This window comes from Sorex araneus, chromosome 2 (assembly GCF_027595985.1).
Source record: "Sorex araneus isolate mSorAra2 chromosome 2, mSorAra2.pri, whole genome shotgun sequence".
Taxonomy (NCBI): Eukaryota; Metazoa; Chordata; class Mammalia; order Eulipotyphla; family Soricidae; genus Sorex; species Sorex araneus.
Window position 1 is genome coordinate 350,141,902 of NC_073303.1, and position 72,089 is coordinate 350,213,990.

Sequence of the window (72,089 nt, forward strand, 5' to 3'; positions counted from 1 at the left end):
TGAAGCTATTCATGTTACAAAATTGATTGGGAAATGAATGAAAGCATTGTCACTGTCACTGTCATCCTGTTGCTCATCGATTTGCTCGAGCAGGCACCAGTAACGTCTCCATTGTGAGACTTGTTGTTACTGTTTTTGGGATATTGAATACATCACGGTGAGATACTCTTAGTAGCTTGCCAGGCTCTTCGGGAGGGATGGAGGAATCGAACCCGGGTCAGCTGCATACAAGGTGAATGCCCCACAGCTGTGCTATCGCTCCAACCCAAATGAATCAGGGCTGGAGCAATAGCACAGCGGGTAGGGCATTTGCCTTGCACGTGGCCGATTCCCAGCATCCCATATGGTCCCCCGAACACCGCCAGGATTAATTCCTGAGTGCATGAGTCAGGAGTAACCCCTGTGCATCACCGGGTGTGACCCAAAAAAGCAAAAATAAAAAAGACAAGAATGAAAGCAAAAATCTGGAAATCCTGAATATATGTGTGGTATAAAAAATAGGATAAATAGTAAGAAAGATAACTTGGAATACAGATGGGGCTAACATTCTAATAAAATGAGCAGTTCTGTCCATTTTTGGCCATCTTAAAATTGAGATGTCATCTCAATTTACTATGCTTTAGATAAAATTAGCAATAAAACATATATAACCAAAATAGACCCTTAGTAATTAATCATATGGTTCATATAGCCCTTCTTTTTAATGATGAGTTGATCTTTGAGAAGAGTCCAAGATGGAAAATATAACTATATAACTATCAAGCAAGATGGCTCTTTCTTAAATCAACTTGGGTAAATGTTTGTCGTTTTTCAGGAGTGTTGGAAAATGATGGTGAAACTATTTATTACGTCTAGGTTTTGTCTAATTCCTAACTTATTTCTTTTTTAATGCTATTTAAGGAACTTTATTAATTTAAGCACAATGTATCAAAATTCCATCGAAGAATTATAGATATGTTAGCATTGGATAAAACCCAATAGTAGTATATTTGATTATTATCTTTGTGATTCATTATCCATTAAATCTATTAACATTGACTATCAAAGTTATCAGTGGGAAAGGAAAATGATAAACTGTTACTCTTATTCCATCTTATACACAGAGATGATCATGGATTGTTTGTTTAATTTTTGAGCCATATCCAGCTGTACTTAGGGCTTACTCCTGGCTATGTGCTAAATATGTGACAATATCACTATTGTCTGGGCTTGGAGAACCATAAGGGATCCTGGGAATTGAATCCTATTTAGTTACCTGCAAGGCAAGCACCCTGTTGGGGTCTCAGTAGCCGGCCTGAGACTTTGACTAAACCTCCTGCCCCTGAAAGCAAGAGATGGCCCTGCATTCCACACACTCCTGCATTCCACACACAGACACTCTGGTTGAGGAGACAAGGGGATGAGGGGTGTGACAGTTAACATTTACCTGGGCTAGTTAACCTGGCCCTGAGATTGGGGAATACAAATCATTAACTGGCATCTGTACTGAGCTCCACGAGGTAAACGTGATACATGCGTGGAATGTCCCCCGACACTAGACTGTGTGTATAAAATCCCCTGTGTAAGAATCAATAAAAGGAGTCTGCTTGACCACCAGGCTTCCCCGCTGCTCTGCTTGGTGACCTTCTCGGTTGGCTTCTTTTTTTTTTTTTTTTTTTTTTTTAATTTTTTATTGAGTCACCATGTGGAAAGTTACAAAGTTTTCAGGTTTAAATATCAGTTATACAATGCTCGAATACCCATCCCTAAAACCGAGAGGCCGCTAAGTGTGGTCACTGGACCTCATACCTCTTCATCCTCAGCAATGGAAAACAAATTAAATTATCTAATGCTTCCTTTTCAGCAGGTCTGACTTTAGGGGAGAGACTCTCCAAACAATAATAGTGAGTTTTGTTGAAATATTGTATGCAATCAAAGTGAAAGTAAAGTGAAATTTATTAGTTACACAGGCAGGGGTGCTAAGGGTGGGGGGGGGCTAGGGGCATGGGGAGGTTAGGGGTGTGGGGGTGCGGGGTGGAGCTATACTGGGATTCTTGATGGTGGAATAATTCTTAACTTATTTCTTAATAGTATTCTTCCTACTGCCAGCTCCACTAAGAGAAAAACATCTCTGCTCCAGTATCTTACTCATAATTTACAATATTTAGTTATGAGCTGAGTGAGTCAACAAATTCTTATTAAGATTCTAGGATGTACCAGGAGATGAGAACTATGAGAACAAAAAAGTTAATCATGATTCTGAAACTCTTACCAAAGAATTATCTAGCCAAATTGATCAAAGTACATTTATCAAGTTTGTCATTTATTGTTGGCTATCTTTTCCCTTTATGCAAGACTTTTCTCCCACCTCTATAGATTCACATGGATTAAAATTCTAGCTTTTCTGTTTAGCAGTTTGGCAATATTTTGCAATAGATCATTGCTTTTTTCAAGTGTCTCAAACTTTCACTTTTCTTGGTTACCAAATATAAAGAAGATATACTGTTTCTTCATCGGTTTGTAAATCAAGCCAAGTAAAGTACACAAAGAAATTATCACAGTTCTTGGTACAATGATGCTCAATAGTGTTCCTGGGAAAGGTAGTGTAGCACGCATGTATAGGGAAGGCCCCCAAGGCAATACAATTCCTGGGAAGTAATTAAACCTACTTGCCCTAAGGTTGACTGGAGTGATAGCACAGCGAGTAGGGTGTTTGCCTTGCACACAAGCGACACAGATTTGATTCCTCTATCCTTCTCTGAGAGCCCAGCAAGCTACTGAGAGTATCCCACCCGCCCAGCAGAGCCTGGCAAGCTACCTGTGGCATATTCAATATGCCAAAAACAGTAACAAGTCTCATGATGGAGACGTTACTGGTGCCTGCTCGAGCAAATTGATGTAGCCTTAAGGTCAACAGGATCCATCTTGTGGACATAGGAACTAATAAGACCTTTATCTGGCTCCAGCACAAACCCAGAGAAGTCTGGATTCTCCTCTGAGAAAAGCTCCATTGGGAACAAAGTCCAGGAAAGGAATTTCAAAGAAAACCACCAAGTACTCCCAACTCTAGTGGTTGTCAAGGCAACCACTCTAGCAAAGGCCTCTTACCTAGGTAGAAAGCTCCAACCCTCCAGCCCCCACTGGGGGCAGCTTGGAAGAAATCCTACAAAAGCCAACTTGAACAAAGGAAGTGCATTATCTGCTTCCCAAGCCCCTTTTCTGATTGTGTCCAGATGTTGTGGCCAACCATGTAGGATGTCTGACCATGTGTGTCACCCGCTTCTCCTCTCTTGAGCTGTGTACTTTTGTGCTTTCATATCTAATACTCAGGTGTGTGCATGGGCACTCTCCACCTTTGGAGAAGCTGTCTCTTGATTATATTATTTTCCATCTCTCCTTCCTCCCCCTTCCCCCAAATCCTCCAAATAATATCTATTTTTACTTTAGTGCTGTCTTCTCCTGAAATTATTTTCTGTGAGAAAAGTGAGAACCCAAAAATACCAGGGTTAAGGCTAGGACTGATTTTCCCTTCCTGCAAAGAACAACTCCTCACTATCACCTGAGTCCAGGACTCCCCAATAATCCGGTGGTGAGTAAGTCTCTTGTCATGCATAACAAGTGGAGGTTATGGCTTGAGGGCTACCTGGAGGGGGGAGCAAGGATAGGGCTTGTGGAACTTGAGAACTATATTGTACAGGGGACCATCACAGACTTTATACTAGACTTTTCAGTTGGTCCAGAGGTTTGGGAGAAAGTAGCTATCTTTCCTCTGACTTTACATAAATCACTAAGGGGGTCTAACAGCACTTGTAGAACCTAATTTCTTTCTTTATATAATAAGTCTATCTGACAGTGTTTTGCAATACCTACAGCTGTTCCATACATATAGGTGAAGCTAATACATAATTAATGCATTCATTTTTCTGTACATCTAACTTATATATTAATGTATTATTGAAAAATATTGATCTACCTAAAGCAGCACACCTGTGTTGGGTTTTAACATACTTGCTTGTATTCTGTCCCTCTCAGAGAGTCCTGCAAGCTACTGAGGGTATCCCGCCCACATGGCAGAGCCTGGCAAGCTACCTGTGGTGAATTCGATATGCCAAAACCAGTAACAATAACAAGTCTCATTCTCCTGAGCTCCTGGAGCGAGCAGACACCATTAGGCTACACTAGCACGTGACAGAGACAAATGGAGACATTACTGGCACCCACTAGAGTAAACTGATGAGCAACGGGATGACAGTGCTACAGTGCTATAGTGTTATTGAAAAATATTACCTTATCATTCACAATATATGTAGCTGAATCTCCCAGATATTATCAGTATGATGAATATAAATCTGCTCTGAATGGAAATGAATAGGGCCTTACTTCCATTGTTTTCCATTAGTTTCCTGGAAATCAGATAATTACATAAATTTTGAGATAATCATTTTCTTTAATTTTAATCCATTGGCCAAATATAGATCACTGAAATGTCTGATTATTAATTTATTCATCTTTTTCTATAGGTTAGTATATCAAAGTAATTATCTGAACTTAGAAAAACCACTCATCAAATCTTTTTAACAGGCATACGCACGTATGCACACACACATACATATGATAATATTTATCTATGTTACTGCAGCATGTGGAAGAGTATACAGTAGGAAATTTATCTACATTAAAAGACTGTAGATGCTGATATAAATGCTGATATAAATTTATGTCTACATAACAAATTATTCTTTTTCAATCATTTCTGTGTGTATTACATTTCAGGTATATGTAAGTGATGCGTGATTTTGTTACATTAGGAGACTACTGACTTATTTAACAGTGTCAGACTACATGTGAATCAAGCAGAGAATTTTTCTAAAAGATTTTCCTACAAAACATTTTTTCTCTTTAGCTCTCCCTGGTGATAAGACATAAACAGCACATTGGCTAGACTGGCTAAGGTCTTGTCACAACCTAAAATGGAGAATTTTGTCCTTATTTTGTTGGAGATAGGAGAATTCCTATTCTGGAAAATAATGATTCTTTTTCACTGGAGGCATTATTGTACCCTGGAGAAAATGCTAAGGGGTCTTCAATTGCTCATTTTATTTTGAAGAGAGCGAAAGAGAGTGATAGAGTGATAGAGAGAGAGGAAAAAGAAACTAATAAAAGTGAGTTATAAACTAACTGTAAATATTATCGGAAAGTAAAACAGAGCTGTAGCAAACATTTGATCTTACAACTGTATCTCAAAGAGTTTGGAGAAAACAATGGAAATTTGAGCGGTCTTGATATTTATTTCTTAGTGAAAAAATCTTTGCATATTTGCATGTGTGTATGCGTGTGTGAGGGAGAGATTAAAATCAAAACATTTCCATTTTACTAGACTCGTATGCCTGCTTGAGGCTACTGTGTGGTGTTTACCTAGTGTCTTTTAGATTGTTCATAAATTTTCCACCAACTCAATCTCTATAAAGGAAGTTTTCCTTTGGGGGGAAAAAGCTTGAGTTACAAATGTATGTGTTTTGTTCTACATGACTGGGGGTAGGCAGGGTACTGAGGTGAACCATTTTTGTCTATAACTATAGAAATAAGAATGCTGAGACATGAAAGAATAATATTATGAAAAGACCTAAGTTTTGAAACCACTACATTTTTTTGTATTACAAGTTTCACACAGCAAAAATTTACCACAGAGATCTGAATATCTCAAAACGGAAATATATATATATATATATATATATATATATAGCTCCGTTAATATCATATTAAATATTTTTTTGTTTAACTGATAAAAGTTATGACAGAGGAAGAAATATTGCTAGAGATTAGCTGGTTACAAGTTAAGTCAGAAAATGGCCAGAAATCTCTGCCAGAGTAGAAATCCAGATTAAGAAAAATAAAAACAAAAAGGTGTCAGCAGAACCAGGAAAAAGAACCTTATGTAATTATATATCAACATCAGAGAGAGATAATGCAACCAGTGCGCACATATTTAGACAAATATAGTGAAGAAAATAATGTTGAAGAAAATATATTGAAGAAAAGTATTGAAGAAAATAATTAGGAAATTTGGGTGAGTGATAGGAAGAAGACATTTCAATATATACTCATAGACTGATGAGTACAAATGATACCAGGACCCAATATTCTGAATCTTTAAGACAGTGTTGATGTTTCTTTGTAGAAATCCAAAATAAATACCAATTGTATCAATAATATAGTACAATGGGTAGGGGCTTGCCTTGCATATGGTGGAATGAGTTCAATCCCAGGGACTGTATATGTTCTCCAAGCACCACAGGAGTTATCCATGAACACAGAGGCAGAAGTAATGTGGGATATATAAATATAAATGTATATGTATATATAATACATGTATTTATATATCACTGCATCACTGTCATCCCATTGTTCATTGATTTGCTCAAGCGGGCTCCAGTAACGTCTCCATTCATCTCTGTCACATGCTAATGTAGCTCCCTGGCATATTGGGGCTCTTTCAGGATCAGGGGAATGAGGACTGTCATTGTTACTGTTTTTGGCATATCGAGTATACCACGGGTAGCTTGCCAAGCTCTGCTATGCCTGGCAATTTATATACATATGAGTTTTATATATATATATACGTATATATATGAGTTACCATATATATATGTAATCTGTGTGTAAATATAATGCTATATAATGTTATTGAGCTAGTAAAATTTTGCTTATAATAGAAAGTTTATGAAACAGCCTGGCAAGCTATCCGTGGTGTATTTATATGCCAAAAACAGTAACAAGCCTCACAATGGAGACATTACTGGTGCCCATTCAAGCAAATTGATGAACAATGGGATGATGTTCTACTGTTCATTGCTGTAATAAGAGATTATTTGCTGAAAATAGTTCTGCAGAACTAGGAATTCTCTGAATTAAGGATTGACCCTTAGTTTATGGACTTATTTAACTGTCTTTATATGTAATTTTTCTATGAAACAAATAGTTCTATTGAAATGAAGTCAGTCTACAGGTGCAGATTTGAGCTTTGAAAACAGAGATCCAAGTGATTTATTAAAGCATTTATGCCAAAGAGGTATACCAGTAGTCTTCGAGATAGGGTTATTGACAGGCTTTACGTTCCCAAAGTAATTGCCCCCAAGACTGAACCAAGATTTGGAATACCTGAATAGACCCATTTATATCAAGGAAATTGAAACTGTAATCAAAAGTCTTCCCAAAAACAAAAGCCCAGGTCCAGATGGATTCACTAGCGAATTCTTCCAAACATTTAAAGAGGACCTGTTGCCACTTCTTCTCAAGCTTTTCCAGGGATTGAAGAAACAGGAACTCTCCCAAACAGTTTCTATGAGGCACATGTCTCCCTAATACCAAAAGCAAACAAAGACACCATTAAGAAAGAAAACTATAGACCAATATCTCTGATAAACACTGATGCGAAGATCCTCAACAAAATATTAGCAAATAGAATTCAACAACACCAAGTAATTGCGAAGAGGTTGGTTACTACATGAAATTCATGAATTTCATAAAATATACAAATACAAAATGAACCATGTGTCTATTTATAATTTCTATCTCTGTATTTTTCTGTTCAATTTAAGAATAAACCCTCATATAGTGTGTGTTTATGAGAGAAGTAGATAGTAAAGAAACACAGAGAAATTACATCTCTTAGCAGCATCTTTGAATTAATAAATAAAAAGAAAAAGACAATATGATGATTTTTAAAACTAGTCTCTAATTTCTTCTGAATGACTGAAAGGCTTGATGTTTCTATGAAGTCATTGCTCTTCAACTGATATTCACTTAAAGTCTTGGATATTGAAAGTTTTATCTGTTTGATGATTGGCATTTTCTGTCCATTATTGATCCTTCTTGACACTCTTGTGAACAACTTAAGCATCTGACACAAGTGATTTTATAAAGTAGACCTTATTTTTATCCATTAACTAGCACTTCATATATTGTCCCCAATCTGTCATGAATTTTACAGCATTTTCACAGCTATAGCATCTTTCCAATGAGGTCTCATACATCAGCTGCATCCAGTTGACCTGCCATAAAAAAAAAAAAAATTGACTACTGATGATATCCCTCCTCCATTATCAAAATCTAGTCTCTCCCCCACTTATGTAAAATGGGACCTAAAACTGGGCTAATTGTTAAAATACTACATATTTTCTTGGCTAACTTTTTGAACACTTTATTTTTAAATAAAAGTATACTGAGGGATAACTTAAAAGCATCTGTTCGGTTACACACATTTATTTATTTGGGGAAGTTTACTCAGGAAAACTGCAAAGCTCATACAGAAATTTCAGTAATGATATCCTAAAATCTTTAAAACATACTAACTTTTATGTGCAAAATAACAGAAAGAAAAATTATCCAATTTTTGAATTTCAGTGAATCACAGCTGTTTTTCTGTGTTTATATATTATCTCATTTAACAATCACAGAAACGTTATGAGGTGTACATGTTTTATATTTAAGGAAACTGAATTATACTGGTGTTACCAAATGTCCATGATTGAAATAATAAGAAAATATATGAATCCCTGAAGCCAAATGTTTTTCAGTTACGTTAACGGTAGCTCTATAATCATGGAATGTATTTTCTTGAAACTATATAATAGTAATACTGGTAACAATAGCAAAAGAATGAAATTGCTAATATTTAGTAAAGATTGACATGCTATGGGTCCTTATAAAATATGATCCCAGTTAATCATCAAAGTATTCAGGAAATATATCTGTGCATTTATTTATCTATAATTCCCATTTTAAACAAAAAATACTGAGACAAAGAAAGTGAGTAATTTACTCAAGATTCTTCAAATAGTAGTGATGGACAGGGATTTTACCCCATGTATGACTACAAAGTTCATGGTCATAATAACTGTGTTAAGTGCTTAACTATGGTAAGTGCTTCCACATTCATTATTTTATTTGAGCTTATAAAACTTTATGAGAGGGGTAGAACAAGCATCCGCTCACTTTACAGGCAATGAAACAAAAAGTCAGCCTGGCAAAGAGCTGCTAAGTGTAGGGCAGTATCTTCACTTGGATCTTTTAACTCCAGAGCATATGTTTATTGTTATATATCACTGTATCACTGTATGACTGTCATCCCGTTACTCATCGATTTGCTCGAGTGGGCACCAGTAACATCTCCATTGTAAGACTTGTTGTTACTGTTTTTGGCATATTGAATACACCATGGGTAGCTTGTCAGGCTCTGGCTCTCTAATGAGATACTCTCAGTAGCTTGCCGGGCTCTCCGAGAGGGATGGAGGAATCAAACCTGGGTGGACCGTATGCAAAGCAAATGTCCTACCTGCTGTGCGATTGCTCCAACCCATTTCCATACATACTACAGGGAATCACATAATATGTATATATAATAGTGAGAACATGATATATGATACTTTGAAAAAACATACATTTTCATGACCTACTTACAGAATCTGCATATGCTAGGCACGTGGGTATTAACCAATAGGAAATGATACAGTATATGCTATGTCTTTTTATCTTCTTACTCGGATTTATCAGACAAACAAGTTCCACTATTAACAACCATTAAACAAATTTACTGCTAAGGACAAAAGAGGTAAGATGTATTAATATTCCCTTCTAACCGCTGTTTAGCAAACTGTGGGGACTTACCACTATTTTAAAATGAACAAAACATAATTCTTGTCTTTTAGCAACTAACAGTTGAATCGTGGGATATAGAGAGTAAGAAAATGTCCTTCTATCTCTCCAGGTACTTTAAAAACTGGTCAATAATCAAATTAAGGCTGGGCATATTAGTGAGAGATAAAAAGCAAATTTAATGGCATCCGTACAGGGAATCTACATAGACATCTGGATTCTAAATCCAGGGAGAAAAAAAAAAAGGTCTATGACCTGAATTAAGAAATAATAAGGAGCCTAGGACTCCATAGAGAGAGAATTAAAAGTCATCTGATGAAGACATTGTGGTTCAGATGTGAAGAACAGAAATTTTGTGAATAAGTTCATAAAGACATGTTTCTCTATTTCAAGTTAACAAAAACTTCTGGATAATATCTCCAATTTGAATTATTCTAGATACATAGGAAATGGAACAATGGCACAGCGGGTGGGGCATTTGCCTTGCATGTGGCTGACCCGGGTTCAAGGGTTCAATTCTTCCGTCCTCTCAGAAAGCCCAGCAAACTACTGAGAGTTTCTCACCTGCACGGCAGAACCTGGCAAGCTACCTGTGGCCTATTCGATATGCCAAAAACAGTAACAAGTCTCACAATGGAGACGTTACCCATGCCTGCTCGAACAAATCGATGAACAATGGGAAGACCATGCTTCAGTGCTACATAAGGGAATGGGTAAATGTCAAGCCAATGGAGGCTCAGCTAACTTCAGATCAAAATAATAAATATCCCAAATGTATCTGGGGATTTTGTTCTCAACATTTTGGAAGGACATAGAGGAAATCATGAGATTCTTGTTCTGAAGATCTTGGTGGAGCATATTCTGGACATGTTGTAGAAACCTATTCCTTGTGGGAAGAACCGTATTATTTCCTCAAAGATAAAAAAAAAACATGAAAAATGTGTCACATATGCTCTAGGTGTTTAATAAACAATATGAGTGAGGACAGTGAGTTATGCACATTCAGAGGTGAGATATTGAGCTAATTCTTGAAGGCAAAAGTGCGGATGAGATTTCAATTAAGGAAGTCATTTGATTCTTCATGACCTCTCTTTATTTTTCTTTTTTGACTACGTTGAAAAGTTATACATGCTGCATTTTATATGCTTTAGTCTTAGATCCAATAGATGTTTCCCTTCTCAGTGCTTGAAAGTCAACACTCACTATAATAATTTTGGATCAATTTGTCAGACTTCAGGGACTCTACTGTTTAATTCTCCTGGAAGGAGAAATACTACAGATTCTTACCTAGCATTCACAACTTTGCATGTACAAATTAAGCACATTGATATTCTGAGATAACTGTAAACCAAAGAAGATATGGAAATATTAAATTATATTTATTGATTTAAAATAATAAAAAATAAAAAATATATTTATAAAAATGAGAAACCATGGCAGTAATATACTAATCTGGCAGCTCTACTAAGATGTTTATTTGAGCTGAGGACATTAGAATGCGATTGAATATCCAGATAAAAAGAATTTCAATGACTATTGGTGGTAAAGCAGTAAGGTTTCTCTCATGTCTCTGTCTCTGTCTCTGTCTCTCTCTTTCCATTGCATGCATGCCTTATATCGAGGCACAGCACTTTAGAGAAACACATAATTTGCTGAGGATAAATAGGAAATTAAACAGACATTTTTATCAACCCAGTCTCTCCTGTCAATCAAAGTGACCATTTCCACTATCCTTATGCTCAAAACCATCTCCATTTTAAAAATATTTATTTCATTTTATCTAAATATAAAGTAAGCATGCAAGAGTTTTTCAGCACCATCAAAGCACTTCCTCCATAGGAATCACAAAATAGTTGCTGCTGTAACTGAAGGTTCTTATAGGCATAAAACTTCCTTTTCCTTAGAAAAGTGACCAGATTCAAACTCCTACAAGCACTGCTCTACTTTACTTCAAGGTTTTCTTAGTCTGAAGGTGATCACCCATTTCCAAGGTAGATCTGAAGTGAAGATAAGTTAATGCCTTCTGTGAAATACCCTTCTCTGAGGCTTATTGCAAATTTATACAGGATACCTCAGTCATCACATTGGGTGTGATTCCTCTAATGAAAATTCTTTTAATATGAGTTCCCTTGTTTTTCAGTGAAATGAACTCCAGCTACACAAAGTAGGCCCGTACTCAACAACAGCTATTGAGTCCTTCCCCTTTCATCTTACTTCTTCATTTCCTTAATAGATTTGGCTAGACTTGTATCCCAAAAGGTATATTTGTATATAAAACATGGTCAAGAAAGCTTCCTAGGATTACATATAAAACAGATAAAATGAAAACTACAGGCTCTGCTCCTTAGAGTTTTTTTTAAGTCAAAATATAATAGAACAACTTTGTATCATTTGATTTTTAAAAATAATCAAGGCTTTTTGAAATAACGCTTCATTTTTTTTCACAAAAAGAATTCAAATAAAAACCCCATAAACATAATGCTTTGCTCTCGTGTATAATTTTGCACTTTTTAAAGCACTTTCCCACATTTAATCATATTTTATCCTCATGACAACCCTGCACAAAATATAGGGCAAATGTTAGCTTGAGGGACAATATGGATGGTGGAAAGAGTTCTCAGAAGTGGGAGTCAAGAGACCTGATTCTGTCAGTAATTAACAGTGCAACCAAAGGCAAGGCATAAACCCTCTCCGGCCCTTGCTATCCTCATCATGGCATTAGAGGTTGAACTTTGAGATTTCTAAGAGTGATGTAATTATTAACCTACTGTGAGAACTGAAAGACAGAAGTGAATCATACTGTGCATGCATATGGGTGGGTCCCTTAAAATCAGGTAGATGCCAGTAGCCTAACCAGGTCTAAAACGGTAATCTAGCAATGAGAGATAAAGGATGAATTGAGTAGTAAGTGAGATGCAGAACTGTGTGGAGTATGCTGTTCTAGTGACTGAAAACATATTACCATTGTCCTAGGAAAACACAACAGGGCATTCTCCGTTTCCAGTACACAGTGACCCTTGAATCTGTGTATGATACCTCCCCTGGAGTTTGAGAATATGCAATCCCTAAAACGTCCTCTACTCTTAAAAATATCTGAGGGGGCCAGACAGATAGTATAACAGATACAGTGTATGTCTCACATGTGCCTGATCAGGATTTGATTTCTGCACCCTTAGGTCCTGCAAGCTTCTCAGATTGCAGCACTGGAGAACTCCAATACCTTCAGGAGAGCTCGTGTAGCCCAGGAACTGCAGAGCTCAAGCAGTATTGCATGTGTCCACTCTCTCTGTACATTGACAGATTGACTGGCTGAGAATCTTCATTGGGGGCCAACACTTCCTCACTACCACAGGGGAGGCCCCTCTGCAAAATTTATTTTTGGTTTTGTTTTACCTACCACATCACACAAGGGTGTCAAGAATATCATGACAAATTAGAGGTTTGATATGTGTGAATTAAATCTTGACTTCTACTTCAATTACAATTCCTGTATTAAATGACCCTAATGATTCCCTGAGGGGGCTTGAGGAGGATTAAAAAATGATGAAAAATTAAAAATCTCTGGGACATTATTTCTGCTGATTATATGCCTCGTAGATCCCTTAGTCCTTGCATTGCCACTGAAACTGTTAATCCAGCTTCATAAAAACATTATACTGTTTGTGTCATACAGCTAACATTTCTGAAAACATAGTTATGACTAAGATGATAGGTGATATTTCTAAAACATGAATGTATCTTGTGAATTTATTTATTTTAATTTTTAATTTTTTTTTATTTTTTTTTGCTTTTCGGGTCACTCCCAGCGATGCACAGGGGTTACTCCTGGCTCTGAGTTTAGGAATTCCTCCTGGCAGTGCTCAGGAGACCATATGGGATGCTGGGAATCGAACCCTGGTTGGCTGCGTGCAAGGCAAACACCCTACCTGCTGTGCTATCTCTTCAGCCCCCGTGAATTTATTTTTATTGTCTCATCTTTACACAGCCTCAAGTCTGTCAGTTTGTGCATATATTCACTTCCAAGATTATTATACTTAGCTATTCTTTACTGTTGATTTATTAAAATTTACCCGTGCATATGTGTGTTAATAATGTAAGAAGTGGATATGGAAGAAATGATTCACTCATTTTGAAGTTCTACTTACTAATGATTGTTAGTCAGTGGACTATAACTGTACCATAAGGCCAGTCATACATGTTTCAAACACTAGAGAAATTGCATAGTAGTTATATTTTTCTTAAATAATATCAGGAAAAGCTAAATTAAAGCTTAATTAAAAGTTGAAAGGTTAATCAATCAATTAATAATTATAATAATGATTATTGGGTATAATAGAGCTTAACTACAGGGGGCTGATTAATGATCAGAATAAACCTTTTAGATTCCTTGTCTTGAAAACATTCAGAAATGATGGATTTGAGTTTAAAGAATTAAAAAGAAATGCCAGGATCGAAGATGATGGATCCTTGGCAACTAGACCAGGAAAGGGAAAAAACACATGATTGAAGTAAAATAAATTATTTTATTGTTCATCTGGAACATCATCATACTTCTATTTTGTATATATTTGGGATTAATAGAGAAAATATGTATCTAAGGATGTCTATAGATAAAAAGAAAAAAAAATGAAATTGCTCGAAACAGTTTTCTTTGGAAACTAATTTCTCAGGGGTGCTCTTCCCACCTCCAAGGGCAAATGGTTGTGTGAATTCAAATGACATTCTTATCAGAGCATCATATGAATAGATTTGGTGGGGGATCAGACATCTCAAGGAGAAAGTCACTGTTTATAGGATGATGACCCCTTTCACTTCTGCTTGATCTGTTCTAATCAAATCCAAGTGGCTATTGGGACCAATATCAATTCTACCTGAAGATGGTTGTATTCTCTTTGGAGAACAGGTAGATGATCTCATTTCAGGGTCATCTAAAAGATGATATATCCCACAATGTAGAATCCAGATGGATATATATATATACATACATATATATTATACATATAATATATATATGCCCAAAGTTTTTGGTGAGTTTGCTTTTTCCTTATCAGACAGCTCCACATTTATTAGTCCTTCAAATAATTCCCAAGAAAGAGGCCAAAGATAGTTTTGATATTGCTAAATACAAACTGAATTCATTGTGTCAGGAGAGAATTTCACAACATATGTTCAAAAGTCTTTCATGACACTAATCTCTTTGGACAATAAGCTCAGAATCGACTCTCCTCATATTTTCCAAATACTCACACACATTTCCTGCTCTTTTCCCTCTGAGTTGCACAAATTCTCTCAGTCTAAAGGCATTCCCAGTCATGGCAATGCTTCTGGGTGTAAAAGAATTTAGCTAACATGTCTATAAATGTAATCAATAAGAATGTTCATATTGATTATCTACTGTGTTATTCTACACATGTACTAGTCTTTGAATAGATGAAAATAAAGGAAGATTGTATATCTCTGTCCGTAATCTGTGAAACTACCACATATTACTGACTGAGAACATAATATAAAATGCAAGTAATAGGGCTAAAGCCAAGCATTAGTTCACTCATATTTTCTCTTTGATTTTGGTACGTTAATGACACAACCTCAGCTTTAGTTACTGTGTCTATGAAAGAAAAGATAGTCTAACATTTTCATTACCCATTACCTCACTCTAATACTGTAACACAATACTAGTACTAATTATTCCAAGTTAATGCAACCTTCACAGGTTAAGAACACAGACCCTCAAGTAAGTCTTATCTTACTTCAAGATATTGATCATGAGTCTGGAGTCCTGTGGACAGCCATGATTCTGAGTGATTGCCTACAAATTTGGCAGATCCCACTACTGTCTCAGATTTAATAATTTACATTCAACTCATGAACCATAGCTAGATGATATTCTTATGATTGCATTTTCATTGTGAAGAACATTAAGAATATCCAAAAATAAATCAATAGATTGATGAATAGCATGGAGAAGACATAGGATTTCCATATTCAGATCTTTCTAAGAGGCTGCATCATTACATCATGCTCTGTACTGGTCATGATTTATTTAGTCACTAGTTATGAGATTAAATTTAATCTTCAAATTTTTTCCACCACAAAGTTTGAGGTTAGATTAATATTGTATTTGTGAAGTCCTAGCTGTCTAATCAAAAGATTGTTTTTTGCTTCATGTCTAAGCTCATTCTTGAAACTATAAAGAAGTATATTATGTTTTATCTTGTTAGCATAAATACAGGTAAGGCCTCTGGATCACATGCTCATAACTAGTGATTAAAAGTGTATGCTATTTTTTTTTTTTTGCTTTTGGGGTCACACCCGGTGATGCACAGGCGTTACATCTGGCTCATGCACTCAGGAATTACTCCTGGCGGTGCTCGGGAGACCATATGGGATGCTGGGAATAGAACCTGGTTCAGCCTCGTGCAAGGCAAATGCCCTACCGCTGTGCTATTGCTCCAGCCCCAAAAGTGTATGATTATTAATATCAGTTATAAAATGTTAAAAATTTCTGAGATATGAGAATAACAAGATAAATTATTTATTACCCATCTACTGGTATTGTATTAATTACACGATGTGAATTTTATATGAATTATTGTTTTAAAATAGAAGCAAAACATGCAATGTCTGAATTTTATTATTAGAAGACTGATAATGCAAAGTATGTTTTATTCACTGTGATATTTTATCACTCGTATATTAGAGGAAAGAATTGTCAATTCTGGTTAGGTCTGAGTAATACTTATAATTAACATGCAACTTAACTTTCTAGTTAAAGGGTAATTATAATTTGTTAGAAAAATCCCTTATAGTCCATGTAAGTTATTGATGGACTAAAAATAATTTCACAAATAATAAAAGAAGGTATGCTGAGGGATCTTTTTCCTTTTGTATGTGGTTTTAATATTTCTTGAAAACACAGTTTTATAAGTGTTTATTTGAGATATTCATAGAAATCACTTCCCTATAAGAATGTAGAGGATCTTCTGTTTTCACCGTATATTAACAATAGAGCACAAACTTATGAGTTACTTAAGTGGGGGAGACTGTCTATGCTAATCCGTCTCAATTTATAGTTTTATCATTTAATGCAAGGTACTTGGTTTATCAGAAACTTAGTATTCCTATATGATTAATAAGAATGCTAGCTACTATGTCTATGTCACAAAGTTATTTTAATATCTAAACATGCTTTATAAAATTTATGCTATATTCTTTTATAATTAGATTCAAAAGGAAAAAATAGAACAAGTTTCAATCAGGTAAGATATCTTCAGTAGTATTGCATCTCTTTTGTGCCATCTCCTCTTACACTTTAGCAAGCAGCCCTTCTATCTTTTTAGTACATCCCCTTAAAAGATGAAATAAAGTAGTCATTTATTTCAAAGTTGTTGTTCAGGAAGCTCTCACTACATTGTAATATGTTTTTTTTAGTTAGTTGCATAGAAAATAATAGAGGAATTCTAGAATATGTATAGTTTCATAAATAGAAAATATAACTTTCTTGCAGACTTAGAGAGTAAGTGGCATTTTCTAACTCATCCCACAGGTAACAGCAGAAAAGGAAGCATAAGTATTAACAGGTAACCATAGTACAATTTCTACTGTGATAATTAAAATGGTTGATAAAACTTCTATTGAAGTTTAAATATGAGAGAGAAATAATTATAACCTAGGGATGAGTCAGGCATAAGTTGTGTTTGCTAAAACGTATAAAACTGTGTTTTGAGAACCAGAGAAGTTACTGTGTGAGCGTTTGAAATCTAAGTTCTAGTATGAGCAAAATGTAGCATGCAAGAGCAGGGCATGTCTCAAATAGTGCATGAAATGCTAAAGCCAGAATGTTGGAGTCTGGATGAACCACTGAGCTGAGAAACGTAGCAGGAATTAGTATGGGACACATCTTTAAGAAATGTTTTCCTTGGGGGCTGGAGTGATAGCACAGCAAGTAGGGCATTTGCCTTATACTCCGCCGACCCGGGTTCGAATACCAGCATCCCATATGGTCCCCTGAGCACCGCCAGGAGTAATTCCTGAGTGCAGAGCCAAGAGTAACCCCTGTGCATCACCGGGTATGGCCCAAAAAGGCAAAAAAAAAAAAAAAAGAAAAAAAAGAAATGTTTTCCTTATCTGATGTTAGTTGATTAGTTGCACAAAAGAAACCAAAATCTAGAGAGTATATGAAGTTTAATTTTAATTTGTGTTTTGTTCTTATTATGTTCCCAGTTGTCTAAACATGTTATCATCTGAAGTTCCTGAATACTATAAGGTAAATAATCTTGTTTCCCCTGTTTTTCACTCAAGGGCATTTAATTGAATTGACCAGTGGTGGCAGAGTACTTGCCTCCTAGTTATTGTTTTTTAAATCATGTTAGGGAACAAGTAACTAGGGAGACCAGAGTAAGGAGAGATGCTTACTTGACTGACAAAATATTCAGAATAGTTTCTTGATATTTGTTAGGTGTGAGGTTAAATGGGTCAGAACAAAAGAACATAAGCAGTGTAGCTTCAGATCTCTTCAGGGTGTTATAGATGGTTAAGTCATATTAACTTACTTCAAGTGAAAGTTTAAACTGTAGAAGTCCATGAACAGTCAAAAGAAGTGAATGTTTTACAAAACGAGAGTAGATGTTAATTATGTGACAAATTTAGGTTTAGGGATGTGTACAGCGAAAACTTGTCTAACCTTTTGAATAGTGACTGCAACTCTCTACCTCCTATGTTATTCACCATCATTACTGAATCACTGTATCACCATGATCCCTTTGCTCATCTATGTGCTCAAGCGGGCACCAGTAACATCTCCATTGTGAGACTTCTAGTTACTGTTTTTGGCGTATCAAATATGCTAGGCTCTGCCATGTGGGCAGGATACTCTCGGGGAGCTTGCCGGGCTCTCTGAGAGGGGTGGAGGAATTCGAATTCCGATTGGCTGCGTGCAAGGATGCCCTACCCCCTATGCTATGGCTCCAGCCCGTTGTCCACAAAATCCCAAAAGGTCAAAATAATTTATATTCCTCAGCAGATTAATGAGCAAAATTATTTGAAATATACTTATGATAAAATATTCAGTCGTAAAAAATAAAATTCTAATATGTGCAACAGTGCAGGTGAACATTAAAAATTATTATGATGAATAGGAATTTCAGTCACAAAAATACAAGTATGCTATGATTCCACTTGAGTTACCTAAAATATACAATTGCATATAAGCAAAACTAAAATTGGGATTAAAAAATATTAAAGGGGATCTAAAAATTATTATCTAATGGATATATTGTTAGAATTTAGTATGATGAACAATATTAGAATATAGCAATGATAATTGAACAGCAGTGTAAAAGTACATCATGCTATTGAATTATGTATTTACAAGTGGCTAAAGTGATTTATGTTATGTATGTGTGGTCACAATAAAATGCCAAGAACTCTGAAAACTTTAAAAAAGTAGTAGCAATAATAAGATTGGTTGAATCTTACTAAGAACTTTAAAAAAAAATGATGCTACTATACTTATATATACACACTTGTATACTTACAGCTATAAATAATACATGGTTTTAATTTCAATATATCTATTATTTTATTAACATTATATTCATTTGAGGGCTGGAGTAATACCACAGCGGGTAGGGCATTTGCCTTCCACATGGCTGACCCGCACTCGATTCCTCTATCCCTCTGGGCAAGCTTGGCAAGCTACCAAGAATATCCTGCCCACAGAGCAGATCCTGCCAAGCTACCCGTGGCATATTTGATATGCCAAAAACAGTAACAACAAGACTCACAGTTACTGGTGCCCACTCGAGCAAATTGATGAACAATGGGATGACAGTGATACAGTGATATTCATTTACAAAAGTGAATATAGGGATTTAATAACTCATCTGAGATTGGAGTGAGAGTGGAAGAGAGTGTCAGAATTTGAATTAACACAACTTCCCCGTAGATACATGTTCTCAGGTTCTTGCCAGATCATCTTGGTATTTCCTAACTTATTGCTTATGAACTCAGAGAGCCCGGCAAGCTACCAAGAGTATCCCACCCACATGGCAGAGCCTGGCAAGCTACCCGTGGCGTATTCGATATGCCAAAAACAGTAGCAAGAAGTCTCACAATGGAGATGTTACTGGTGCCCGCTCGAGCAAATCGACGAACAACGGGATGACAGTGCTACAGTGACAGTGCTTATGAAGATCAAATGTTTGATTTGCCATTAGTATGTATTGTTTTCAGAGTGAATAGAGGTCCAGCTAAATAACATAGTGCGACTCTAAGTTTTTTGTTATAAATCAGGAAATTTCAATAAAATTCGATCAATACTCTCCAGCATTAGTTTTCACGGCTCCTGTCCATTCAAATCTTTATTTGGGGCTCATGGGGAGTTAAGGAAGTGAATGACACTACCATCTTCACTTTACTTTCCACAAAATACTGCTTCACTGTTTGCTTATGCTTCAACCTTCCAAGCCTTGTCATGCAGGGGATACCTGCCTGTGTTTTCTAGAAAATTTGGAATCTAAATTAATCCAGTTAGAGCTCTGGGAAAGGTGTTCCAGGAAGTATCACCTTTTTGATTTTTTTCCTATGTACATTACTGGTGTAACTGCATATTCTCATCAAAGGATGAGCACATCTTGGCTGAGTAAAGTTTATAACTCACTCCTTTCATTTCATTTTGTTTTGGGGAGGTCTACACACTGATGCTGGGATCACAGGTCATGGTGGCACCAGGGACTGAAGCCAGGGCCTTGCTCTTGCACTCCTGTCCTTTACATTTCTCCCCCGGTTCCCGAGTAACTTTCTGAGGCAGTCACCTCTTCAGCTTGGAGACTATTTAACTTCTACAGAAGTATATGTTTTAAAAATCCCTGGACCCTTGATTTTGTGACCCCCCCGCCCCGCACATGAATCCCAGGGAGACGACCCTTCTGGAGAACAGACGTGTGGAACATCGACCTTACAGATGGCCCCGGCATCCTGTGATGTTCGGTATTTCTCTCTGTTCTGCACTTAGGTGGCTCATCTCCTTAATTAAACGATTCATTTTCAATGGCAGCTTTTATAAAGCAACTATCTGCACACGAAGGAAGAGGAAAGGGAACAGAAGGAAGCGGGAACACGATCTGCTTTCCACCAGATACCGAAACATTCCACTAATCTTTTTCACACCTTGTGGAGTTTCAATTTTCCCTTTAAAATGTGGATTAAACAAAGTTGCCAAAAAACATATGTTTCCGTGTCAAACATTTCACTTATTTGGGAGGTGGAAAGCAGCTTGAGAGCTCACTGTCTCTGCCTGAGGAAACGGAGCGGGGTGGTTTGGGGATTTTAATTGGAGCCATCGTGAAACAGGTGTGGACGCTCCCGTTGTGCTGGGGACTGGCCGAGCAAGGGCTGCAAGGACATCCTAGGTGCGCGTCCAGAGAGGACAGAGCAACTGGTTCACTTGCCAACTTGGATGCTGGCCATAACTCTCTGGGCTGTGATCTTATCATAGTTTACAATTAATCAGGGTTGGAATGAGTCAGGACTTGATAAAGGAGGCCTCCAAGGCAAATCCATCAGCTATAAGCAAACTGCTAAGACAGTGGGCAGCTTTTTGCTAAAGACCTGTAAGCCTCATTCTCTCACCCACCCTCTAAGTTTAAATATATAAGCAAAAAAGTGACACTTCCTCAAACGCTTTTTCCTGGGGGTAGAAGGACAGAGAACAGTGTGTCCTGTCAATGATTCTCTAGGATCATGACTGTTAGGGTTTCACCTAACTTACCCACAACCCCAAGGGACTTACATTTTACTGACTTAAATTTTAGGATCACATGTAGCATTTTAGTAGAAGACAGGGCAAGTAACTGTTTTGACACTGATCACAGAGTCCTAAAGTTTTGGGACTCTGAATTATTAATTTAATCTTCCTGAACCTCAGTTGCCTCGTCTGCCAAATAATATACCTGCCCTATGTTTTGCCTAGGGATGTTTTTATGAGAAAATAAAATATGCATGATACATGATTATATTCTAACAAATTATATTTTATTTAGATGTTTGATTAGGTTAATGTGGTCAGTAGTAATAAAAGGTATTTATAGGCTATTTACTATTCCTTAAGTTGTGACCTTGAGTTTTTAGATAAATGAGGGAACATAATCTTCACCTACACATTGAATTAGGACCATTGTTCCAATTTTACAAATGACAAAAATCAAGACTCTGAGATCTAAGATAATTTTTTTCTAGGTCATTACTAATAGTTGATTAAGAAATAATTTAGAGCTCAGTGGTTGCTTTGTAAGTTCATATTTTTCTTCTGCTTATCTTCTAGTATTGACAATAGAATTAGTATTTTACTCAGTCTTACTACCTTACTTTGTTTAGAATATAATATTCATAAGTCCCTTAAATATAGTGAATGCTGAAATCCTTTCTATTGTAGCCTATTAATGCCAAAATGTCTTTTAAAATTTTATGAAGCAAAAGTACAATTAACAAATTATTTGCAAGTCAAGACAATATTAAATTAGCTCGTACATCTTTTATCTGTTGCATAATACATACATAATAAGTGTTTATATTAATTAAAGCATTAGGTCTAAAAGCAATTAAAGCACATATTTGTAATTTGATTTTCTGACTTTGAGTTGTACTTCCAATAGTTGCCAACTTTGTTGAAGCCTTTCAATATTTTGGTGACTCAGTATCCTCATCTGTAATTTGGTAGAGTACTTTTATAGGTATATTATAAGAATTAAAGAATAATGTAGAGTTCCCAGGGAGGTTCTTAGCATGTAGTATACCATGTTGTAGAAAAAATTGCTTTGTTTATGCAAAAGAGATTGACTTATGCATTTGCAGTATGATAATCATTATAAAAAGCATCTTCCCTTGTCCAAATTCTGTCATAGACTTCTTATAAAGAGAAACTTTTATTGCCTATATTTAACCTGCAAATAAAATAATTTATTTCATGCTTTTATAAGTTATATATTATTAGGGCTTTATTCTCTCTCTCTCTCTCTCTCTCTTTCTCTCTTTCATCTGCCAGAGTTCCAAAGGAGAAATGTATATGGATGGACCTATTATACTAATAATCTTAAGAGTTCAGTCATTTTAATAGTATTGGTTCAGAAAAAAATATGGATAAAACAATTTTATATATGTGTGGTGGTACCATAGAGCTGGAGCCATCGGGTAGGGTATTTGCCTTGCACACAGCGGACCCGGGTTCAATTCCTCCATCCCTCTTGGAGAGTCTGACAAACTACCGAGAGTATCCTGTCCGCACAACAGAGTCTAGCAAGCTACCCGTGGCATATTCAATATGCCAAAAACAGTAACAATAAGTCTCACAGTGGAGACATTACTGGCGACCGCTCGAGCAAATTGATGAGCAATGGGATGACAGTGACAGTGATACAGTGATACAATGGTGGTACCATAACAAACACACCCTGCTTTCTCCAGAAATTTGTAAGAATAATGGTTCAGTATGTCACCTCATTCATATGGAATGCACAGTTCTCTGTCTTCTCCACCCTGACACTGTCTTCATTCTGGACTGCAGTATCTCATTTGTCCTGGAAGGCCTTTAATGAACACATTAAAACCCACAAGACCATTCCAAAGACAATGGCAGCCATCCTTAACAAGCTCCATTTTCTATTCTTTCTTTGAGGAAATTGTATTTCTTATACCATAACTCATGAACCTGAATATCAACCTGAAATTTTCCCTCAGTCCCTTATGTTAAAAAAAAAAACTGTTTTTACCGACAAATATTTGTATCTTTATTCCCTAGCCTCCATATGTATTGGTGCATATATCAGTTCATTTATTCTAATATATTATTTGGATTGTTCTAATAGATCACACTATTTTTAGCATCTGCTTGGCCAATATCTACCACTGAAGAATAACCTAAATGGAAACTAAAATTCTAATGTCCTCATAGAGAAATAGTTGTCATGAAATAAAAAAAAAAATAAAACGAACCTGTTGTTCATTGATTTGTTCGAGCGGGCACCAGTAACATCTCTCATTGAGAGACTTATTGTTACTGTTTTTGGCATATCCAATACGCCACGGATAGCTTGCCAGACTCTGCTGTGCGGGCTCGATACTCTCGGTAGCTTGCTGGGCTCTAATTTCCAAAAATCATATCTCTAAATTGAAACAACCTGAAACTGTTTTTTATACTAGTAGGACTTTAATTATCTTAGAACTCATAGTTCTTAATTCCCTTCCCTTCCCTTCCCTTCCCTTCCCTTCCCTTCCCTTCCCTTCCCTTCCCTTCCCTTCCCTTCCCTTCCCTTCCCTTCCCTTCCCATCTCTCTCTCCCTCCTTCCTTCCTTCCTTCCTTCCTTCCTTCCTTCCTTCCTTCCTTCCTTCCTTCCTTCCTTCCTTCCTTCCTTCCTTCCTTCCTTCCTTCGGCAATTCTCAGGGATTTCTCACTGGGACTATGCTCAGGTATCACTCTGAATTGTTCTCAGGGGAACATATGTGGTTCTGATGCTAGAACTCTGGTCACATGCAAGGCAAACATCCTGCCCAATGTGCTATCTCTCCACACCTAAACTCAAGACACATATTATAATTTTAAAGTTGAAATCATGATGTTCACCACAAATCTTTCCAAGGACTTTTCGCAGCCACTTTAGTTCATATTGTCTCATCCTATTAAAGAATCAGCTTAAAATCATTTTTAAGTGATTATACTAAATGCAGCTTTAAAGCTCCTATTCCTACCCTTTGGTCTTTTGCACAGGCTGAATCCATATTTCTACTATTTGGTTAAATCCCAAGAGACCTCTTTTAAATGTTTCTTATTCTTTTTTTTTTGTAGAAATATAGCAATAAGAGACTCATTTATCTTTGGTCCTAGCTCTGGCTTTATCATAAAACTTTACAAGGGTAGATATAGCATGACTTTACTTAGTACTCCATATAACTAGAAATTGTTCTATTTAAAAAATTATGGGTGGAGAGGGTTAAGGACATACTCAGTGAAGCTCAGGCTTTACCTCTAGGTGTTCACTCAGGACTTATCCCTATGGATGCTAAGGGATTGGTCCAGTATTGGCCCCATTCAAATAAATGCAGTGTAAAGATTGAACCATGTTTGGCCATGTTCAAATCAAGCACACATAATCTCTGTACTATCTTTCTGATTCTCTAAAGCAGTTCATCAGTACCATAGGAGATTCAACTCATTTGAGCTACATTATTGTTTGATACATCAGACCAATGTAGCTAGTTTCTCATGATTAACATTTAAAACAAGTATAAACATATATCATAGGGAATATAGGACAATATTATATATATTAAATGTAGCAAAATATTTATGTAGGAAATTATAGCTAAAAATATTGCATGAGGTCTAGCATTAAACATTAAGAAAGGATCCATAGAGAAGACCCACGCATCTTATTTGCTATTTTTTCTTGACCAAATTCATGGCCTTATGTCATTTTCTTGTTGACTTTGATCTTTGCTTTAAAAGTTGGAGTAAGGTTAGAATAGTTGATTTTTTTTCCCGCTCTATAATTCTATGACTTGTAGGCAAAATATCATATAATCTTGCGTTTTGAGTCAATTAGTATCTCTTTATAAATCGCGTCTGTACCATGTCTTAAAAATACAATTTTAAATGATTCTTTGATATTGGATAATGTGGCCTTAGGAGTAAAGAATAAGGCAAATCATAGAGAATTTACAAAGACCCAAGCAGAAGGACCATAGTGTCCTAGATATAGTGAAGACTGGGGGAAATAAGTATTGAGTGAATCACCAGTGCTAAATGGTTCTAAAATATTACCAAAGTAATACATTTTTTTAAAGGAAAGAGGTCCTTCTAGACATGAACTTTGTTTGATAGTAATAACTATAACCTGAAACACATATCATCTCAGGATGTTGAGAAAGAGCTGACAGCAATATTGTGAATTCAGTTGGGCCCTTCCAACCTTCTGAAAGTGGTTACTAAGAAGAAAAATGTGTAATTGGTCACAAAGCCAAAAGTAGACAAATGGATATATCCAAGTATTGGGCAGAAGTCAGTCCAAGTTCAAATTCTCTGATTTGAACTGGGATTTGGAGTCACGTCTTACTGGTGGGACAATTGCTATAGTCGCTATTCCAAACCAGGATGGAAAAAGGAAATAGACCTTTAAACAGTTGAAATTTAGCAGGGACAGTAAGCAGCATTATTGTTTAAACAGGCAACCAACACCCTGAGAGTGTGTGCAGAGAAGCACATGGAGAGAGAGAACACGGACTCCAAAGTAATTGGAGGTAAGAATTCACCAAGTGGGTGGCCATGATACGCTAACACTCCACAGGCTCATTTATAATGGCAGGCTTGAGTCTGTCCCACCTCTGAACCCCTCCTTCCTGAGAAATCACAAATTAGGGGAATCTCACACTTAAGTCATTATAAGTCTTGGATTCCTGTGTCTTATTCAGTCTCTCATTTCCTACTTCTCTGTCCAGTTGCCTGTTTAATCTAAAACCAGCATATCTTTAAATATAAAAACTTGCATCTTACCACTTACCTTCATGAATGATGTCCCAACACCCAAACCAAAAGGCTTCTTTCTCTTCTTTCTTCTGGCATCATTAGAAGACACTCAGCGAGCAGCATTTTCTTCCTGGCAAGGGAGTATATTGAGGGCTCTTAATTTGTTGCCTCACAGTCCAAATCTCTGGGTTCGGGTTAAAAGAGTCAAAGCAAATGAAACACTCATCTTTATCTGTCTATAGTTATAATGATTTACTCACCCAATAACATTTAGATTCATCTAAATTAGATTCATTTATATGCTCTGGTCTGTCATCTCTGTTAGGAAACGTGAAGTTTTTCTTTCCTGTTGCTGAAGGAGCTGAGAGTCAATTTGCAGGTTGCTTATTTTTATTTTTTCCTCTGTCCCTCTGTCTCTGCCAGCTTCACACACATGCCTGCTCACTCTGACACACTCAAGCATATTCTCCAAGGGAGATGACCCAGTCCCAGCTGATTGAGAGGCCCCAGGGAAGGATAGAAGACTTAGATTCAGACTAGTGAGCTATTTCACTGGGACATGATGTTGGTTTAACAGCAGTTTTCTTTAAATGTGGTGTGATCAGGAATTTGCAGAAGTTTATTCTTAGCTCTTTCTTTTGGCTTCTGCAACATGTTAACAGCTTGTGCATTTTGTAATGCCTTTTTTCATTGCCATAGCAACCATTAAAACTTAAGGTGTATGTGACTAGAGATCTGGCCAAGCTATTGGTTGCTGGCTTGCTGAAAAGCAGTGCAAATGAAATCACATCAAGTCCTCTGTTTTTTAACAGCATGTCTCGCCTGAATTAACCTGGTGTTTGAAATTTTATAACAAAAGAACAAATATGATGGTAATAAAATATTTGTAGATGATTTTTTACTCCAGAGAAATGATTGACAATAGAATCCCTTTCTACAATGAAGTTTCAGTTGGCTTTAATGTAGGATAATGTGGACCACAGGCTGGTTTATAGGCAATTCTTCAGAGGTAAGTGTTAGGTAAATTTACAAGTAAATACGCAAATAAATAGTAGCATGGCATTGCACTGTCATAGCACTGTGGTCCTGTTGTTCATCGATTTGCTCAAGCAGGCACCAGTAACGTGTCTGTTGTGAGACTTCTTGTTACTGTTGTTGGCATGTTGAATACGCCGCAGGTAGCTTGCCAGGCTCTGCTGTGCGGATGGGATACTCTCAGTAGCTTACGGGCTCTCTGAGAGAGATGGAGGAATCAAACCCGGGTAGGCCACGTGCAAGGCAAACGCCCTACATGCTGTGCTATTGCTCCAGTCCGTCAATAACTATGGAAATTAATTAGGTTCCATAAAATTTTGTTCATATTTTAGTGTTAAACAAATCCAGGAATGCATGTCAGGCTAAACAAAAAATAAACAAAACACAGGCACCAAGTCCAGCATAAACAGTAACAACAAAAGAATGACAACAAAAATTACTATTCATGTAATGTAAAGGTCAGTGTGTATTTAATGTTTCTTCTTTGATTTTATTTTAATTTTATTCCTTAGTAGAGAAAACTGCTTCTTGATTTCTCTCTCCTTCTAAGTGCACTTTCTTATTTTGGATTTTTTCAGTACAAGCGGGTCACACCTGGTCATGCTCAGGACTTTCTCTTGGATTTGTGCTCTGTGGTCAGTGTCTAAGGGCTTGAAGATCAACAGAGGGTGCAAGAGATCAAAATTGGGTCAACCTTGTGCAGTATCCTACCTGCTACACTGTTTTTCTTACCCTTATTTTTAATTCTATGAAGATTTTTCTCTTTAGCACTATGACTGGTATTGTTGGAAAACAAATGAAGGTGGATACAAGATCCCTATTTTCTTTTTTAAAATGGTGAAATAAACACAATGCAACATCTTGGGTCTGATGTTAAATATCTTTTGAAAAATTGGGATCAAAAATACCTTTGAAATCTTGCCAAGATTAACCACTTGACCACACTTGCTGTTGTTCGAAACAAACCAGAATCTCTTCCTTCTCCATATTTGTGTAATTACTCCTTGAATACCTTCATTTCTTTATATTAATAAGGCTAATGTCTTCATATGCCATTTCTATCTTTTCCTCAAGATTTAATTGAGGAACTGTTATCTGAGTCCCACAAACTTCCCTATTCTTTCGGTGTTAAAATAAAACAGCCAAGTTGCCATAATTTTGTCTCTCACATTATCATGGCTCTCTATTTTTTAGTTGAGGTAACATCAGCTTTTATGATAAATTATTTTAAGTATACAATTTCGTGCTTCTTCCAAGTGGAGATAACCACACTACAATTATCACCAACATACCAATGCCCGTCCAATATTTTGGACTGCTTCCTTATTTTAATGTCTTTTACCCTAATCAACCCCCCCCAAAAAAAACACATACACATGTGTGCAGACATAAACACATACATATTTATGGTAATCACAGCTCTGGAATTTATGACTATGAATTTTTTTTTATTTGGCACTGTCAAATTCCTTGCAAAGTCCTATTCCAAGGAATTTGGTAATGTATTTAAAAATAAGACTCACCAAGAAGTAAACAAAAGGTAAAACATATAAATATACTAAAATAAATACCCTCATCCCATGTGTTCTGTAAGTGCAAAAAGTAGAGGGGTACTATGAACTTGACAATAAAAATATTTTTATGTAAAAGGCAGAATTTGAGTTTTGTACTGAAACATATAAATCGATTTTGCTAAATGAAGTATAAGAGTAGGAGAATATTGTGTCTGAAGTATTATATATATATTACATATAACTCATGAACTTTTATATATATTTGTAATGCTAAAATCAAGCAATAGCACAGCGGGTAGGCTGGTTGCTTTGCATGCGGATGACCTGGGTTTGATTCCTCAGTCCCTCTCGGAGGGCCCGGCAAGCTACCGAGAGTATACTGCCTGCACAGCAGAGTCTGGCAAGCTACCCGTGGCGTGTTCGATATGCAAAAAAAAGTAACAACAAGTCTCACAATGGAGGCATTACTGGTGCCCGCTCAAGCAAATTGATGAACAAGGGGATGACAGTGACAGTGACAGTGACTAAAATCAAGATGGTTTCTTGAAAGTGTGGGATAGTAGATAAATAGATAGTTAATGCCATCATCGGATTAATATCCACTTTACTCAAATATTTATATTCTTTAGGAAGTATATGCATGTTTCATCATAGATCAAATGAAGATGACAGGTTTTCCCTGCTTAATATGAAGATGATACATTCATGCTGAACACATAACAAAGCTTGATGAACCCTTACCTAAAATTAGGGATATATTTAAGGCAGAGGAAAGCCTGACAGAATTTGCAGACACTATAAATAGTACCTACCTAGCCAAAGATGTATGTTTCATAATGAAGATTTTGTTAAGCACTATGTATCTTCTCATTTCCTCCTGATTCTTGTTATAAAGATTAAAATATTGATTGTGGTCACAGCACTGAGAATACAAATAAATTCCCAGTATAACCCTATGTAGCAAAAATACACCTAACAAAGTCCAATTTTAGTATTGCTTCCCACAAAGTATCTTTAACATTGCCCCCAGTTACTCTCAATCACTAGAAGGTGCTTGTTTGAATTTGAATAAATCAAATCACATTCATCACAAGTACTTCAAAGAGATAACATTGTGTGTTATTCAGTCTTGATGCTGAAACTGGCATGGTTGCATTAGATTTTATTGCTTTCACAAAAATATGTCAGTACTTTATTTTCAGATTTCAATACTCTTGGACCAGAGCACTTTCTGGTTTAAGGATCTGCTTATAGAAATAAAATTCAATGAATCACCCCTAAATAGAAATTAGAAATAAGTTGATATAATAAATCTAAGGCGTGGAAAAACCCACTGCATGCCTCAATGAGTAAGGCAAAATTCTTCACTTTTTCATTTTTATTAATATTATTAGAGAAATGACCACACAGAGATCATCTGATTTCTTCTTGGAAATTATGGGAAAAGAGAGGGGAAATTATGAAATATATACACATATTTTCTCTCTCTCTCAAAAATACTCAAACTCTCTCTCATTTCTTCTTCCTGCTCTTCCAAACAAGAATTCTCCTGTAAGAGTATGTTTTGGGGACCAGAGATGCAGCCCACAGGATGAAGAACATGCTTTTCATGCAGGAGACACGGGTTCTGTCCTTGAAGCAACAACACCAGGAACGATTCCTAACCACCAAGCTGAGAGTTGCTCCTGAGCACTGCTGATCATTATAAAGAAAGAATTGTACATTTCTCTTCTTTGTTTAATATATTTACTTATGTAAAAGTTTCATTATTATTGTAATGAGGCAACAGGTAATCAATTCTGGTATTTCAGTGTGTGTGAATTTCTTATAATTCAAATGAAGCAGTTTTGTTGGGTAAAATGCACCAGGCCTGGGAGTAACTGAACAAACAATGGATCAATGCCCTAAATGGGTAAAAACTCAGGTATGAGCAATGGAAAATCTGTAACATATTTAGGAATCTGAGAACTATATCCTCATCCTGACTTTACTTGGCATAACCATTTTTTTATCCCTCTAGTTAATCTTACTGGATCTAAGTTTTTATATGTGGCACATAAGAATATTGAACTATGGCCAGAGACATCTCTAAGGACTAGATACACACCCTGCATGCAAGAGACCTTCAGCACCATCCTCTATGCTGCATTGTTCTCTGAAAACCACTGAGAGTAGTTCTACTGGCACATTTGGCCTAAAATAAAACTTCATTTCCAGATCCTAGCATTGAACCAACACACCTGTTTCTAGTAGACAATTACTAATAGATATGAGGAAAATGATTAATGATAAGTCCCCTCTAATAGTTAAAAAAAATTCTTTGAGTCAACCAAACTAACACTAGACTGTTATTATTATCGCTTCCACTTTCCTTAGAAAGTGGCCTTACACAGAAAGCTGAGGTGGCCCATGTCCTTCTAAATGTACTTACCTGGTCCCCTCCTTTTAAATGAGAGAAGGACTTGGGAGTAGGATGGAACAGTTCCTCCCTTGACCAGATTATATTTTATAAGACTATGCTGAGAGAAAAATTGGAGACTTGTGAGAGAAGCTTAGAGAAATACTCTTACTTACCTGAAGAGTGAGAGCAGGAGAGTAAGAGAGATAGAGAGACATTGTCTCTGTAGACACGTCAAAGGGAACTGTAGACAACCTCTACGAACTAAGTGCAGGCCCTAGCCAGAAGGCAATAAGAAAAGGCTGCTAGGAAATGAATTTTGGTAACAACCAACGAATTTTCAGAGAACTCCATTCAGGGGTCTCAAGAATTAGAACCACATCAGACACCTTCTCTTCTGCCTTGTCAGACCCTAAACAGAGGATTCAGCCCAGGCCCCCATTTTCAAAACAGATAGAGTGGAAAAGAAATTTCTGTTATGTTAAGACTCCAAATTTTGAATAAGTTGCAATATAGCAAAAGAACAAAGCAAAAAATGTATACCAGTTCCTTATGCTCTCACTTATTTTTGATGATTTCATTGAAATAAACAAATGTGAATGCACAATGAGAAAAAGAAAAAAAAACACTGGATAAGTACCCAGGAATAGATTTAACAATAAGTTGAGACAAAAAGGATCTTAGAGACAAAGCCGACCCTGTGGAGGTGGTTTTCTTTCTTTGGCACATCATTTGCTAATGAAAGACTTGGGTATTCAAGCCAGTACTCACCTCTATTTCTATCTAGACACTCCTCTGTACGTGCTTGTGTATCAGTATGAGTACATGTGGCACTTGGATTTCTGTGGTAATGAATCACATGAGATGTTTTAGGGGTACTTGTTAAATCTCTTATAATGGCCATAACCCTGCAAGTCTGCCATTGGGGAAATTTCCTCCTGACCTCAGCTGGTGATCAGCTTTTGCCCTGCAGCATCAGAATTGATATGCCCTATAATTTTATCCAAGCTAATGTCACAGCAGCTGCTGTCCTTGGTGCATGCTATCTGATTAAATTCCCAAATTAGGGATTGCCTTTTGTAACCTGAATTTGGTCACGATGGTAAAATCTGACAATAGCGGCTCTCATTTGTTCCTCTCCCATCATCAAGTGTTTCTTCAATAATACATAGAGCATCTCAGACTATCACGCATTCTTCTGGCACTTTATTAGAATTTGGGAATTTTGTAATTCGACTCCAAATGAAATTGCATGCTTTCTAATGTAAGGAAGGAGAGAGAGAGAGGCCAATTCAGCTCTAAAACTGCAATTGTTTGCCTACCTCCAGGGACACATCTCACAGATTGCCATGAAAATAAATTGGAAAGTTTACAATTCCAAATCATTGCCTACTATGCATTCTCAGATAAAAACAAACACAACCAGCACCATCATCACCAGCAAGCATATAAGGAAACATATCCAAGAACTTGCTTCCTTTCCTGATGGAAAATGCATTACAATTAGATGTGACTATAAGCATTCCGAAAGTGTGTTTGTTTTCTGCTGCTTTTAAAATGATTTATTATTTATTACTTTTTTTTTTCCAAGACGATCTTCTGTATTCCTTCAGGAAAGGAGCAGTTTGGCTCTCTGTGTCATTACCAAAGCAGAGCGAAAGCCTTCAACGGCGGACTGCTGCAATTTCCACCATAACAGTCAACCCAGCAATTAGAACCGTTTGTTACAGTGACAGCAAAGAGAACCATTTTCAAGCAACAACCCCCAGAGTGGGAGCTGGAGGAAGCGAGAGCTTGTTCATTTGAAGGGGACTGACGCCACACAGCAGCTAATCCTGGAATAGCAGGCTGTTTCAGGAACCAGGGCTGAGAGCTAAGACATTCACATACATTCTGGAACTTCTAGGACAGGCCGTCTCAGGCTTTCTCTGACTGAGTTCATAAACTGGGAACTAAATAATGGTATTGGGAAGAGGCAACAAAGGTTTAAGTTTAGTCCACCTCCTAACTCCACCTTTATCCTTCAGTACTAACCATGATCATAGAAATGTAGATATTTCCTTTGCTGATTCTGAATTGAAAATGCATTTCTGTGTTATAAAAATTTAAAGTGGAGACTACGCAAAAAGAGCCATGATCTTACAACAAAGTATTTATAGTTTCAGTGTAGTAATCTGATGCTATTTAGTCATTCTCTCTCATTTTCTTATATTTTAAATCATGTTTAAACTTTTCTTGATAAATTAGGACAAATGGTGTTTGATACATTATTTTTCCTTTTGCTCCAAATTAGTGCTTTAAAAAATATATAGTCTTCATTAATTACTATTGCATTTGTTTTTTATTGTAGCAATCGTAAATAACATGATTCTAGGACATGCATGTTCTCTGTGGAGTTTTATCGCTCTCTGTCTCTAATGAACCAAGAATACAACTTCTTTACATCAAAGAAATCACCTGAGAATTAATGAAATAATATGAAATGTTAGAACTGATTCACAGACTTCTTTAATCTTTTGTTTAAGAACTATTACTATTTAATAATTTAATACATAGTCAACTACACAATATTTTTAGACATAGAGAAAGCAAATTGCTAGATAGTTTTCTGTCAAATACTTGAATATATCCAGTCCAATACATATGATGTATATTGCACAGCAGCAAAGTCTACAAGTTTCTACCATTTTAAGGAGGATGAACCAAGTAGGACGGATGGCTTGCAAATACCCATTGTTAGGGGTGTTTTAGTAAATGTTTCATTACTGGGTTTCCAAAAGCATATGTGGCTAATATAGTAAAAATATTTTTTCACTTCTCCTTGGTGTTAGGGAGGATTTTTTTTCCTTTTATTTGTTTCTCAACTGTGCTTCTATTGCTCTAGCACTGAGGCAGCTTCTGTCAGAGTCAGAGGTGAGGTCACGCTTGACTGAGGAAATCTAAGATCAATTTGTTGTCTCATACTTCAACATTAAATGCAGCTTGAAATATAATTGTTAGTCTGTGCAGTCTCTGCCTTAAGGAAGTGTTCTAGCACATCTGAGCGGGGAGTGTGGCTATCAGTGATTAACCACCATGTGTACCCTAAACCAAAGCTAACCAGAATTTTCAAGCTGAGAGAGAAACAAAGAGAGAGAGAGGAAAAAGAGATACACGGGGAGATAGAAAGAGAATGCAAGAGGCAGGTGAAAGAATAAGAACAGAGAAGGAAAAGACAAAAGAGACAGTATTAGTAGCATTCGAAATATTGATTGGCTTGGAAAGGCTATTACATTTGGACATTATCAAATAAAATTATAAAGAATATGCATCATTTATCAACATTTTAAAAAATATTTCCCTGCTGGAAAGGTCTCTCCTGTCCAGCTTCATAAATCCTGGTTTAGAGGAAAAATATCTGACAACACTAAGACTTTACTTTCTCATTTTTGAGAGTATATGCAAGTTGAAAAAGAGCTGCTACTCATTTTTGTGTGTGCCTGTGTGTGTATGTTATTGTGTGTTGGGGAAAGGACTGTTTTGTGGGGGGCTCGGTGAGTAGACAGAAAGGTGATTCTGTGTTGATGGCTAAGGTTTTTTGAGGTTGTCTTTGAAATAGATCGCATGAGAATAGAAGTCTTATTCTTGCAGTGAGTTGTATGAAAGAGAAGAAACAAGCAATCACAAACCTCAGTACTTTCGTTCCACAAATTTACTGCTTACGTGGAGCCGAGATCCTATGCCACTGTTTCATTCTCAAATATATCTTCAAGAAGCTTCTCCTTTATGATGGGTAGAGTGAAAAGAACCTGTCTCTCCTGGGTGACATGAGAATATAAAGCAGCTTTTACTTGCTAACAAAGAATTTCCCTAGTTGGGGGTTGACATGAGATCCTGAAGAGAATGGGTTCCTTGATTAAACGAGTGACAGTGTGTGTTCCTTCCACATCACTTCCTACTTACATAATTTTAAGCAATCTACTTGACCTACGGGACTCTCATTGTTCTTAACAATACAAAGTACACTACCATGTCCACACAGAAGAAATGGGAATCTCAAGTTAAATTATAAATGTAGCAGTTACCCTTTCTTGGTTACCTGTTTATGTCAAACTCCACAAAAACTTACACATCACTGTTGTATTGGTTACAGGCAGTCTTGATTGGTCTTAGGGTCATTGTGAGGGAGAAGACTCTCAGGGAGATATAGTAGTGTTCCCAAGACCATAACGATTCATTGAGATAACAGCACTGAAACAAAGACTTGCTTACATCTGAAACTTTGTTCTCCTGAATATATAGTAAAGTCTTATTCTCTTAGTGCCATTGGTGCTGACTTCACTGACTGCATCATCAGAAGCAGTCTGCTGGTTGGTTAGGGTTATTGAATCAATCCTCTGATCACAGTGGTTGTTAGGATTAATGGAGACAGGCAAAAGACGTTGATCCAGCTGGCAACGATATTAGGTCTTTATGCTGGGTCCCAAGAAGAGAGACATTCTTGTTCATTTAAAAATTCATTATATGGCTGGAGCGATAGCACAGCACGTAGGGTGTTTGCCTTGCACGTAGTCAACCTGGGTTCAATTCCCAGCATCCCATATGGTCCCCCAAGCACCGCCAAGAGTAATTCCTGAGTGCAAAGCCAGGAGTAACCGCTGAGCATAGCAGGGTGTGACCCCCCAAAAAAAATCCATTATAAAATTTGAACATGATACTATATGTTCAAAAAACACATCTTTTACCATCTAAATACCTATTATCATCTCAATCATTGTCTGTGTATTTGTCATTTAGAATGCTCACATTTTCAATTATTCTTAAACTATTTTCCTCTGCTAGCCACATCAAAGACAAGTTTAATTGTTACTAAAAGTAAGGCTGCAATGCACTCACTTGGGAGAACTTTTAATCAATTTGACTTTTTTGGGCTTTTTTGGAGATTGTTTTTCCTTTAATCTCACCAACAAGAATCAGGTATAAGTGATAAAATCTATTTAAGTAATTTTTGCCATTTCCATGTAGGAATTCGCTTGGCAGTCAAATTTGTGAGATACAAGTAATACCATGGATGTTATCGAAAGGTAAGGAACTGGGTCTTGTCACTTCTTAGATGTCATGTTCTATCCAGACCACTCAGGGAAGCACAGTCTTAGCCCTGGGCAACAGAAACAACAATAAAAGCAGCACGGCCATTCTGTCTTAAATTTTCAAGTTAATTCCTGACATAGACTTTGACTATCTCATAAAAATTTCATGATAAGAACAATTTAATTGTTTTGAGATTTGAGGTTAGAATAGCAAGATCAAATGGGAAACTTAAAAAAAATATATCTATAGCCATGATCACAGTCTGTTGTGAATATGGGATTTATCCTTGGCAGAAGACTGCTTTTTTGAAAAAGTACTTTACTGGGGATGAATCATTATAGAGTAATTGATCATTGTAAAGGCAGTTTTGTGCTGAGGATGTGTCCAGCACAGTCCCAAATGCTACATTCACCTTACTTGGTTAATCTGTAAGAACTTTATGTTATCGACAAGATTGGCATCTTCACTTCATGGTGAGAACACGGGAACACAGTGTCTAAATGACCTGCAAAAAAAAAGGTCACTTGCCAGAAAGAAAGAGCCAAGTTTTCAACCTGGGCAAGAAGGCTACAAAGATTGTTCCTAAGCATTTGGGTTCTCCTGCTTTGTGACGGGAATCTTGAAACAAGACAATTGTCTGGTGACTTCACTTTTAAAATTTCTCCAATCAATATTAAGTCTTGCGGCTTCATGGCTGGTGGAGTCTTGAGTGGTATCTTGCTGAGTTTTAGTTTCTTGGAAAATCTACATTGCAGAAAGCCTTGATCTTGGGTTTACCTTTGACTAGTTATGCATCTGCATTATGAAGATTGGGAAACAAAACTTGGAGAGATTGAGGGTCTTTTTCAGTGTCACTATTTTCTTATAGGGCAGTTGAAGATAAAGTTCATGTTTCTTAACATTTTTCTTCTATTTTGCTTGTTTGATTTGGGAACTTCACTTGGTAGTGCTGGTGCTTGTGGGTGGAGATAATTTCTTAAAGTAGCCGGGCAAAAAAAAAAAAATTGTGTTTTGAACTTGAAACAGCGGGACACTTGGGCAGTCTTGGGCCGGGGCGGGTACTGGCTCGAGTTCCGCCGAGATTTGACCCGGGTGGCCATGCCTTTGCACAGCCGCTTTGCTGTTGAATGACCAGGATCCAGAGCCAGCTATATTACTTCTGGTCCCAGCAAGTGCTTGCAGCCATATCTCCAGACTGTGAACTAAGCTTTTGCTCCATGCTTCCCCAGGAAGGGAAAGGATGCAATTTCCAACTTAAATCTCCCTGGACTTAATTACTAAAATACAGAAATCTTAAACCGCATGGCTACAGGAGCCTACTTTATATCTCTTCATTCTCATCAATGGAAAACTAATTATCAAATGTTTCCTTGTCAATAGGGCCATATTTTGGGGGGATAAACTCCAACAATAATAGTGAGTTCTGTGTTGAAACTCCAACAATGATAGTGAGTTTTGTGTTGAAATATGGAATGTAATCAAGGTAAAGAGAAAATGAAGTGAAATTTATCAGTTATGCAAGTGGGGATGGGGGGGTTCGGGGGTGAGGGAGTGGGAGGTATACTGGTTTTGTTTTTTTTTTTGGTGGTGGAATATGGGCACTGGTGAAAGGATGGGTGTTTGAGTATTGTATAACTGAGACATAAGCCTGAGAGCTTTGTAACTTTCCACATGGTGATTCAATAAAATAAATTTTAAAAAAATAATAAAATAAAAGTACATAAAAAATAAATAAAAAATAAAGTGGCTGGGCAGTGCTTGGAATTGAAACCAGGCATCCCCTGTACAAAGCCTGTGTTCAGCCCTTTGAATTCCCTTGACTTCCAGATTTTAGGTGAGCCTCCTCAAACTATTTCTACAAGTGCCAATGAGAGACCAATTTGCCAATCCCACATGCTACCCACTACCTAACGCTTTCACCAGCACACAATTGACCTCATGAAAAATACATTCACAGGCATGCAAATGCACACAACCTCAGACAGACATGTACATATGAATATGCAAAAGGACACATGCATGACAATTTACTCAACATTCAAATACATAATCAGTAATACACATATAAAAAGTAATACATAGAGCTATACCTAATCAGATACATGAGAATATAGGTACTGTTGAACATCATGGAATCTAAGTAGCATAGATACAATTGGAAAACTTTTCCTGGTCATTCAATAATACAATTGATATCCTTAAATTGAATTCTGATATTACTGTGTCCTTGAGTATAAATTCAGATATGATTTATCAACCCTTTGTATTTTAGCACTGTAGCACTGTCATCTAATTGTTCATTGATTTGCATGAGTGGGCACCAATAACTTCTCCATTGTGAGATTTGTTGTTATTGTTTTTGGCATATCGAATACGCCACAGGCAGCTTGCCATGCTCTGCCATGCAGGAGAGATACTCTCGGTAGCTTGCCGAGCTCTCCGAGAGGGACAGAAAATTCATCCTGGGTCGTCCGCATGCAAGGCAAATTCCCTACATGCTATGCTATCACTCCAGTATCACTCCAGTGTATTACTTGGGATAATTCATAGATTTCTCCTAATACAAACTACTCATTTTGCAGAATTCTTCTTCTGTTGCATAGTGTATATTATAACTACATTCTGGAAAAAAAGTGCTTTTTTCCCTTTATTTCCCTATATCCTACTAGAGAGCTTGTCATAATAAGTATTTTCTGAATAGAAAGAAATAAACTGCTGAAGCTGTAGTTACAAGGAGCAGAGAAAGAAGCATCCTTGCGGAGGAGGGCGAACATAATCCCATGTCTCTCCAGCCTTTTCTCCTCACCTTGCATTGATTCCTAACTTTGTACCGGAATTACTGTGATTCATTCATTTAAAGTATGCTTCATTCTACTAAGTGGTAGATAATGTGCTTCTTGCCTTGAGAGTAACAAGCTTGGGTAAAATCTCCTGTCTTATATCTGGGGTGGAGTAGGGGGCAGAGAAATGTAGCAGAAATCTGCCAACTCTGGCATAAGTGAGAGTATAGAGAGAAGAGAGGAATGGATACTGTGGTAAATCAGACAAATCAAGAGGCTTGTGAGAAAGCTTTATGCCAGTCTTTGATTTCTGTTCAGAGTTCAGAGTTGTCAGCCCCAACTCTGCTATCTGGTCTTTAATCAGATACTGGTGGGTAGGAGGATTTTTACTTCACAAACCCTGAAGAAATCTTCACTCTCATGAGACTAGGATTAACAATACATTACCACTGAATCCTGCTTTATGTAATTTCACTTTAACACCGGGCATTTTGTGTTACAGATGACAGATAAATTTCAAATAAATTTATATTCAGGTGCTGATCTTGTAGAATATTCCCAGAAAAAGCAATGCCCCAAAGAAATACCAAAATTCCATAGATAATGGGAAATCCAAGTAGTTCAAGTATTTTTTTTAAGTTTAATTTAATTTAATTTTAGACAGTCAAGATTGAAAGCCTGGGACAAAGAAAAGATAATGCAATGAAGAAGTAAAAATGTTTTTGATAGGATGGAATTTGAAAGATGGATTCAATCTACTCGGCTATAGCATAGAGGAAAATTAGAACAATGAAAAGACTTAGAAAATGCTCCCTTCTCTACTCAAGCCCACTTGTCTCCATGGCATTCAGGAATACCAAAAACTTCTTTTTCTTTTCTTTTCTATCTATATCATGAAATTTTGCTGTACTATTTTATTTTTTTCAGGACTGTTCACCTCCTTGGAGATAAACATCACTCCCGTTAGACAAGAAAAAGCAATTTGTATGTGTTCTAGAAACACACAAATGACATGATAATTTGTTTCACAAATTCTTCCACCATTCACGGCAACTTTACCTCTTACACCAAAGTTGACTTCTGTTGTCTGACCTAAGGTAGCACTTTAGCACTGTCATCCCATTTTTTTTCTTTTGCTGGAACGGGCACCAGTAATGTCTCCATTGTGAGACTTGTTACTGTTTTGGGCATACCAAATATGCCACAGGTAGCTTGCCAGGCTCTGCTGTGCAGGCAGGATACTCTTGGTAGCTTGTTGGGCTCTCCAAGAGGGATGGAAGAATCGAACCTGGTTCGGCCGTGTGTAAGGCAAATGCCCTACCCGCTGTGATATCTATCGCTCCAGTCCCTGACCTAAAGTGTCACACACAAAAGCACTCAAGTCAAAGAAGGCTGCTGGCATGAGAAGTACAGGAGCAGGAGCAGGAGATATCACAACGGCACTCTGAAAGGCAAATAACTACAAAATGCCTCTCAGAAAGGAGGGTTTGACAGAATTTTTCCATGAGTATATTATGGGAGTTTTGGGGAGATAACTAAGAATAACCAAGATTCTTTGCCTCTCAGTATCTGTATTGCAAACCATAATGCCCAAAGTGAGAGAGAGAGAGAGAGAGAGAGAGAGAGAGAGAGAGAGAGAGAGAGTGTATGGGGGAAATTGTCTGCTGCAGAGAGAGGGGGGAGGGTTAGGATGAGGGGTGGATACTGGGGATATTGGTGGTAGAAAATATGCACTGGTGAAGGGATGAGTGTTTAATCATTATATAACTGAAACTCAAACACGAAAGCTTTGTAACTGTACTTTATGGTGATTCAACTAAAAAAAAACTGGAATAAACAAGATGAGATGGAAAGGGACCATACAAAGTCTCTTTGTGTGCTCCTGATCAATCAATCTTGCCTCAAACCTTAATCCTCTAGAACTCCCACAGATAGGTACATCTTTTTCAATTATCAGAATCTTTTTCTCAAAGATAAGAATGTACTGAACTTAGAATAAAGACTGTTTTGTTCTTTACTATTAGGATAGTTTGTTCTCTCTTGCATCAAGACTTATACAAACACACTCACAAAACATATTAATGAAATACTTATAGGTTGCTTTTTTGTCTTTAGAGTATTTTGGTCAAAAAAGATGCTCATGAAAATCTTACAGAAATCCAATGACCTGGGAATTATTAGCATTGTCATTATTCCTCAGATATGGAAAATTTATCATGAAAGAGAATTAAGTAATCAATAGTAACACACCAGCCAGTGGGTAAAAGAGTTTGTATTTATATTCTGTTTGCTCCAACATATCAGTTTGTCTTTGATAATATTAGCTTATCTGGTTCCCAAGGTCCTAGTTCAAATCTCTTTTCTTCTCCATACTATTTTTTTCTTTAAAGCACAAAAATCTATAAAAATATTTTCTTTGAAGCTTATTTGATAATAAAATAAAACAAATTATATATTCTAAAAGTGTTTTATATTATATAGCATAGTGATGTACAGTCATAAATTTTTGACATTTTATTTAAAAAACATCATTAGCATATAGAAGACACCCTTCCAAAAATTGCTGTTATTTTCTAATTAATATAATGACTAATGTTATTATTTGACTTACAATTATCAGAATTTTTTGGAAGACAGAAAACAGCCCTGTAGTTCCTTTTCGTTCCCAATGTCTATTGCATCCTTATCCCTAGAGAGGCTAGACACATAGTATTGTGTAATTAAATCCCGCTACATGATTCATAACAATTTAGACACAAATCATTAGTTTCATTAGTGTCTTTTGTTGTTGTTTTTATAGTTACTGAGTATCAATTTCAGGGTTTTTCTTTTTTTTTTTTTTAAACTCCTGAAATGCTTGGAAAATACCAGTCTTTCTGAGTCCCTGAATTCTGACAATGCTCATTTGTGCCAGTTCATAAGGGTGACTGAGGAAGCAAAGTGTGATACATAAATGCTAGTTCTGTTTTTAACTCTTGCCTTCCATCTGTTGTTTTTGCTAAAATGAGGACTGGTTTAACATGCTTGTTTGATTGTGCTAGTACTCTAGGCCTTGGTAGTCATCTGGGGTTGTAAACCTTTAGTTGCTGTGTTTCACTGTCGTCACAGAGGGTGTTAGCCTTTATTTGTGGTAGTTGTACACTTCCTAGTTTGGGTGCCTGTCAGTGCTAACTGTAATACTCATGCAGAAGGTTGCTGGGGGTTAACACACATGGACACGATGTATGTACATATTTAGAGCCGCATTTGCAGAATTTGTGCGAATTAGTTACAATATACACACAAACCTGGCTGCAGTGCATCAGAGATGGTGGTGCAGTGTCAGGTGTTCCAAAGACAAGAGGCAGCGGGGTGTTGTATTCAGCACATGTGGGGAGTACCAGATGTCAAACTTTTTTGCAAGGCAGGTACTTTTGCTACTGAGTCACCAGCAGATTCTATCAGTTCTTTTGTTTTCAACTGCTTGAAACGTGTCTTGAGCCAAACATGAACACTGAATTAACAAAATGGTCAAAGTTGATTCTAAGACCAAGAGCAAAAGAATAAACGTGCTGGTGGGGGGGTGGGTTGTTCATCAACATTTTCTAAAGGGCAAAGAAAAAAATAGCTTCTAATTGCATCGCAGTTGATAGTGAGTAAAGAATCTGGCCAAATGACTGGCTAGACTTCTTGCTGTGGTAGACATCACTCCCTCTGGTTCGCCGGCAAAACACCCTACTAAATCTGGAAAATGTGGTTTTGTGGGAATCACTCTGACTCTGACATGGATGTTCAGCATGAAAATGAATTAACCAATCCCAAATAAGAACATCTCCCTTGAAGGGTGTGTCAGTAACAGGAAGTGGTGGGATGACTGTTTGCTTGTAGGAAAGATGAGCCCAAATTAGAAAGTATCTCTTTGGAACTGTGATGTCGATAAGCACCTCCTTGCCCAAATAACTCAGAGTTATCAAGTCATCTCCAAAATTAGGGGTGGAGGGTGTTTGGATGTTGCCTATCTATATCTACTTTATCTACTTTACTATATCAACTTTACTATGTCTTTACTTTACTTTAAAAAACAGAATTAGGAACAAACATCCAAAGTTTTCTCCTCAGAATTGGAGACATACCTTAGCCTTAAAAGAAGAGCAGAACCAGAGAAGATAAGTATGAGTACTGGGTGAATCCCAGGGTTATTTGACAGGCTAGATAAAGAAAGATGCTGTAACAGACACAATAACCATTTGTCAGTCGTGAGTTGCCTTAGTTGTGAAATTTAGAGGGCCAGGACCGATGATCTGCTTGGACAGTAACAGAACTGGAGATAAAATTTTCCACATTGGTAAATGCCCCCTTCATATACATTCTACTATCATTTTTTTTTAGTACATGTTGATAAATAGTATCTGAAAATTAGTGCTGTGTAAATTACAAGGAGACCTGTAATTGAACTCGTAAGACATGTTTTAATCCATATATTTAAGGGTAATAAGAAAATTCAGGTAAGAAGAATATTCACACAAAATTTTAAAGGCAAGAGGACTATTTTCAAACAGGACCACTTACTTTCTAGAAACAGCCAAGACTCTTCACTCCTCTTACACAAATTAAGATAAAAATATTTTTACTTAAAACAAGAAAATAAACATGCTGTGGAGCAGTTCAATGGATAGAAATAACAATTGTGTTTGGAAAGAAGAGATATTTATAGATAGCAACTGCTTTGTTGCTCAAAAAATAGATCAAAAAATAGGACAATAAAATAATAGACACATGACAAAGACAGAGACTGACTAGAGAAAAGAACTAATGCAACCATATAATCACAGTACATATTCTGAAAAGACACACTGAGTGGTCAAAAGCAGAATTAAAATGACAGAAAACCAAATCAATTATGTGGAACGAAGGCATACGGACAGACATTCAGATCAGAGAAGACAGGAGCCGACAGTAGAGGAGAGAAAAAAACAATCAAGATGAAAGACCCTAATTGTTGTTCTTAAGGAAGAGAACAAGACAAAGGTAAAAAAGCAATTAAGCAAATGAACAAAAATCCTATACTCATGAGTAGAGGAGAACAAACAAACTTGGTTGGCAAACACAAAAACAAAAACACCTTTTTTCCCCTTGATTTTGGGGCCTCAGATGGCAGGTTTACTCCAGGCTCTGGATCACTCCTGGTAGGACTCATGTGACCACATGGGGTGCAGGGGATTAAAGCCAGGTCTACAATCTCCAGGGCAAGTGCTCTGTTACAGTGCACTATTCATTCCGCACCTGAAAACATGATTTTAAATTAATTGTTTTTGGTAGAAAATAAGACTTAAGGCCCAGTGCAGTAGTATAGAGGGTAAGGCATTTGCTTTGCACGTGGCCAACCTGGGTTCAATCCATGGTGTCCCATTTGGTCCCCCAAGCACTGCCAGGAGTAATTCCTGAGAATTACTCTGTACTCAGGGGCCAAGTTCTGGGTGTGAGCATTGCTGGGTGTGACCGAAAAAGCAAAAAGTAAAATAAAATAAAATAAAATAAAATAAAATAAAATAAAATAAAGAAAATGTAGCTTAATAATAAACATCATTTTGGCAATTTTCTTATCTAGCCCTTATTCAATTAACATGAACATGTTTTTGAGAATTACATTTTTTCCTCCATTTAAATCATGCAATTTTGGGGGGCTGGAGCGATAACACAGCAGGTAGGGCAGGTAGGACATTTGGCTTGCATGAGGCTGAACCGCATTCGATTCCTAGCATCCCATATGGTCCCCTGAGCACCGCCAGGGGTAATTCCTGAGTATAGAGCCAGAAGTGACCCCTGTGCATAACTGGGTGTGACCCAAAAAGCAAAAAAAAAAAAATCATATAATTTTTCTAAACCCTTAACATGTCCCTTTGATGTAAACCTGATAGTAATTATCAATGTTACTTTACCATGATATAACCTGTTACCTTGAACATGAAAAATGGTGAAGCTTCAACTTGTTTTTAATTGAACAAGCAAATTTATGAAACATGCCCACAATTGTTTATGATACTACTTAAAATATTACCAACCCCAGTAATGTCCATGTAAATTTGCTGTTATGTATTTTAAAATATGTGTTAAGATCACATTAATATTTTACATACAACTGCATTTTTATTTTATATGAGATAAGTTATTTAAGTGATCTATATTATGGATTATCACCTACCAATAAATTAAGAGAAAGTAGAAAATAATTACCCAGTAATATATATTACCTTAACTATGATTTAAGACTGCAAATTTCCATACATTAAAATGTTATAAATTATATACTTATATTTTTTTCTTATGCCCACAACTCTAATATTTTAACTTAATGGTGGTCAGGTGATTGTTAACTGATACATGGTGAGCCTATGGAAACAGCCTACCTCATAATCTTGCAATGGTAGTTAACCATAAAGCAGAGAATGCACCCTGCTCCCATTATAATATGCAACAGGAAGACATTAATGTCAAAGGTGATACAGAGATCATGCAAACTCTAAATACAAAGCACAATCAGCAATAGAGGACATACATTAAATAACAAAATTAGTCAAAATGTTTTAGTGTACACGTGGACAATAAATCATGTGAGAATAATAAACAGGTAGATGTTAAGAGAAAACAAGGCAACAATTTCAAAAGTTTAATAGAGTTAAGACAATTTGAAGATGACATGCTCAATGTCTTCAATGACATTAGAATAATCAAACTCCAGAGAACCTGAATGTTATGTAATGAAATTCCAAGCTAAACATGAAATCCCTTACAGCAGTTATTTTCCTATTCTACATCAAAGTGATTCTATATTATTAGGTATCCCTTGTATTATGGTGATCATAATGCTAGTATCAGTGGAAACGTTACTACTGTATCTTAGTGACACTATGTTCCTTACTAGCTGGAGAGAGAGACTGAAAGGAAATGAGATGGGGAATGACCTTGGAAAAGACTTACAAGTAACCTTAAAGTTGTGGAAAGCTGCATTTTGATACATTCAGTGGGTAGAATAATAAGGCAGTATTTTCAAACACACATAGGAGTCAAAATGAATAGATTGAAAGGCAGAGATTCTCCCCCCAGCTGTGCAGGGATCGTCAGACCATTATTGAGATGCTTATCTTTTGCAAAATGGTTTGTGTTGAAATTATTTTTTTAAGGGCATCATTTCTTTTAGAAAACTTCATTACTAATTTGCCAATTGAATATCCCATAAGATATTGAAAGGCAGTAGTGAATATAGAGTGAGTATTTTGATTTAAAAAACATGTGTGTCCCCTGTTGTTCAATAATAATAGGGATGAATAACATCTACTTTAGGTTTTCAAATGTAATTTATGGTGATAAGACTTTTAGACAGGGGACGGATGAGCTGACGGATAATATACATAGAGTTGAAACTCAGGTAATGATTGTGACATGTTTTGCATTAGGTTATGATAATCTGAAAACAAAGTAATTTTTTTTAAAACTGCTGTGAAAGTGAATTGATAAACTGCATTATAACAAGTGCTGTGATTCTTATATTGTACATCTATGGTTCTAGTTTGAGAGGTTCCCTGTCAGATCAGTTAAATCTTCAGCAAACTTAAGGAGGGGTGATGTTTGAAAATTTTTAGAATTTGACATCCAGTAACCCATTTAACACCTTTGTAAAGAGCAATGATAAAATAAAAGCATGAAGCCAGTAAGGTTCACATTTATTACTATTATACTTTTAATTTAAAATATATTTCATCTTAATCCATTAGTGGTAAGTTCTCCTAATATCCTAAATTTTCCTCCATAGTATTCTCTTTTAAGTGCAACTGACATTAATCATTACATTCCCCTGTGCATGGAATTGCATATTATTTTGGCTACTTCACATTTCTGTGAAGGAGAATTGTGGCTACTCTCTATCCCCTTCCAAACTTGGAGTCAGAACAATAGTACTATGGGTAGGGCATTTGCTTTGCGTGTGCACAACCCCGGTTAGATCCCTGACACACCATTCGGCCCCCCAAATTCCACCAGGTGTGATGCCTGAGAGGAGAGCCAGAAATAACCCCTGAATATGTTAGGTGTGATCCCCAAAACCAAAACAAACTGGGGAGTGGACTATAATGGAAAGATTTTAAATGCCCTTGTTAGCAGCATATGACATAGAGAGGTAATCCACAACTTCTCATACATGACTTCTGGAGAAAGGATGAGGGCAATGTCTATAGAGGCCTTCTTTCTGATTTGATGAGGTCAGTGGAAGAAGAAATTGACATAACTGACTATCATCCTAGACAGCAATGATTTGGCCTAGGGCATAATATTCAAAACTTTGTGCCTAGCTAAGTTATACTCCTGGTCCTGACCATCTCAGATAATTTCATCTTCTTGGTAACACAAAGACATTTAAGTAGAGGGGGCAATTATAATAATATGGAATGGAGAAATTTAACTTGCATAAGACATCCTGTATTTCACCTAGTGTTCAGAATTAGCCTCCATCTCTAGAGGTCGGATAGATCACACAGGATATAAAATATGAGTCTCTGGTGACTTAGTGTAACAATAGCGTGTATGGGTTAGAGAGAAGCTAATATTGATCAAAAGTTCCCTTCCTGGTTGCTTTATGAGAATGTAGAGGCAAGGTGTAGAATGGTATCACGAACACTAAGATTTCTCTATGTCCCTGTCAAGACTTGAGTCTAAGTGACAAATCATACCTAGCATGGAATGACTTGTTTCACACCCTGATATTACAAGGCCAGACCATATTGCTTTTCGGAATTGACAACTCCAATGTCATGCAGGAAAATATTGTGTAGAATTCTACCCTCACCCGCCCGTGGACCATCACCGACTCAGAAGGGAGCAGTGTTGCTGTTACTGCAAATAGTGTTGAAGACTGAGACGAGGCAGGGATGCTCATTTCCATGGCTTGATCAGAGTCCCCTTATGAGTGGAACTTTGGTAAAGGATAGTATTTTAGAAAAATTAGATCTCCAAATGTTCTTTCTCAACCACCACAAAACAACCACCACAACAATTTACATGATGATTTGAGATTAATGATGGATAGGTCAATATCATTATTGTTAGAGTAAGTTTATGGGTTAGTCTTGCGATTTTATATTTTTAAATAGGGTTTCAAAGGAAACATGAATACTGACATCCAAAGAAGAAACTGCAAGAGAGATTTGCATAATTATTTGTCTGTTACTTTTATCGATGTTAGTGTTTCTCATTTTTATTAGGCTTAATATGATGTCTTCAGAGTGGACTGGAGAGATAGCTCCGCAGGTTGGGCATTTGCCTTGCACGCAGCCAACCCGGGTTTGATTCCTCTGTCCCGGCAAGCTACCGAGATTATCCTGCCCACACGGCAGAGCTTGGCAAGCTACCCATGGCATATTTGATATGCCCAAAACAGTAGTAAGAAGTCTCACAAAGAAGACATTATTGGTGCCTGCTCATGCAAATCGATGAACAACAGGAAGACAGTGCTACAGTGCTATAGTGCTACAATACGATGTCTTCAGAGTAGTTTGTTAAAGAGGCAAGAAATAATCTGTGTCACTTTACACTTGGATTCACCAAGCACCTCCATAAAGATCTAGTTTTCTTAATACAAATGCAAATCTAAGGGTATAGGCTTGCTATCAATTTCACTATCTCACAAACCCTTACCTTAAGACACATAGAAAACAGCTTTCTAACTTGCAAACCTATGAAATATATACATATAAATGTGTGTGTGTGAGTGTGTGTGTGTGTGTGTATTTGTGGCAAGCTGAGGGTTGGTAAGAGACCAGTATGACAATAAATAGCTGGAATGAACAGGCTGGAAAAAATCTGAGTGATAAAAGTAGGTAAAGGTATTCTTGATAACCTTTCAATATCGATATTGCAAACCATAGTGCCCAAAAGGAGAGAGGAAAAGAGAATGAGAGAGAGAGAGAGGGAGGGAGAGGAGAGGAGAGGAGAGGAGAGAGAGAGAGAGAGAGAGAGAGAGAGAGAAATCACCTGACAGAGGCCAGCAGGGCAGCAGGGTTGGGGTGGGGAGTAATGGGAGTAAAGATAATGGGAGGGAATCTGGGGACACTGGTGCTAGGAAATGTACATTGGTGGAGGGATGGCTGTTGGAATAGTGCATGACTGCAATCCAATAGTGAAGAGCTTTGTAAGGGTCTGTCTCACAGTGATTCAATAAAAAAGTTAAAATAAATAAAGCAATCAGGAGTGGGGGTGGTGGTGGGCACAGCAAGGCATCCAGTCCATGGTCTTTTACTCAGCTTTATGACCTATTAAACATAAAAATTCCATTTTCTGTTTAGTGAAACCTCATTTCCTAAAAGATAAGCCTCCACTACATTAAAATGTCCTCTATTCCCCCAGGCATAGGAACCCCAAACTTGAGAGTGTTATTGCTATCTATCCTGACTCGATGCTCCTTGAAGAGTCTCTTAACATTTCCATGTCTGCCTTTGCCCTTCTGCAAATTAATCTTGTAATATCCATTTCCAAAGAGTGATAGGAAGCTTTTGACAAGTGTAACAAGGACTTTGAGATCCTCAGATGAAAGAAGCCTCGGATGTACAAAAGCATTATCCTTGTTGGATGTGCAGTTTCTCCTATGGTCTAACTGAGGGGAGGGATTAGGGGAGATTAATTGTGCATATGATCTGTTTAATCGGTTAAGGAGAGCACAGAATGCTCACGACCTTCAAGTATACCAAATAAAGCACTGCGCCCAAGCAGTTTCCTGAGTCTAGTTTATTGTTTCAGCAGAATTTAAACTAGGGAGGAATGGAAGTGCTTGGCTTTTGAGCCAGTGCAAAATATTGAAAACAATTTACAAGCAAAACTTTGGAAGTCTGTATATGCAAAAATAGTAAGTAATGCAAAGACTTTAGGCATTAAGACAATGTTTTAAACTTATCCCTCCCCTTTATGGTGGAGTCTTTGTGATATAAAGAAGCATATAGATATGATTTTTGTTTTTAAAAAAATGACTTAAAGAGAGATGTCTGATATTTTAATCACTCCAATCCTGTGTGTTCCTTTTATAGGCAATAGAAAAATAGGGACTAAGTTACTCTTGTCTACTGAGGGGAAATATTGCACAACTAGAATGAATTTCCCCGTGAGAGGAAGTCAGGATCACCCCACTATGTCAATACACTTAGAAATTTTTAAAGAACTTTAAATTGTATTGTGAGTTTTGGCCTTCAGTTTTACAAGTTCTTTAAGAGTCCATCAGCCAATTCTATTTGGGAGCATAAAGCACTTTGGGGGTGGGGAGGGGGTTGGTAAGTATTGCAGATGTAATTGCTTTCTTGTCCCATCTAATTACCCAGTAACTTTTTACCTTTAACTTTTATTCTTACTTTGCCTATTCATTCTCACAGGTGGTTTTAAACGAAGTCATAGTGTGTCAACCCTGGGTCAACAAGGCACAAAGTTAGAATCAGAAGATGAATCTAGCTTTTTCAGTTCCCTTTCCATGTTCCAGTTCAAACACTGCACAGTTGGACTATTTCTTACTTCTCATAAACCTCAAGTGTTTAGGGCCAAGGACTAAGTTCAAAAGAACAAAAGGCATGCTTTTCATGTGCAAAGCTGCGAGTTCCACATGATATGGACCCCCTAGCATGATCAGGTGTAGTTCCGGTACTCCAAGCACTGTCTGGGTGACCCTTCAAACCTGGATATGAGCACCAGTACGTCGCCAGCAGGAGTTTTCAACCAAGCCAGATGAGCCTAACATTGCCTGGGGAGCTGCAGGTTCCCTGTTCATTTCTTGGCAGCCCCTTTTTGCCCTGCAAAAAATCTAAAATTTCTGAGGATCAAACATTGTCAATATGTTGCACTGAGTTTTCACACATGTGTCTATACTTTTGGTTTGTTATTATCATATAGTTTCCTCCATTAATTAAGGATGATGCAAATTGGTGGTATATCAGGCAAGTTAAAATCTATGAATCAAATATTGATCTTAATGGATCTAGCTTTAAACACTTGTAGCAAAACAAAGTGGAAGAGTAAGTAACAAGAGTAAGTAACAAGAGATAGATAGGTTTAGCATCCACTTAAATTTCATAGCAGATATCAGCATTTTAATTTTAAAACAGGACTCATGAAGATTTGCCTAGAGAAATATGTGCATTATCGTGCTCTATAAGATTATTCATATCATTTAATTTTATAGAAAACATTGAGAGGTTATTAGGAGTTGCTATATTTGTTAAATATGTTATATTCATAGTATTAAGCAAAGAAAAGTTAATTGCCTCTTCAGACATGCATATTAAAAATTATCATATTACAAGATGACTACTTCTGGCTTGCTGTCATTCCATTTTATAATTTTCAACCTCTTTATGACTTGTACATCTATAAATATCCATATTCATAGGGTACATGTTCCCACATACATATTTTTACTGGGTAACATGTATAAGCCAAATCAATCTTATCTACTTTTTACGATATGTTAAATTGTGCATAGGACTTGGCAAGAGAGCTCATAGGTGAGATACTTTGAAGTGTGAAGCCCTCCTCAAACCTGGAACCACATGATCCAACCACCACATGCCACCAGGATTACTGCTATGGCCCCTAGGCATTTTATAAAATGTACTTAGAGGCACAAGATACTTTTACAAATTATATATGTTTCTAATATGTGAGAAAACAGAGAATCTTAGTTTATGCCTACATTCTGAGTTAATTGTAGAAGTAATAAATTATAAAAACTAAAAGTACTTTGAGTGAAGTTTCAATGTTCTTACTGTGCTCTCACACTTTTTCAACTGTACAGTTAATAATAAAATAGAACTTTCTGATAGATAGAAAATTGAATAATGTTTATGGGGACTCCAAATTAATTTCTCTTAAGTTGTTAGTGACAATAATTCTTTCTAAAACTAAGGTGAGCTAAAAGCAAAGCTATCTTTTCTCCAAAAATTATAAAGATTTAGACATCAGATGGAGATCCAGAGGTAGCTGTAACAGAAACCAGCTCATAAATATTTACCTATAAATAAAGGTATAGGGGTTATCATCATAAGTGTGGTATTAATTAAATGATAACATGGTTATTGCCAGACGACTCATTTTATTGAGTTGTTATAAGGATTAACACATACTCACTTAGTAACTTCTTATCCTGATCCCTGACTCATTGTAAACTTTGAGTGCATATTACATTTCATCATCATTAACATCATAAGTAGCAATATTATCAGCATTATCTTTGTTTTATTAAAGAATTTCTAGATTTTTAAAGTGTTAGGAATTAGACATCAGGCCAGATTTTAAATGTTTTTTTTTTTTTTTTTCTGGATCGGTAGTACAGAGCTATGAATAAAGAAAAATGGTGTCTTCTTTTTTTTTTTTTTTGCCTTTTGGGTAACACCTGATGATGCTCAGGGCTGACCTCTGGCTCTACACTCAGGAAGTACTCCTGGCAGTGCTCAGGGGCCCCTATGGGATGGCAGGGATCGAACCTGGGTCCGCCGTGTGCCAGGCAAATGTCGTCCCCGCTGTGTAATCGATCTATCCCTCAAATGGTGTCATATTTATGAGTAAATTCAGAAATGCAGAAAACACAGCCTGAGAGAACAAAAGCATGAAGAATAATGAGGGAATAATGCCCAGTAGTAAGTTCACTTATGAGACTTATTGTTACTGTTTTTGGCATATCCAATATGCCATGGGTAGCTTTCGAGGCTCTGCTGTGCGGGTCTCACAGTGAAAGACGTTACTGGTGCCCGCTCAAACAAATCAATGAACAACAGGATGACAGTGATCACAATGATCAGTAAGTTCACAGGCTATATCTTAGTTTAATTTAGCAATCAGCTCTAATTTGTCCCATTCAGCTATTGCTTCATTGAGTATTACTGTATTAATCAGAATAAAGAAAGAGTGATGACTAACAGTGAGTAATTCTGACTGAGCTCTCTCCCGTCAGAGCATCTTAAGAGTTCTCATATAATTTCATCTCTATATCTACTAATGACAAAAAGACATTGCAATAAAGCTAATTGTTATGGCATCTCCCTCACACCCATATCCAAGAACATGAAGCAATGGGGATGAGATGGTTCCTTTCTTCAGGATGACACGTTCCTGGACATTGCAGTGGTTTTCTGTTCACACTGAGCTGGATACTGCCATGGTCTTCCACTCTGCAAACAACTCTGTGTGTGCCTGCAATTCCACTCGTAATGTTTTATTTATCTGTCTTAAGTGTTGCCCTCTCCCCATTCTCTTCATTAGAATGTAAATTATACTGAAACAAATATCACATTGAATAAGCATGGTTGCATTTATCAGATCAATTTCCTTTTACAAGAGACAATAGGCAAAAGAAAGTGTTTATTGCCTAGAATCAGAAGAAGAAACTGTATCCGGGTTCAGAGATTCAAGAAGGGTTTATTTAACCTGGATCAATGGTAATCAAAACAAGTTGGCACAGTCATCTTAAGTCACTCTATCTGCCATAGGTTTTTGTTTTTACATCTCTGGGCCCCATGGCCTTATTTCATTCCTTAATGTTACAGATCCATTTCAGAGTCCAATGAATAAATGTCACACTCTTTGCTTTCTGGTTATGGAACTGATTCCAGTGCCCTCTGAAAATACAACAATCAGTTAGCTCCCAGCATTTATAGAAATGAAGTATGTATTAATGAATATTAAATAATAAGATAAATTGGCAAGTACTGCTTCATTTTGATTCATGCAAGCTATAACATTTTATATATCCATGTATATGTTTATATTTTAAGGTACATGAATCAGAATGCATAAGAAATGCTTGTAATTTATCTTGATTCTTAATATTTATAATGTACAGTACTAATAAATTTTAGTGCATGCACTTGTAAATTTTTAATATGCATTTGTACTGTGGGTGAGTAAAAGGAGTAAATATAAGATATAAAAGAGAAAAATGATAAATGCTTCTCTTTTTACACAGTCGCTGTTTTTCTTTTTTTATATAAGTATAACAACTGCACAGTGTCAATATAGTTTAAACTTGTTGGTCTTCCTGTTTCTGTCCTGTTTTTCTGCTGGTCTTTGCAGAAACGGTGATGTTTTTCCATCAAAGATACAAAGCCAGAGGAATGAATGAATACAGACCTTGTAATTCTTGGAACAACTCCCAATCGTTTTGCAGTTTGGTTCAATGTAAAATGGATCCAGGAAAAATCATGCAGGTGATTATAGGTCCATAGTCCTACTTATATAATTTCTTACCCAATTCTAATTCTTTTTTAGAACAGCACTCACTAAATGAATGTCTTAGAACACATCTGAAGTTATTGCCATTGAGAGTGAAGGTCCAAGGACATTCAAATTTCATTCAGAATCAGAGAGAAGGACCTGGTTCTCAAGCCTTTGTTCTGCCATTAATGTGTGTCTTAAATCCTTGTCTCTACATTTCTTTGCTTGACTATATTCACTCTGGAGAAGCCTGTGTTCTTTCTCAAAAAATTATATTTCTTTCCCCTGACATATTTCTAAATTAGTTTCAATATAAACTACCTTGTTTCACCAAGAAAAAAATATGGGGGGGGGAAGAAGAGACAGAGAGAGAGGGAGAGAGGGAGAGAGGGGGAGAGAGAGAGAGAGAGAGAGAGAGAGAGAGAGAGAGAGAGAGAGAGAGAGAGAGAGAGGCACAGAGAGACAGAGACAGAAGGGAGAGAAAGAGAGAGAGAGAGATAGAGAGAGGAGAAAACATTGGGTAAACTTTTATTCCAACTAGTTTGTCAGACTGTTGGAAGGTATAATCCCAGTTTAGCCAGAGACCAAATGAATGGCTCAGGATTAGAGATAATCACCTGAAACTCAGGTGTGACAAACAAATGGAGCTCATAGTAAAAACAGATTGTGCAGCTAAACATACTGTTCATGAGAACAGTAACATTGTTTTTAAATGAACCTGCCTCACTATCAGAAATTATATACTTTGGTCCCTTCATGAAGTCAGGAACTCTATATTTTCTTGATTTGCATCTCTAGTTGGTGGCCAAGAATCCAATACACACTGAGTTGACTCATTTCAAACCCCTACCAATTTGTGTTGTTTTTAACTTCACAATTTTGTTTGAAAAAATCAAAAGAAGGAATTCTTTTTTAATTTTTACTCAATTAATTTTGAGTTAATATAGGTTTATAAGACTATAGTTTAGGGGAACAATTGCATACCTCTTCAAAACCTAATGCTACTATACAAAGGAAATACCAATATGTCAAAGTCCCTCTCCATTCTGGTCCCCCTTCCCCACTGTTTTAGATAGGATCAGCTCTGTGATCAGTCAGTGTTTGTTCTGATTGAGTTTTACTTATTCTTTGATTTGTTCCATCTGTAATAAGTGTTGAGTGAGGTCAACCAGTTAGCTTTGTGATTTACCATATGAGTCAGGTACCTTTTATATACATAACATAATTTCATCAACATATATTGATATTGCTGTGATTTTTCTCCTATTTTTAAAAGTGAGAAAATACATTTATAGAGATTAAGTGGTTAAGTAACGATATAAACTCAGATGTGATTTTTGTTGTTGTTTACTGGATGAGTAGATGAATGGATCCAAGTATTTAAATAAAGATGATAATTATAGAAGAAATAAAAAGATTGAACGATGTGGGATCAAATTTGAAAATTACATATGTAGACAGTACATATTTATTTTAGTCATGCTTCTAATTTTTAATCTTACTAAGAGTTTTATTCTTAGTTTTATTCTTACTGGACATATATGTGTACACACTTAAAATGAATTAAACATCATATTTTTGCTCTATAAAATAATTTACCAGTTCTGGGATGTGGGATACAGTGAACTCAATCTAGTGTGGATTATTCGTTGTTAGTAATTAAAATGACAACAAAAACAATAATATTAATAACAATATATACACAGCCTTTTAGATTCCAAAACTTTTCACAAAGTATTGTTAGTTATGATTTTTATGTCAACTAAAAAAATGGCATTATTTTTTTTTATTTTTTTTAAATTTATTTATTTATGTTTAATTAGTAAATCACCGTAAGGGCACATTTACAGATTTATACACTTTTGTGCTTATGCTTCCCTCATACAAAGTTCCGGAACCCATCCCTTCACCAGTGCCCATTCTCCACCAACAGTAAACCCAGCATCCCTCCCACCCTCCCCAATCCCATCTCCCCCCACCCACCCTGCCACTGTGGCAGGGCATTCCCTTCTGTTCTCTCTCTCTAATTAGCTGTTGTGGTTTGCAATAAAGGTGTTGAGTGACCACTCTGCTCAGTCTCTAGCCCTCATTCAGCCCGCAACTCCCTTCCCCCACATGGCCTTCGACTACAATGTAGTTGGTGATCGCTTCTCTGAGTTGACCTTTCCCCGGAACGTGAGGCCAGCCTCCAAGCCATGGAGTCAACTTCCTGGTACTTATTTCTACAATTCTTGGGTGTTAGTCTCCCACTCTGTTATTCTATATACCATAGATGAGTGCAATCTTTCTATGTCTCTCTCTCTTTCTGACTCATTTCACTCAGCATGAAACTTTCCATGCCGATCCACTTAAATACAAAATTCATGACCTCCTTTTTTCTAACAGCTGCATAGTATTCCATTGTATAGATGTACCAAAGTTTCCTCAACCAGTCATCCGTTCTAGGGCATTCGGGTTTTTACCAGATTCTGGCTATTCTAAACAGTGCTGCGATGAACATACATGTGCAGATGTTGTTTCAATTATACTTTTTTGCCTCTCTGGGATATATTCCCAGCAGTGGTATTGCTGGGTCAAATGGGAGCTCAGTATCTAATTTTTTGAGAATCATCCATATTGTTTTCCAGAAGGGCTGAACCAGTCGGCATTCCCACCAGCAGTGTAGAAGGGTCCCTTTCTCCCCACATCCTCTCCAACAGCGGTTGCTTTTGTTGTTTTGGATGTGTGCTAGACTCTGTGGTGTGAGGAGGTATCTCAAAGTTGTTTTGATCTGCATCTCTCTGATGATTAGTGATGTAGAGCACTTTTTCATGTGACTTTTGGCCATTCGTATTCTTCCTTGGTAAAATTTCTGTTCATTTCTTAGCCCCATTTTTTTAATTTTTTTATTTTTTTTGTTTTAATTTTTATTAAATCACCATGTGGAAAGTTACAAAGTTCTCAGGTTTATATGTCAGTTATACAATATTTAAACACCCATCCCTTCACCAGTGCCCACATTCCACCACCAGAAACCCCAGTATACCCCCCGCCCCCAACCCCTACCCCCTACTGTATAACTAATGAATTTCACTTCATTTTTCCTTTACCTTGATTACATTCCATAATTCAACACAAAACTCACTATAGTTGTTGGAGTTTCCAACCAAGAGAGACAGACCTACTACATTTGATAATTAGTTTTTCATTGCTAGAAATGAAGAGATATGTAGCCCCACTGCTACAAGTACATAACTCTCTCTCTCTCTTTTTTTTAGCCCCATTTTTTGATGGGGTTGGATGTTTTCTTCTTGTAGAGTTCAACCAGTGCTTTATATACCATTGATATCAACCCCTTATCTGATGGGTATTGTGTAAATATCCTTTCCCATTCTGTGGATAGTCTTTGTATTCTGGTCACTGTATCTTTTGCGGTGCAGAAGCTTTTTAGTTTAATGTAGTCCCATTTGTTGATCTCTGTTTTTACTAGATTGCTTAGTTTTGTGTCACCTTTGAAGATACCTTTATCTTCAATATCGTGGAGGGTTTTGCCGACCTTGTCTTCAATGTACCTTATGGTTTGTGGTCTGATGTTGAGGTCTTTAATCCATTTTGATCTAACTTTTGTGCATGGTGTCAGGTCAAGGTCTAAGCCCATTTTTTTGCATGTGGTTGTCCAGTTGTGCCAGCACCAAAAAAATGGCATTATTATTCCCATCTTACACTTAAAGAAACTGAGATAGACTCTTGACCAAAGTCACAAGTAAGTCATAAAACTAATTAGTACTCAAGAATTTTAAAAGTTTATCTCAATTATTATCACTAAGCCACTTACTATTATTCTATCAATAGCTGTAACATTCTTGGTTGATCAAGAGGAAATAAACATGAGAGGGAAAGTAAACCACATTTAATTGATTCATTGATCTTTCTAAACTAATTCACTAAACTCCTTTTTACAGTTTTGCTTTGAATGATTAACTGACAGTGGATTATTTACCCCCTAAATAATGAATTATTCTATAAGATCGATAGAGAACGGGTCTTTGATTGATGTCTAAAGTGCTCAAACCATATATACTTTTCTATATTTTGACTCTAATCTATTTGCATAGGCAAGAACATAATGTGAAAAGGAACATATTTTGCTAGCAAATACGATTTCCTTTTCTAATGTATATTTAAAAGCCAAATATTATTTTTTGTTTTAAAGATATTGGCCAACACAGACACACAATCAAGCCTGCATGCACACAAACATATGTGCACAATCTTGAAATGCACAGTAGAGCCCATCCTAAATACAACTCACATATATTTACCTACAATTTTTAATATCCGTTGGCAAGAAATGCCTAGAACGTGAAAAAAGCATCGTTGTGTAGCTGCCCTCAATTTGAACATATGGCTAGACTTTGTTTACAATGACCTTGCGTTAGCTATTCACCAGCTTCGCCTGGACAGCCAGCCAGCCAACCTCTCTTGACTTCACTATGGTCATAAGGATCTAATGCCTCCTTAATGATAACCTTCTCTCATTCCTGGCATGTTAATGGCCTCACCTCAGGAGACAGTTTCACATCTTGGCTCAAGCACAAGCTCCCTTAGCTTAAAAGATTAATCAGAAGACTGTGGCTAATAATAGAGTGCCTGCCCCTCTCCCATTTTACAGTCTGACAACTAGAACAGGTTGATAAGTATTATTATTGAGTCATAGACTTAGAATCATCTCCAAAGGTCATTTAGTCAAACCCCCTCCTCCTAGAATTGCTGCATATCAGCCATTCCAAGAACTGACTCACAGTTGATGTAAAAATGCCTCTGTCCTGGCTAGCTATCTCTGCTTCTTTTTTGCCAGAAATCAGAAGAAAAAGCACAAACAAGGTCATAGAGGTTTCAATGACAGGGGTGTCCAGGAGTTTCTTTTGCTCTTTTCAAGTATTGAAATAGCAAAACAGACACCTATGGCCCCTGACTGCAGAGGGCTTATTGCTAAATATGAGTTCTCTGGGAAGAGAATTATGAGTTTGGGGAAACTCAGGGCATATATTTTCAAATATCTTCCCCTAAGTTTATAGATAGACATAGAAAAGTAAAAGATGTCAGTCTCTACTGGGGATTTTAATCTTCAACTTTAAAGGTCCACAAGTTTGAATCTACATATAAGATAAATATGCATTAAAATCTAGAGATGGTTCATTTTCTTCATTTATTTTTAGTTTGTATCTGGTATTGTTTAGGCTATAAACCTGGCTTTGTGCTAAGGTGTCACTCCTGACAGGATTTAGGAAACATATGCGGTGCCATGGATTGAATCAGTTGGCCATGTGCAAGGCAAGATGTCTACCTAGTATACCATCACTCTGACATAGGAACTGCATAAATACATCCACATGTATGTTTGTGTGTGTGTGTGTGTTGCTTGGACCACTCCTGGAAATTTTCAAATAGTACTCCTTGCTCCACACTCAGGAATTGCTTCTTGCAGTGCTAAGAGTACCATACGCAATTCTTGGGATCAAATTGGGGTCAGCAACATGCAAGGCAAGTACCTTGCCCACTGTGATAACACTCAGGCACAGAGCTGCTTAATTTTGAGAAAAATTACAAGTAGCAGTGTAACACTGTCTTTCTGTTCATCAATTTGCTAGAGTGGGCACCAGTAACTTCTCCATTATAAGACTTGCTACTATTTTTGGCATATCAAATATGCCACGGTTGCTTGCCAGGCTTTGCCTTATGGGAGGGATACTCTTGGTAGCTTGCTGGGTTCTCTGAGAGGGATGGAGGAATGGAACCCTGGTCAGCCACATTCACATTACTTTTTAAAAGATTTAAAACAAAGTACTTTTAAAAAAATAACAAGTAAACAGTAAAATACCTTGACATCCAGTTTGTCATAAGAGATAACAAGGCAAGCTTAACTTTGCTTCTTTTTTTATTATTAGTGAATCACTGTGAGACAAAGTTACAGACTTACAGGTTTTCATGCTTCGGTTTCAGTCATACAATGATTGAGTGCCCATCCCTCCACCAGTGCCCATTCTCCACCACCAATGGTCCGTCCCAGCATCCCTCCCACCAACCCCACCCTGTCCCCTTCACCCCACCCTGTTTTTGTCGCAGGGCATTCCCATTTTCTTGATCTCTCTTTGTGGGTGTTGTGGTTTGCTACAGAGGCATTAAGTAGGCATCATGTTCAGTCTATAGTCTATTTTCAACCTGTATCTCCCATCCCTAGTGGGCCCGCCTAGCACCCTTTGCTTAGTGATCCCTTCTCTATCAGAGCTGCTTCTTCACCTAGCATGTGAGGTCAGCTTCCAAGCTGTGTAGTACTCCTCTTGGTACTTACCTCTACTATTCTTGGGTGTTAGTCTCCCATTCTGTTACTTTATATTCCACAAATGAGTGTTAACTTTGCTTCTTCAGTATTTCATTGTGTTTCTTTTAAAATCAACAGTTAAAAAAAGCAATCAATATACATTTAATAAAAAGTTGGTATTTTATCATTAATGACTATTCATGGAAGTCTATTTATAAATTTTTGTAAATATTTTGTTTGAAGACCGTATCTGACTTCCTCCCAGATCTATACTCAGTGATCACTCCTGATAGGGCAGTGGGCACCATATGTAGTCCTGGGGATAGAACCCTAATCTCAGGTGTGCTAGTGATTTTTCTTCTGTACTGTCTCTCTGGCCTCTATTTAATCTTTATATTAACAATGTAATGGTAGTGAGGAGATGGGTGGAGGGTCCTTCTATAAGAATAAAAGTAAGAAAACAACAAGGAAACTTATTCATGACAATATGTTAAACATTTCTGGTTTAAAATGATCTTTCATTGAAAGATTTCTATTCAAGACAGAGTGATCTTTTCCAGGGCAGAAATTATTAGATTTATTTAAAAAATAATCTCTTGATTTTGAGTGGCAATGAAGATTTCTGATCTAAATTTATCATCATAAGTGTGAGTTTAACATAACCCTTCCATTTGCTGTCTCAAGGATGTAGAATATAAAATCAACCTCCTGAAAGGAATTTTAAATATGAAATGAAATATCGCCACACTTCATTTCATGAATATGTTATATTTGTAATTAATATTGACATGTGTTTGGGTTGAATTTCTCATCCTTCATATTGTACTAACTTCTATTACCTCAGGATATAGCCTTATGTGGAATAGGATCTTTTCATGGGAAATCAAAGTAAATCGTGGTCATTAGAGTGGATCTAATATAATATGACCAGAAAGCTTATGTAAGAAAAGTAAATAGAAACACAAAGCACAGGAGATATAAGGTAAGAACTATAGGGGAAGAAAATCTATACACATTGTCATTCTACATACACAGGGGCTTCCCTAAGACAGAAAGGGGAAGGACCCAAGGAGAATTTAAGAGTAGGGTTCAGAATACAAATTGTACTTCGGATAACGGAGATATTAGAAGCAGACATAAAGTAACCTTTAGTAGAAATGTCTGATTCTTCTCTGTTCAAATAATCTGAGGTCTGTTTTAAACATAAAAGCATCAAAGTTACTTTGGGATCTGCATTTAAAATACGTAAATTTATAACTATAGTGACTGTTCATATTCAGATTCCGTATTTAGAATGTTTCTTTGGAAAATAGGAATTCACCCCGTTTCAGGACAGGACTTCTCAGAGAGAAGAGCAGCTGAGTTATTCCATGGAGGTCCGACCTCAGGTGTGCCTCAGAGCTCTGAGTCTTCACAGGATGGGGTCGACCAGGTACCCAGTCCTGCTAAAGACTCAGCACTTCACTCACCCACATCCGGCTCCTGTCTCAGCCAGCTTCCTGACTGATCTCAGAGAGACGAGGGCAGCTCATGGTTCCAGCTCCAAAGCTCCTGACACGCAGCCACGCGGTTTGGTCATGCTGCACCTCCAAACTTCACAGAACCGACAGCCAAGAAGAAGCGCTGAAAATTAGATGGGGAAATTGCGTAGAAGCACACTAAGCGCAATGAGTGAAACCAATAACACAGGAGGCTCAGCTAGCACCTAACAGCTCAGCAAGTCCTCAGGCAATGATTCTGGTAACACCATTACGAGATATATGTTGTAGCAAGCAATATAAAGTAAATTATTGTGTGCCTCCTAAGGGAGCAGGCTTGGGGGATGGGTGGGAATCTGGCAACCTCGGTGGAGTTCGGAAGGGCACATCGGTGGTGCGACTGGTGTTGGAATATTGAATACCTGAAACAACTGTATTGGGAACAACTTTGTGAATCGGTATTTAAACTATCATAGAAGCAGAAATATGGAATAAGATGTGCAACTGTGCTACAGTTACTCCACAAAGCGCTGCTGTACTAACACCAAAATCAAAATCAATCCTTCTCACATCTACTATCCTAGCTGTAGTCTTCTCTAAAAAAAAAATGATAAATTCTGGCATATTCATAATATCATGACTGAATTTGTGTGCGGCCTTTTAAAGGGCTGGAGCGATAGCACAGCAGGTAGGGTGTTTGCCTTGCACGCAGCAGACCCGGGTTCGATTCCTCCGTCCCTTTTGGAGAGCTTGGCAAGCTATCCAGAGTATCCAGCCCTCCGGGCTGAGCCTGGCAAGCTACCGGTGTTGTATTCGACATGCCAAAAACGGTAATAACAAGTCTCACAATTGAGATGTTACTGGTGCCGGCTCGAGCAAATTGATGAACAACAGGAGGACAGTGCAACAGTGCTTTGCAAAGAAGATGACTATATAGATATTTTTGAAAGCTTGGGAGGTGGGAGGTGAGATGGGGGAGGGAAGGAGAGAAGCTACGCTGAGTTAAACCTTATCCTTAATCAGACCATGAGATGCTTTATTTATGCCTCATTGTGTGTTCTGAGTGAGGGCAGGGAACTGCAGTTCTGTAACTTAATGTCATTCTGTCATCCGTCAAGGGGCTTGTGGAAAAGAGCACTTCCTGCTTCCGGGTACCATAGCTCCGTAACACCAAGACATACCCTGAAGAGTAAACTCACAGATGCAGGTCTTGAAAACAAAAACAATGGTAGAGATGCAAGATTTAGGAAGAAAGAAGAAGAAAAGAAATCCAGGGAAACCTGGCTGACAAGCAAATACTTACTACCCAAGGCATTTCTTGCTGAGATAAGTAAAGCCTCATAAGAACCATTTACGGCAGTTTTGAGACCTCTGTCCAAAAATTCCTCAGGCAGTAGAATTGTGCTTGCTTAATCTAATAATTATTTTTGTTATTTGTGTTTTTGACAATCATCATGCACACAGAACCGTAAATAAAATATTTATGTCCTATTTTAAAGACCATAATCAGATAAAACACTGTTGTTAAGTGTTTTTTTAATCTCTATTGTTCCTTTCTCAGAAAAGAATCTGAAAAACTGACTATTTTGTTAAGTCTGTTATTTTCTTTTGTAATTTTAAATTTGTATCCCAATATGATACATTGTTTCATTTGACATGTTTTTGTATTTGGCATCAATTAAACAAGTCTGTGTATATTCTACCAAAGCATTCTTTTTGTTCATTATTGTGATTACTAAATTCACTCATATTGACAACTAAAACTCTCTTTATTCCATGTTTGATGTGCACATGGATTGTTTCTGGTTTTATTTCTGTTTTTAACGATCACTGAAAGTATCCCTCTTCGAGTCATCCACATCTTCTCTAGGTAGTACCTTTGCAATGCAACCTCTAGGGGGATATTTAAATGTTTGGCTCCATTTATAAGCATCTTACAATTACTAGGTATGATTACATTTAAATATTCAGCCATTCCGGTGAGTTAAAATCTGTATTTTACTGATACCAATTATGTAAAAGAATATTTTAATGTTTATTGTCCCTTTAAATTTTCTACTCTGTGGAGATAGTATTCAATACTTTTTGACATTTTTGTGTTTTTGTGGAAGTGGTATGTGCTACAAGTATATTTTTTTCTAGTTGGAAATGTGATAATTTAGCTTTTTAATGAAGTTACAGGATACTTATTGTTTTAAAATGAAGCTTCTCTTGTGATTTCACTAACTTTATATTTTTCTTGGTCTTTTTTTGAGTATTTCTTGAAGATGTCTTTTCTCTCTTACCCAAATGCATAGAAGAAGACTATATTTTCTTTAAGAATATGATTTTTTTACATTTTTTTTTCATTTGACATGTAAGCAATTAAAAATGACTTTTAATGATCTTAAATAGACAAAGAGGACCTAACATTACAAGCGTAAATGGAATTCCACAAAATGAAACTCTTTTGAAACCATCCTTCTAGCATGACAAATTATACCACTGTGACTTCTACAGAAATCTAGTTTCTCTGCATATGTTAAAAGAGCAGAATGGTCAGTGTTTGTATTTTGTTTGTACCTTGTATTTTAGTAAGTTAGACTAAAATATGTAATTGGTTTATTATTCACCCTTTTATTCGTGGAGCACTTGCAGAGGATTTTCTCTATTTGCATTATTACTACAAAAATAAAGTTATATCAGGTGAAATAGAATAAAAATGAAGAGTATAATTAAGTGCAATTCAAAATCAGTATTTATATATGCATCAATACACACAGACACAAAGACACACACACACAGACACACACACATACATTTCTAGAGAAGGATTTTATTTGTCTCCAAGAATTCAAAGTTTTGGGGAAAGGTAGTGAAGAACATTACCTCCTACTCATAAAAATTCATATGTTGTAATTTATTTTCATGTCCATCTATAGAATATGTTACATAGCTTATGTTTTAAGATGCAAGAAGGATTGATTTAAGAATCATTCCTGTGACTACTAATTGATCCCCAGATGTTAATTGGTAAAGTGGAATAAAGTCATTTTTGTAGTATAAAGCAATGTAAAAATCTTTGTCCCTCAAAAGCATAAAATAAATCATTAATGAGAGGATAAATAAATGGATTAGTACAAAATTTAAACATAAATGTGGGTTAAGTTTTATTAATAGGAGTAAGAAAAAGAGTATTTTCCATAATAGTTACTACTAAGAAATATTTATTTTATAGAACTTTTGTTTTTCAAAGCACTTGTTATGCATTTTTATCAGTAAGAGTTTCAGACTTTCAAAGGAATTTACAGTGAGCCTTGGTATTTTGACTGAGAAGTTCTATTTGATCCTGGGAAAGAAAGATAAAATATTTTATAGAAGTATGGAAGACAGCATCTTAGCCCAGTGCCTCTTCATTTCTTTTTGTTTCCCTAGATTCCAGAGTATTGAAATGCTTATCATTATTATTATTACTTGCCTCATCTACTGTATGCTTATCAAAGTAAGTTTCTCTGTCACAGCTGGAACAATCAAGATTTCTTTTGTTGCTTATAATAAATAAATACTCAATTGTGAGAATGTCCTCAGGGAAAGTTCATTAAAAAAGAAATGAAAATGCTGTGAAATAAATGGTTATTGTGATTGCACTTGTTTTGATATAATATGCAAAAATGTAATTTGGTTCTGTAATGTCTGGAATGCAAGAAAAAAATTTAAGATGGAGAAATGGAAAAGATGCTGCATTTATTATGCTATTTCAATTATCATTTTGTTTCTGAGGGTGGGAGAGTTTGGATTCAAAACACTATTTTGGAATAAAATGTGAATATGCCTAACACGAAAAGGGCAAAACACATAAATGGGAATATTAAGTGATAAATAGATAAAATTAGGCACATCTCCAGTGTCTATTGACAGATGCTTTTTTAGATTTATGCCTTGATATTTCTCTTTGTTTTGTTTAAAGTCCCTACTGGCAATCTTATTCTGCAGCTTCCCAGTTTATTTTGCCTTCTCCATTTTTTTTTTCTTTTGGCTCAGTGACAAATAACATTTAACCAGTCAGAGAACGTGGTAATGTAGATGTGAATGGCTTGAGGTAAGTGCCTGATATCAGGAAAAATATTCTCTGGGTTAAATGATTCCTTTTAGGGATAGGGGAATGAGAATTAAATTTGTTTTTCTTCAGTTTTAATTTTCTTTACTTGTCCTAATTCCTCAAGTTATTTTCTCTTTTATGTTCCAAAGTGGATTTGTGTAGTAGTTTTATTTTTCTCAAAATGTAAGGGAAAACAGACTTAAACAAAGAAAACAATTAAGATAAATGGATTGTGAAAACCAATGTGTTAGAGTGTGGAGAAATAGAAAAGAGAGATGACAAAGAGAGGCAAGGTGGAGCACTGAATTTGATGGCAACAGGGGTCAGGGAAAGACAACTAAGATCGAATAGGAATGAATCTGAATCTGTTGTTTGTCCTCCTGTTCTTAGCTTCCAACAGTACCGTCATTATCTACATTTGACTGTCACATTCAGTCACGTTATTCAATTCCTACACTATAATCCTTATTCATTTGACCAAATATCCAAATTAGTATAGTATGCAAAATCTGGTAACGTTCACTGATAGACTATCTCAAAGATGTATAAATACCACACAAAATAAAAGGCCTACTACTGTGAAAGAAAACAAGTAAAATATGTGGTTATTTATTTTGACTAATAACTTGCAAATATTTTCCTAAATATGTACGACTGGAGCGCTAGCACAGCGGGTTGGGCTTTTGCCTTGCACTCGGCCTACCTGGGTTTCATTCCTCCATCCCTCTCGGAGAGCCCAGGAAGCTAATGAGAGTATCCCGCCTGCACAGCAGAGCCTGGCAAGCTATCCGTGGTATATTCGATATGCCAAAACCAGTAACAAGTCTCACAATGGAGACGTTACTGGTGCCCACTCGAGCAAATAGATGAACAACAGGACAATAGTGCAGTGCTGTGCTATGTATATATAAAATAAAATGCTTCCTTAGGGTAATAGAGTTGGGACCCTTGAAAGAAAATTGCAGAAATTGAAGGCAAGAGCAAATAAATTTATGAAACACCTCTTCAATATTTATTATTGAATATGGTAGAGGGTATGTTTGTGTTGCAAAAGAGAGAGAACATACACACTTTTTCTACTCCACAATAAATTACAATTTGCAACACAATGTAGCCTCCCTAATAATGAAAGATGCATAACCTTAGGTGGGAAAATGGCATAAGAAAACTACATAAAGACTAGAGAAAGAAAATTAAATGTATTTTTTGCATGACTAAGGAAAAGAAAATAGATGAAACTTGTTTCAAGGGGGAAAAGATAACAATAATGGGAAAGTGAAAAATGGAATGCACACTGTTCTGAATATAATACATACAAACGATTTGGATAGGTAGTGAATATGATTTAGACATTCCAAAGGAAGGACATGACTAGAATACCCATATGCCATGGAGGGGAGATAGAATAATAAATTATCAATGCATTAGTTGAAAAATTTTTGTGGAGATCAAGTATTAAGTTTTAAATAACTGAGTAGTAACCTGACTTGAACCTTTTCCCAATTTTTGCCAACATGAATAGCAAATTCTGGCATACAAAAAAAGTACTCTTCCAAATCAGTAAATATATGAGTAAACACATAAAATGAAATTCTTGAATATAGCATATCAAAAGAAAATTAATCTCATAGAAATACTCTAGTAGAGAAGTGATCTGAATACAAGAAGGCTCGTACGAGACCACTTTAGGAGGCCAGTGAGATGTCAATGTGGGGAAAAGAGAAATGAAGGGACAAAAAAGGACGATGGAGTTCAGGGAATTTTGTGAAAACCTGGTTATTCAGAGAAAGTCTGGTTTAAAGTGTTATGGTCAGTTTAGAATCAAAGGAATTAACACTTTCTGATACTGAAATGTATCAGTAACAGTATGAAATGCAAGATTGGACTGTAAAACTAACTCTGGTCAAGTGGAGATTTTTTCCCTAACTCTTCAGTATAGATAGAAAATGGATAATTGCATTGTAAACGAGTAAAGAATAGAGAACTTGGAATGGGGAGGTACATGACTCACATGGCGCAACCTAAAAAGGCTGGTAGAGGCTCTTTTCTGGGTCCGAGTAGAGAGGTCTCTTAAGATGAACCAATTTTAAAATGGGCATTGATTGCTAACGGTCAGTTTTGCTTTGGAGCAAATCAGAATATCCAAGCCATTTATTCATTTTTCATTAGAGAAGAAAATCGTCATAGAGCTGGGAACATTCCTTTGAGCTTCGTGTGTGAGATCTAATTATTTACATTTAGCTAGATTTATTTCTGCTTTGTGATTTTGGTATGGTTATTCTTTCCATGTAAGCTTAAAATAAGCAAACTCCCTTTTCATAAGCATATGAATAAATGACATGTTTTTTGAAATAACTTTTTAAAGAAATGCAAATAATAGTTAAGTTACTATACAAATTTCTTTTAATATAAATTATATTATCAATTAGTATAGTCTAATAAAATACTTAGAATTTTGTACCAAGACTTGCTTTTATAATTCAAATATGAGGGATAGTAGTAATGGCAAGCAAGGTGGGATGTGGAAAAACATTTTAAGTAATCAAAAAATTTTAAAACAGAGCAATATAATAATCTATATGTATATGTGTGTATTTATATCATATTAAATATATATAATGTAATTTTTTTCTTTTTGGGTCAGAACTGACGATGCTCAGGGGTTACTCCTCGCTCTGTACTCAGGAATTACTCCTGGCAGTGCTCGGGGGACCATGTGGGATGCTGGGAATCGAATCTGGGTCAGCTGCGTGCAAGGCAAATGCCCTACCCACTGTACTACTACTCCAGCCCCTATAATGTAAATTTTGAGAGAGATCACAAAACTTAAGGATTAGTAATTGCATTGCTAGGCAATTTTGAACCCATGCCTTTCCCTATTAAATCTCCTTCCAAAATTTTTCTTCCTCATAAATTGCTACTAAATAAATTGAGGTGAAACTCCACTTTTGTCACTTAATCAAGTGTACCAATTAAACTGAACCCTGTGTTAATTATTAGCAGAGCTACATAGAGAAAAAAAACTGCCTGGAGGTTTTGGATTGTTTGTTACCTTTTTTTCCCCCTTGTGTTATATTTAGCTGTCTGGACTAAGTATATTTAAGTTGGTGCTTATTATTATAAGTCAGAAAGTCACCATGAACTAATTATTTTCAGTTCATTTATGTGATTAATGTTGAAAACTTGGAAACTTGTACATACCTTGCGTTGGCTCCAATTAATCAATGTACAGAAAAAATTCAAGGTGCCCCCAGTCCTACTCTCAAAGCAGTGAAGTGGTACTGGATTGCAAACACGTTATTAGTTATTCTGGCTGGAACAAGCACGTTGACAGGACAGAGTCCTCTCATTCCTTTCCCCTGACATGACAGGATGCAGAGGCACTTTGAGCATAAGGAGTCGATGCTTCAGTGGGTTCTTCTCGGAGAGCAGATAGATACTGAGGTGTAGGGTTGCTCTGATGACTCCAAATCCAGGAGGGCACAGTTCTTCCAGCATAGCATCCAAAGACGTTGCCTTCACTACAGCTAGTAAAATTCAGCTTGGGCCAAGACCTTCAAAGTCCTTATCCTTCGACATCTGTTTGGTGGTTTATTTAGGACTTCTATGGGCAGTCTCAGCACAGCTCCTCCTGGACAAGTGTCAGCATCCCCTCCAACTCTCTGTCATCCTTTGCTTTAATTGGCTCCATTAACAGGTGTTCTCAGGCCGAAGAATGAGGATTCAACTGATTCATCAATTCCTAAGGCCTAATGTCAAGACAGCATTTGGAACACACTGGGGGTGAAGCAGGAGCTAGGAAATAAGAAAAGGTCTTGCAATTTAGTTGGCTTTATTTGTAAAGTATCGTAACAGGATTAATGGTTTGATTGAACTTGAGCTTTGACTAATACCAAGGTAATCGTAGCATCTCAGTTTCCTGTAACTTTTCTGCTTGGAATCACCGTAATGAATAAATTACTTTTCCTATAATTTCATTTTTTTCTTCTGGTTATAAACTAATTTGGTTAGATTTTTATATGCCATGTCATAATGACTATTTTATTAAAATAAGACGATAATTAATTATCTATTGAGTGTTTCAAAAATATTATCAATAATGCGTGGATTAGTGATTGATTGGTCTCAGGTAGAAGTGGAAATTTTTTACACTGAGCATAAGAAATTTTGTAGGGTGGTAAAATATTCTTATTTATGGTGACATCACTTGGCATTTATAAATAATATTGGATTTTACACTTGTATAGGGTAAATAATATTTTGTCTATATCTTAATCAACATATATTCATAAGAAAGAAACATTTCACAAAGTCATGATTCAACTCCAGTCTGAGTTGTTTGCATGTGCACTGTTTGCATACAAGCACAAAAACTAAAGATCTGGATAGCTTCAGAGTTTCTGTAGAATGGAGCCATTTATATACGTTTTCAAGACAGTATTGTAGCACTGTAGCACTGTTGTCCCATTGTTCATTGATATGCTTGAGTGGGTACCAGTAACGTCTCCATTGTGAGACTTGTTACTGTTTTTGGCATATTGAATACCCCATGGGTAGCTTTCCAGACTCTGCTGTGGAGGCAGGATACTTTCTGTAGCTTGCTGGGCTCTCCAAGAGGGATAGAGGAATCAAATCCAGCTTCATGCAAGGCAAACGCCCTACCCACTATGCTATTGCTCCAGTCCTTTTAAGGTAGTAGTGGCCTTAATGCTTAGTTAGGTCACTGCATGACTTAAGTGTCTTGAAGATATTGAATTAATTCCAAGACCCTAACAGTAACATAGAGTTGTCCCTGAATTGATATGCATTGCTGATACAATATGAGTTTAAGAATTGTATACAAAATATGTTGGCTATGGAAAAAATTATAAAAAATTGGGGCTGAAGCAATAGCACAGTGAGTAGGGTGTGTGCCTTGCACACAGCCAACCCGGATTTGATTCCCAGCATCCCATATGGTCCCCTGAGCACCGCCAGGAGTAATTCCTGAGCTCAAATCCAGGAGTAACCCTTGCGCATTGCCAGTTATGACCCATAAAGAAAAAAAAAGTTATAAGAAATCCTGGATCTCATTTGATAATGAACTCTGGGAATTAAATTTCTTACCATTCTATTATTTTTATTTTTAAATTATCCACAATGCATGTATTTTAAAGGAAAGTAATTTCATTAAATATTTATTCTGTAATGGCATTTGATGAAGATTATTTTATATAAAATATTAAACAGAAAATGCTTCTTACTGAAGGCAGGAGCAAACCTCTCCTATTGTTTTTGTGGCAAAAGGTCCACAAACTTATACAACTAGTTCATTTTATGTAATAGGAAATCTGAATTTTGTTTGGTTGTATGGTTTTCATAGCAGTTGCATTGGTGACTTAATAATTTACGAACACCCCAAGGTGGTCATGAGATGCAGTTAGATGTCCAGAATCTCTGAAGCACAGAGGTCTGCACAGTTGCAGACAACAGGGAAAAAGGAAAAAAAATAAATTAATAAGAAGTGTTTTAAAATTTGCTCTGAGTTAAAAACATTTTCCTTAAGACAGCTCAGTATGAAATTGAATGAAGATATCAGTAAGGGGTAGGGATTAAAAGATGTAAATTAAATATAAAAAAGCAGTAGTTTTTCTTCAATAAATTCTAAATTCAAATTCAATGATTTTTATGCATTTTAGTTCATATCTTAGATGTTCTTCATAATTTCAAAAACAATTTAAGTGAATTAATCTTATACTTAATATTTCTATTTTAAAATACACCCATTGACTAAACTGAAGTTCCTAACTGTTCATCAAACCTGTGAAATATGATTTTGATCGGAGCTGGTATGTGGTATGTCAGGCATCTTATATGAGAAAAGGAAAAGTCTAAGTTTCAGTGTAGGCAACAAGGATATCATGAATAAACTAGAATGTGTGGAGGTAGTTCATGATGCCAAATACTTGTAATAATAATGAGCAACTCAGTCAGACACAGCTTATAGCTCTAAGATTCTGGACCTCTTAACATAAATATCAAGATTCTGGAAATTGTTTACATGTGTTAATAGTTTATCTTAATGTTACTTTGC

The 72,089-nt window shown here is 36.6% G+C and overlaps 1 long non-coding RNA gene across 1 annotated transcript; it reads right to left on the reverse strand.

The window, feature by feature from the left end:
- Positions 1-6,675: 6,675 nt before the first annotated feature.
- LOC129402196 (uncharacterized) lies at positions 6,676-26,688 on the reverse strand. Its single transcript, XR_008628580.1, has 3 exons — positions 26,410-26,688; positions 26,184-26,279; positions 6,676-8,030 (listed from the first exon to the last, which is right to left on the reverse strand). It is a non-coding gene; the product is annotated as an uncharacterized LOC129402196 (long non-coding RNA).
- Between the last annotated feature and the right edge of the window lie 45,401 nt (positions 26,689-72,089).